Raw genomic sequence first — 72,089 nt, forward strand, 5'->3', positions numbered from 1 at the left:
GAAATTTAAGACCAAATATGAATAAATATATATGGTAAAAAATTCATACATCGGTCTGATGATGCCTTGCATGTTTTAATTAAAGGAGATTACTTTGTAGAACAACATGAGTGTGATGAATCATGCATTGATCAGTATTTTGAAGAAAGAAAGAACATGTATCATATTTATCATGAAACTGATATAATTTATAATGCCATAATTATACATAACAAGAGTTCTATAGATATTGTAAGTTCAAGAATGGTTGAGCATTTAAACTTGAAGAATCGAAAAAATCTTGAATCATATGGTTTGCCATGATCAAATGAAAAAGGAACATTAGAGATTACAAAATAGATATTGGTGAAGTTCAAACTTGACAAGTTTCATGATGAAGTACTTTGTGATGTTATCCTAATGAAATCTAGTCATTTGTTACTTGACAGGCCTCGAATAATTGAAATAAGAGTTAAATTTGATAAAAATACTAACAATTTCTATATCAAACTAAGAGTTCCAGAGTATTTGTTTATGTCATCTAAACTTTTGAAGGTTAAAGAAAGGTACTTGAAGTTTCTAAGAATTAAAACAAGAAAAACATAGCTTGGGAAAAAAGATATCATTTCTAAAGAAAAGAGCATAAAGAAAAGGGTTTATGTTTCTAAAGGTTTAAAGTTCAAAGTTTATGTACAAAGTCACCCTACTCATATAAAGTTAATTCTTGGAGATTGTCCTAATCTAAAAGAATTTGTGAGAGAACAGACTGAGTAAAGTAAGGGAGTAAGAAGTGGCAACTTAAAAATGAAAAAAAAAAGAACTTGTGTTGCAGGTAGTTAGTATGTTGCCACAAGAAAAGAGAGATCCATTTGAAAATAAGAAAAATGAAAATAAAGAGGGCAAGAAAATTGAGACAAGTGACGGAAAAGAGAATTTGAGAGATCTTGCTTCTTCTTTTTAACTCTAATGCTAATTCTTCATTTTCCTGTGTTAATGTCTCTTTGTAGGTACGTTTGATAATGAATACATGAAGAAAACAACAATGAAAATCCTTCCAAACTTAAAGATTCAAGAGTTGGTCGATACACTCACTACTTTTTCAAGTGTTCAAGTGAGACTCAATGATAAATATAATGGAAAGCAAGCCAGTTTAGGTGTTTTTCAAGGTAAAATGGCTAAATATAACACTTTATGTAAAATGATATTGAATAAAATTTTGATTTAGGTAGAAGTCATTCTTGAGTCGGGGGTCTATCGAAAATCGCCTCTCTACCTCTTCGGAGGTAGTGGTATGGACTGCATACATTTTACCCTCCATAAACCTCACTTTGTATGAATACACTGGGTCTGTTGTTGTTGTTATTGTTGTGTAAAAGTCATTCTTATTTTGATAAAAATGAATCTTGTTTTATGAAAATCATATTGGATATTGTTGTCAAGTAATAGTTGAAGTTGCTTATGAAAATCAGCGTGATGCTTCTTTAGAGTTTAATGTATTTGAAACTTGTGTTCATACTTGTGATGAATTTGGAAGATTAAAAAGAAATTTCTTGACTACATGTGATATGGATTATGAATATTCCTTAAAAAGGAAGGATGCTCATGTTGTTGATAATGATGTTGAGGAGTCACTTCAAGATAAGGTTGAATTTAGGGAATGTTATTCTTTTGAAATTCCTTCTGATATCTAATTTTTCTTATATTCATATGCCAATAGTTGAAGGAACTTGCGAATTATTTAGAGAACCTCAAGTTAATGTTGAAAATGTTGTCAGTTATTTTTGAAATAATGAGGATTTTAAATATGAACCTTTACCTTTATAAAAATAAAATTCTTGATTCTATTTTGACTTCTTGATGAAATTCATGATGTTGGTGGATGTGTCTCATGTCGAAGGTAGTGGCTGTAACAGCCTACACCTTTCAATAAATTATGACTAAGTGAACTTGACAAAATTATTTGAACTCAAGATAGTAAAAGGTTGTATTTGATATTATAGTGTAAAGTGCCAAGTGTTTATTAGTGTTAAATTGAAGTAAAGGGATTAATATTTGGAATATCAAAAAAAATAAGAGAGATGCTTACTTGACTTAATTAAGCTACTAGGAGACAAGTAGGTGCATCACCTACTTATGGTATATGGACCAAGTTAAAAGGGTCAAGTATGTACTTTGACTTATGGACCAGATTGAGGCCCATAAAAAGTGACCAATTTGTTGCCCATATTAAGTGAAATGAAAATGAGAAGAATAGGAAGCCCCAAGGCCCATTCTATCCAAGCACATAAGAATAATTAAAATGGTCAAGTAGATGTATTGCCTACTTAAATGTATTGCCCAAATTAAAGAAAAATGGTGGTTGCAAATTCCATATAAGAGAGGTGGCAAAAAGAGAGCCTAATAAGACAAAAAAAACTATGATACTAAAATATCATTTACAGTCATGATCCAAAAAGGTTGTGATGGAACTTGTCGAAGCAGGCCTTAACAAGTAAGCTTATCACCCAAACTGATGTAAAATGAGAAACCAATACCAAAACCTAAGTCTAGACTCCTAGAGTGGAGTCAAACCAAACAAATACAGTGAAATCAAAAATACAAAACCAAAAATACTATACAGTGAAATCAAGAGTTACTAAATATATCTCGAAAGTCAAAAGATAAAATGACAGTCAAATGAGGATTAAAATCTATCTTCAAATACAAATAAGACGTGGTATGGGTAAGAAGATATTTAATGTCAACTCTGAATGAATAGGTAAACCTCTACCTCAAACAGAATTTAAGTACCGCCTAGATCAACTATCATGTGGTGCACTCATACTTGGATCTTCACTGTAAGGTCGCAGTAGGGATGGGTACGGTCCACTTGTAATGAGTAGGTATCATAGGCCAACTGAGTAAAGTAAAAAATAGAGCATATAAAACAAACATTATCGGAACGTCACCTGCAATCAGAAAATGTGCCAAATGGTGGCCTACACTTTCTCCACTAACAGTTCTATAATACACACATATACCAAATAAAAGTACAAGAAGAAAATATAGACAGATATCAAATCAAACATATCAAGGAGATACAAATATATATATATATATTTATATAAAGATGATGATGATGATGATGATGATGATGTGATGCCCGAGGTTGCCATATAACCTCCATATACACCCACCAAGTTGTGCTTCCAGGTAGCACCCTTAGGGGTTCTGCAACCATATAAAATCCAATATTCATAACTCTTCCCCAGCACATCTATCAGAGAGAGTTTTTAAAGATGTCACTTTTTGTTAAAAAAAGCCAGTATCACCAGTATTTCCATGGTGGTATAAAATTTTCAATAATGTATATAATATGAAAATGTATTGCTCACAACAAACCAAAACAAGAATTTCCAAATCCAACCAATATACTAACTAGGTGATCCAAAATCCATTTAATTATCCAATTATCCATTAATCCAATGTAATTCATATGCCAATAGAGTAAAATACACAATAATATGTCATTAATACCACATAAACTCAAATCTAGGATTTTTCATAAAAAAATAATACTATCAAATATACATATAGAAGGCCAACAACATCATATAAGACCTCACATAGTCACACATAGAAAATAATGTATCAAAATCAATAATTAACAATAATATAGGCCCTCACACGAGCACAACACAATAATATATCTATTTTAATGATTGGCTCCTAACACGACCAGCCTTGGGGTCTTGTCGTAATGAGCGTCCCAAGTTTGACTAGGACCAAAAACTAACCCCATTACCCAACCCAACCTCCATTTACCTACCATGAGTTGGCTGAATCAAGAGCATATACCAAAATAGCGTAATCGCTCACATAAAGACTCTGAGATAAGATCATAATCGTGACTGACCCAATCAAGTCCAACCGTCCCATACCAATAAACCAACCATACCAAAACAAGGGCCATAAACTAGGCCATAACCAAGGATATTTCAAACATAATATAATTAATCCTAAAATAAAGTAGGATGGAACAACCAATAAACCATTTAATGATGTCATCCCTTCAGCTTATTCCAATGTCAGGGTTGACACCTATACCGATACTGCTTATTCCAACCCATAGAAGTGCAAGAAAGCCTTAAACCAAAAAATTAATGAACTTTAATTGGGACATGCCCCCAACCATAGCCAAAACTAATATCCAAAATAAAACTAAAATATTTAGAAATATCCATACCATGAAATAGAGCCTTCCAAAAGGATGGAAGCTTACCACTTCAATCCAAATATTTTCCTCGAGTTAATCACTATGTAGGAGGAGTAGAACAGCCGATTCCTACATAGTGTGGGTATACAACTGCCAGTAGATGGGGTTAGAGAGTGACCACTACATGATCTTAGGTGTAATGACTCAGATTCTAAACCCAGATGCTACATGGTGCTTATGATCTTGAAGGACCATAAGCTAACCCTTTTCTAGTACCTATAACTGAGCATTGCATAATATACTATAAAAATATGGAAAACAACTAAGGAAAACTTTCCATAAGGTTCAAAACAAAATACAATTGAATAAAGTATCAAAAATACTAAAGCAACTGTCTAAACATCTAGTCTGAAAGCCTCTAAACTTTATGAATAAGGAGTTGATGGGACAATCCCCCAACTAACTCTGTCTAACAAAAATACTAAATCTAAAATTATAATAAAATAATATAAAATCCTCAAATGATAATGACTCACTCCTAAATCTACTATTTCTGGCTGAATCTGAACTGCTAAGGGTGCTCTGGATCTCGTGCTTCTAAACCTATGGTATAAAACACCATAGCGCAGAAAAGTATGAGTCAGTACGTGTGAATGTACTGGTATGCTAGATGAGGTAAGGATAAATGCAAGGGTTCATATTTATGAACAATACTGACTAAATAATATGAGTATACTGAATGAGGATACATGCATGAATGCATAAACCATAACTGAAATCATAGTGACATTGAATACTAAGATTTGAATGCTACGTTACTGACATCTAAGCTTACTAATGCTGGGATACTGAACAACTGAATCTAATGATGTTGGTAATCGAGTACTGAGGTTAAGATTAGTCCTATCTAGTGGGTGATCTCTGAATTTAATGAAAATAAGAATAATTAACTGAATCTGAGATTAGTCCTATCAAGTAGGTGATATCTGAATATGCTAATACTGAAGATGATTTGACTTAGTCTGAGATCATTCCTATCTAGCGGGTGATCTATGAATCCATTAAATATGCTAATGGTTGCCTATATCTAACAGTCCTGAATCTATACGACTAAGCTGAGTTTTTTCACTGAGATTGATTTTGAAACTGAAACTGTGGGAAGTAGTCATCTAACCGATATGCCCCTTTTTGCTAAGTTGGGTTCCAACCTGTATTTCCAGTTAGAAGGCTGTTAGTATCGTGCCATAGGTAAAGACAACTTCTATGGACTCATTTCTATCTAATGGGTGACCCCTGAGATCAGTCCTATCTAATGGGTGATCCCTAAGTATGCTAGTCCTATCTAATGAGTGATATCTCATACCTATGCTGGCTACATAGTTATGGAACTTAGGGATTGGTTCTATCAATCTCAATCTTACCTAGCGGGTGAGCCCCCATTCCTAGGTTCGCTCAATGCAGAATCCTACTCCCAATCGAAAGACACTGAACTAATTTTTTTTCTTAAACAATACTAGACTAAGCCAAATCTATTAGTGATCATGTTACTTGACTGATCTAGCTAAGTTCACTTGGATATAAATATTGACGAAAAACTACTAGATTTCGCTATGTGACTGAATACTACTAAGTTCTTAATTAAGTACTTGAATGTTACTGAGGTCTGGACTGAATACTGAACTGGACTTAGAATGATATTATGATTACTGAGTCTTTCTATGTTCTGTATTTGACTAAGTTCTAAGGATCGTGGCTTGATTGAGATTATCATGATACTGACACTGGCTCTAAACAAGCAGCAAATTTGTCGGGTATAAATAAAACCAGGACTCGATAACATAAATAGTACAAGACATGACCACTTTTGACTATCATAACAATGGACTATCATTCACCAGACACTCAGTAAAGAATCTCTGCAAGAACTTAGAAATATTAAACATGTAATGATACAGAGAGGCATACTATTGTCTCATAACTCATTCAATAAGGAATGCACCAAACACTTAGCATGCATTCAAATGCAAATAATTGGGGATTTCAGGCTAACATGTCATAATGATTCTAATACCTTCACATAAGTATTTTATCAAACATATGAGGGGCATGCTTTGGTTATTCAACAATTTCTACACCTAATTATCATGGATACATTAATGAACATGCAACTTGAAGAGAGTTTATCATGAACATCACACAATTCATCACATACTAGAATCAATTCTTGAAACTTGTAGTCTAAATCATGAATTAAATCTCAATAATACATAATCATGAACTTCAATTCACATAAATCATTAAATCTCATAATTACATAAACTTTAAAATTTTGAAAAGGATTCTTGAACTTCTTGGGTGGAAGGAACTCAAGAACATTCTTGGATTTGGAAACACGAATCTTGATGTTTTCTTGATGGTTCTTAAGCTTGAAGAACTTGAATTTCTTAGTTTCATGAAGAAGGGTTTGAATCTTGTTCTTAGGTTTTAATCTTAAAAGAAACCCTAATTTTGATGTTATGGATGAATGAGGAGTTATGTGCTTCGATTTGATGTAGTTAGTGGTTAAAAGGGGTGGAAAAAGACCCCAAAAGCCCTTTAAAACATCATTTCAACGCTGTTTCGAACAAAGTTGATAGTCTGGGTGAAGGACCATCACTCTGGTGACTGACCGTCACTCCAACCATCATTTTTGGGCCAAAAAATGGCCTTACTGCCTCAGTTTTTATAGCCAAAGCGACGTTCCATCGCTGACTTGATGGTCTATCAGCTTGCCCGTTGCTCCTGGGAATGTCGAATAGCTCTTAGTAAAATGTCCATAACCTTTTACTCCGATACCGTATTTTGGAAAAATTGGTATTATTGGAAAGATAATTCAATTATCTATCTTTTGATGGGTCATGACCTTAAAAATTCATAGTATAACAAAAGATATGCTCATTTGAAGTTGACTATAACAATATCCTTTTCAAGAATAAAATCGGTAAGGGATATTTTGATTCGTCTAATAGCTAGGATGTAATTGAGGCCTTAATATACATAAAACTTGATCGTAAATCTATCAAACAACAAAAATTTATTTCTCATGAGCTTGTAGCATGGTTCTACTATCGGTTGGGATTCTCGGGGTATTATAATATCTCCCCTTTGGGAATATTCGTCCTCGAATGGGACTAACTAGACTGGGAATACTGATAGACTAAACTTACGTAAGGGACATGAATATCTAAAACATGACTATATGACTGGAATTACTGATATTTTGAGATCTCATATTATATATGCATATCCGATGCATGGAATACCCGACTGAAGCTACTGATAGGCTGAATTCTCATAGCGAACATGCATATCTAATGCATGGATATGTGATTGAGTTGATTCTCATGAAAGAATGGCTGAAATTACTAATAAGCTAAGCTTCTTCTACTGAACATGCATATCTAATGCATGAATACTTGACTATACTGACTGTTGAATGCTTTACTGAATATGCAATGATAGTTGATACTAACTTTATGAGAAATATCCGAACATGCAACTAAATGGGTTTAAACACATGAAATAATCGACGGATAATAGGGTATGTCCCCCTTGGGGATCTATGTCTCTCTAAGAACATTTACTTTACTGACATACTTGAGAAAACTGAGGCGATACACAAGGCACCTACGAACTGGATCATAACTAAACCTCGGGAATCTGAAATTAATGCATGACTCATGAACTAAATTTATCTTGCAACTACTAGGACTTCTACATTGTAATGGTTATATTTTCTTGAGATTTCGGATAGAATGATTAGATGAAAAAATGAGAAAACAACTATACAAATCTAACCGTCTGACTGCTAAACTAAATCATTTGCTTTACTAATTAACTCATGCTAAATATTATGCTTAACTGAAGTACTTCTTCTGCACTCTTTCAACTATACTCTCCTCTTTAGCTTCAAGTCATCACCATAAGTCTGCGAATACTTTACTAAACTCTGAACTAAACTACAATCAATCTACTCTAGAGTCTGGGGTATAATTATACACATGAATGATAAACTCATCCGAAAAGTCTGCACCTGAAAGTATAAAACTCACTGCTAATACTATCTTTTAGAATACAACTCTTAACATTCTTTAGTCCCTGCAATCATTATCACATACTTACACCCCTTTTCGAGATATGCTTGTCTCACTAAACACATCTTCTTCTTCTTTTCCTTTACGACTACTAGGATCACACCTCCTAACTCATATCTGCACCTTCATACTTAGTTTCCAATCAATAACCTTAAATTTATATATGCACTTTTCAAGGCTACGGATTTACCTCTTATACAACTATCCCCATGAATACATAATCTGCTCAACATGGTTAACGCTATTCCAACTGTACTACTGCTAAAATCCTGGGTTCATGCTTCTAACTCTAGGTCATATTCTATCATAGGATTCTAACAAAGGATCTGATGAAATACTGCTAAGCCTGTGGGCGACCCCATAACTGCCTGCCAGAAAGGGTTGAGAAAGCCTTATCTCTAGGACTTTGAGCTTCACTATTTCTATTACCTTGAAGGTAAGATAGAGTTGACATGAGTGAATCATGTTGAGAATCTACATAACTATCTTAGAGGACCTTTCTATAGCATGATCTGTGACATGAAAGAAGGGAAACTTTTTCCTAAAACATCTCATAAACTCTTGTACATAAATATGGTGCATAACATACCCATGCACAAGAATCTATTAGATACGACTTTCAAAATTCCTAGGACACTATTGAACCTTAGGATCTGATACCAAGTTTGTAACACCTTGGATTCTGAACCCCGGATACTACATGGTGCTTATGATCCCAAAAGACCACAAGCTAACCCTTTTCTGGTACCTGCAAATGAGCACTGCATAATATACTGTAAAAATATGGAAAACAACTGGTGAAAACTTGCCATAAGGTTTAAAACCAAAATACAAATGAATAAAGTATCAAAAATACTAAAGCAACTATCTGAACATCTAGTCTGAAAGCCTTTAAACTGTCTGAATAAGGAGTTGATGGGACAATCCCCCAACTAACTCCATCTAACAAAAATACTAAATCTAGAAATATAATGAAATAATAGAACATCCTCACATAATGAGGACTCACTTCTAAGTCTACTACTTCTAGCTGAATCTGAACTGCTAAGGGTGCTCTGGATCTCGTGAGTCTGAACCTTTGGTATAAAATATGATAGCATAGAAAAGTATGTGCCAGTACGTGGGAATGTATTGGTATGATAGATGAGGTAAGGCTAAATGCAAGGGTTCATATGCACGAACAATACTAACTAGATAATCTAAGTATACTGAATGAAGATATGTGAATGAATGCATAGACCATAACTGAAATCATAGTGACACATTTGAATGCTACTTTACTGACATCTGAGATTACAAATACTGGGATACTGAACAACTTAATGTACTGATGTTGGTAATCGAGTGCTGAGGTTGAGATCAGTCCTATCTAGTGGGTGATGTCTGAATTTAATAATAATAAGAATGATTAATTAAATCTGAGATCAGTCTTATCTAGCAGGTGATCTCTAAATATGTTGATAATGAAGATAATTTAACTTAGTATGAGATCATTCCTATCTAGTGAGTGAGCTATGAATCCATTAAATATGCTAATGGATGACTGTATCTAACAGTCCTGAATCTATACTAATAAGCTAAGTTCTTTTACTGAGACTGATTCTGAAACTGAGACTGTGGGAAGTAGTCATCTAACTGACATTCCCTTCTATCTAATTTAGGGTCCAACTTGTAACCCCATTTGGAAGGGTGTCAGTATCGTTCCACGGCTAAAGACAACTTCCATGGAGTCAGTCCTATCTAACGGGTGACCCCTAAGATCATTCCTATCTAATGGGTGATCCCTAAGTATGCCAGTCCTATATAACGGGTGACATCTTATACCTATGATGGTTACATAGTTCTGAAACTTAGATATTGCTTCTAGGGATCTCAGTCCTACCTAGTGGGTGAGCCCTCATCCCTAGGTTCGTTTAGTGTTGAATCCTACTCCCAACTAAAACACATTAAACTAATTTTTTTCTTAAAGTGTACTAGACTTGGCTGAATTTGTTACTAATCGTGTTACTTGACTGATCTAGCTGAGTTCACTTGGATCCAAAGACTAATGGAGTACTACTAGATTTCTTTATCTAACTGAATACTACTAAGTTCTGAATTGGGTCCTTGAATGCTACTGAGGTCTGAACTAAATACTAAACTGGACTTAGAATGATATTGAGATTACTGAGTCTTTCTATGTTTTGTAATAGACTAAGTTCTAAGAATCGTGGCTTGACTGAGATTATCCAGAAACTGACACTGGCTCTAGAAAAGCAGCTAATTTATCGGGTATAAATACCCCCAGGACTCGATAACATAAATAGTACAAGATATGAGCACTCTTGAATCATAACAATAGACTATCATTCATCAAACACTAAATAAAGCATCTCTTCAAGTACTTAGAAATATTAAACATTTAATGATATAGGGAGCATGCTATTGTCTCATAACTCATGCAATAAGGAATGCACCAAACACTCAAAATGCATTTAAGTTCATATAATTGGGGATTTCAGGATAACATGTCATAATGACTCTAATTCCTTCACATAAACATTTTATCAAATATGTGGGGAGCATGCTTTGGTTATTTAACAATTTCTACACCTAATTATCATGGATACATCAACCAACATGTATCTTGAAGAGGGTTTATCCTGAACATCACACAATTCATATATGCTAGAATTAATTCTTGAAACTTGTAGGGTAAATCGTAAATTAAATCTCAACAATTCATAATCATGAACTTCAATTCACATAAATTGTGAAATCCCATAATTACATAAACAATAAAATTTTGAAAAGGATTACTGAACTTCTTAGGTGGAAGGAACCTAAGAATAAACATATAACATACCTCAAAAGCTTGAATCTTGAAACATAACTAATGTTTCTTGTATGTTCTTGGATTGGAAAACACAGATCTTGATGTTTTTTTATGGTTCTTAAACTTGAAGAACTTAAATTTCTTAGTTTCTTGAAGAAGGGTTTGAATCTTATTCTTCGGTTTTAATTTTTTAAGAAACCCTAATTTTGATATTATGGATGAATGAGGAGTTATGTGCTTTGGTTTGGTGTAATTAGGGGTTAAAAAGTGTGGAAAAGACCCAAAAAAACACTTTAAAACGTTGTTTCAGCGCTGTTTCGAACAAAGTTGACGGTCTGGGTGACGGACCGTCACTCTGGTGACTGAACATCACTCCAACCATTATTTTTAGGATAGAAAATGGCTTTACTGGCTCAGTTACGATGGCCAAAACGATGGTCCATCGCTGACTTGACGGTCCATCACCTTGCCCGTCGTTCTTGGGCAGCTCGGACAACTCTCAGTAAACCATCCATAACTTTTTACTCCAATACCGGATTATGGAAAAATTGGTTTCGTTAGAAATATAATTCAATTATATATCTTTTGGTGGGTCATGAGGTCAAAAATACATAGTATAACAAAAGATATGCTCATTTGAAGTTGGCTATGATAATATCCTTCTCAAGAATTAAATCGGTAAGGGATATTTTGATTCGTCTAATAGCTAGGATGTATTTGAGGCCTTAATATATATCAAAATTGATCATAAAACTACAAAACCACTAAATCTATTTCTCATGAGCTTATAGCATGGTTCTACTATCGGTTGGGATTCTTGGGGTGTTACATTAGGGTGAGGATAAAAGAATGCCATTTATAAAACAAAGTAAAACCATCCATATGTACACAACCATACACATATATATTTATATAACCATGCCGGGAAAAGGGATCAGTTTTAGTATTCCTTTAAAACCTTTACCTAGGTTGTGTAGCTTTGTCGTCCTAAACCACCCACAGGCTATATAGGTATAGCTCCCTCGGCTGAAAGGGCCCCAGTGTGTGACCAGGGAAGTATCCCTTGGAATCAATAGTATATCCCCCAAATATAGTGTGACAATATGCACACAGTCACTAAGACCAACCTAGTTTTGGTAAATATTAGTTTCTAGTTTCTGGCCCCTCTAAGACCTCCACCTTCCATGGCTTTGCTACATATCCCGCCATTAATACCCAATTAAAATCAATTTCTAAATAGCCAAACAATTTTCCATTTACTAACTAAGGCCATTGATATTGGTATCATCATACAGTTCCTTACTTGCAAGTATCATCCTATAACGCCCCCAATCTGGTACTCAGAATGCTACACGGTGCTCATGACCCCAAAGGACCACAAGCTAACCACATGTGAGTGTCCCTCGACTAGCAGGTTACTCTAATGAGAATGGTGGGAACCCATAACTAGCAGGTTAAGCCACCTCATCTAACCTTAACTAGAAGGTATGATGTCTCAATCTACACTGGCTACATAGTTCTAGAATGCAAAGATTACTTCTAAGAATCATACCCTCTACTGGCAGGTGAGTTCCTATCCTTGGGTTCACTCGGTGCTAATTTCTACTCCCATCTAAATAGACACTGAACATGATTAACTGATCTGAACATGGAATGAATTTATCGAATTTTGTTAAATGATGGAATACTACTGATATCTGACAACTGATTGAGTTCGTGAGATTATTGAGGTTACGGAATTACAAAGCTTTCCTGAGTCATATGACTGACTGAGTTCTATGGATCATGGCTTGACTGAGGATATCATGAAAACATGACACTGGCTCTAGGTATACAAATAAATTATCGGGTACAAGTACCCCCAGGATTCAATGGAAAGAAACTGATAAAGCATGACTTTCTTAAATACATAACCAACATCGCAATCCATAATTGATTTATTGAGGCTATTCATCAAACATGTGATATGCATAAGCCTGTACATAAATGGTGATTTCATAAGATCATACTAGTTAGGCATTTTTTCCTTCACATTGGTATTTAATCGAACACATGGTAGGCATAGTATATGTAGACAACATTGTATAACAAATAAATATCATGATTCAACTCTAATTTCATCATCTAAGGGTTTAATCATATGTCCATATGAATCAACCTTTATACTAATCAATTTCATATAAAATTGATCACCCAATATAGATTAGAATTCAATTGGTCATTATCAACATTAACAAAAGCAACCCAACATGAAATTCACAAAGAAATCCATATAATTGAACTTTGAAAAAAGATTCTTGGGCTCCATGGACGAAAGGAGTCCATGAATGAACACTATGCAGACCTGGTAATGAGATTCTGGAAGTTCTTGAACTTGAAGAACTGGAATCTCTTAAAGAATTGGAATCTCCATGAATGAACACTATGCATACCTGGTAATGAGATTCATGAAGTTCTTGAACTTGAAGAATTGGAATCTTAGTTCTTAAAGAAGATTTGGATTTTGTTCTTGAGGATTAATCTTAGAGAGAAAACCCTTATTTTGTTATTGGTGATGGATAATGAATTTCAGAGCTTTGGTCGGATATAACTAGGTATATAAACGGGTGGTAAAAGATCAAAAAATCCCCTTTAAAAATGGCTTTAAAATAACTGAACGGAACATGCTACGGTGGGTGCGACGGTCCATCCCTATGTCGATGGACCATCGGACTGACCGTCGCACTGGGGCCAAAATTGGAACTTAATGCCTTAGTGCAACGGTGGGGTGCGATGGTTCATCGCTGGGTCGAAGGTCCATCGATCCTGACCGTCGCTTCTAGGCAGGATAGGGCCTTACTGTTTCCTTTGCGACGTCGTGAGTAATGGCCCGCCACTAGTCCAATGGTCCATCGGCCTGGGCCATCGATCCAAGGCAGAAGGTAGTCACACTTTCTCACTGAAATGGTTGTGGGAGAAGATCCATCGCTAGTTTGAAGGTCTTTTGGCCTCACTGTCGTACCTGGGTGTTCTACTGCCTTCTTTATTTCAGTCATAACTTTCTCTTCCGATGTCGTATTTTAATAAAATTGGTATCGACGGAAAGCTTATTCAATTTTCCACGTGACAAAAAGTGATAATATTAAAAATACCATGTGTACAAAATTGGATTCATCTTTCTAAGAAATCTTCTACCATTCTTAGGATAAGTTCAAGCCAGCAAAAGTATTGGGTATTACAATATCTTCCCCTTGAGAACATTCGTCCTTGAATAAGAACATAAACTGACATACATACTGAACATGACTGGCTGGAACATGATTTCATAATTTTATGACTGACATGACTGATAACTGAATATATCATACTGAATCTGCGTATCTGATGCATGTGTAACTGATTCATGACTGGGTAGTCTGATGAACTAAGTTTCTCACAATGAGAATGCATGTCTGATGCATAATTTATAACTGAGCTAATACATGAATGCATAACTAAATATACAACGGTACTTGGTACCAAGTTTGTTATGAACACTGAACATGAAACTTAGTAAGCTTAACGAGAACTGTTACCTTGAGCTTAATCTGAGTTAGTAGAGAAGAGTTGAGGATACTTGGTATGCATGTATGCTTCTACTTCCCAAGTAGCTCCCTCGATGGATTAATTTCCCCAAAGAAATTTATCTAGAGTGACTTCTTTATTCCTCAATTTACAAGTCTAATAGTATAGGATTTTGACTAAAGTCTCTTCATAAGAGAGGTTGTTCTGAACATATATTATCTGAATAGGGACTACAACTACTGGGTCACCGATGCACTTCTTAATCAAGGTGACATGGAAGACTGGATGAACTAAAGCTAGATCTGAAGGTAATTCTAGCGTATAAGCTACCTTGCCAAAGCGACTGAGAATCTTGAAGGGACCGATATATTGGGGACTGAGCTTTCCCTTTTCTCCGAACATCTTCACTCCCTTCATGGCAGAGATCTTTAGATAGACACGATCACCAATCTCAAACTCGAGATTCTTTCTACAAACATTTGCATAAGACTTCTGTTGGCTCTGAGCAGCCCAGAGTCTTTCTCTGATCAACTAAAATTTCTCTAAGGCATCGAATACTAAGTTAGGCCCCACGACTAAAGACTTACTAACTTCAAACCAACCAATTAGAGATCTACGCCTCCTACCGTAGAGAACTTCTAATGGAGCCATCTTAATACTGGAATAATTGCTATTGCTGTATGAAAATTCAATCAAAGGAAAGTGGTCATCCCAACTTCCCTTGACATCAATTGCACATGTACGCAACATATCTTCTAAAGTATGAATGGTCCTTTCTTCTTGACCATCTGTCTGAGGATGAAAGGCTGTACTGAGATGAACTTAGGTACCAACACCCTTTTGGAATGCTTTCCAGAAATAAAAGGTTAACTGGGTACCCCTGTTAGAGATAATAGATACGAAACACTATGCAATCTGACCAACTCTCTGATGTAGATTTTGGTGTAATCCTCGGCTGAATAAGAGGTATGAACTGGAAGAAAATGAGCTGATTTGGTCATCCTGTCTACAATGACCCAAATCGAATCATGTTAATGATGAGTTCGAGGCAAACCCATCATGAAGTCCATGTTCACTTTCTCCCACTTCCAAGTAGGAATACTGACCTCATCCATGGACCCACTAGGCTTCTAATGCTTTATCTTAACCTGCTGACATGTAGAGCACTTAGCCACAAACTTTGCAACGTCTATCTTTATCCCACTCCATTAATAGATTTCTCACAAATCACGGTACATCTTTATGGACCTTGGATGAATAGAGTAGAGCGTACCATACGCTTCTACAAAGATTCGATGGCTTAAGTCATCTACAGATAGAATACATAGATGATCCTAACAATGCAGAACACCATTTCCCCTTGGGAGAAAACCTCTACTTTCTGATCCTTGACTGAATCTTTTAACTTGAAAAGCCTAGGATCCCTATCTTGCTTTTCCTTTACCTTGAAAACTAGACAAAATTCTGAACTACTCTGAATCCATATATCACCCTTCTCTGTATCGACTAAGTGAACGCCTAGTCTAGAAAACTGATGGACTTCCTAGGCTAACTTCTTCTTACTGTCCTTGAAATAAGCAAAACTACCCATAGACAGTCTAATGATAGCATCGGCCACTACGTTGGCCTTGCCCAGATGATAAAGGACACTCATGTTGTAATCTTTCAAGACCTCTAACCACCTTCTAGGATGAAAATTAAGATATTTTTGAGAAAATTCATACTGAAGGATCTTATGATCCATGAGCACATCTACATGGACACCGTATAAATAATGCCTCCAAATCTTCAAGGCAAATACTATGGCGGCTAACTAAAGATCATAAGTAGGATAATTCTTCTCATGCGGTCTAAGCTATCTGGAGACGTAGGCTATGGCGTTACCATGCTGTAGGAGGTCATAACCCAAACCTACTCTGGATGCATCATAATACACTACAAACCTATTTAAACCATCTGGAAGAGCTAGAATTAAAGCTGAGGTGAGTCGAGTTTTCAACTCCTGAAAACTCTTTTTGTAAGGATCTAACCACTAAAACTTGACTTTCTTCTGAGTTAATCTGGACATAGGAGATGCAATAGAAGAAAATCCCTCAACAAACCATCTATAATAGCCAGCCAAACCCAAGAAACTCTTGATATCTGATCGAGAGATAGGGTGAGGCCAGTTTTTTACTACTTTGGTCTTTTAAGGATCTACTCTAATGCCATCACCGGAAATGATATGTCCAAGGAATGCTACTGACCTTATCCGAAATTCGCACTTATTAAATTTGGCGAATAGCTGATGATCTCTGAGAGTCTGAAGTACATTTCTGAGATGGTCTGCATGATCTCTCTCACTACGAGAATAGACTAGAATATCATCTATGAAGACTATGATGAACATGTCCAAGTACTACTTGAACACACGGTTTATCAAGTCTATGAAAGCTGGTGGGGCATTGGTGAGACCAAAGGACATGACTAGGAATTTGAAGTGACCATACCGAGTACGAAAAGCCATTTTTGGAATATCACATTCTCTGACTCTAAGCTGATGATAGCCGGATCTGAGGTCTATCTTAGAGAAATAACTAGCACCCTAAAGTTGGTCAACCAAGTCATCAATTCTGGGAAGAGGATACTTGTTCTTGACCGTGACTTTATTGAGCTGACAGTAATCAATACACAATCTAAGAGAACTGTCTTTCTTGTGCACGAATAAAATTGGTGCACCCCACGAGCACATGTTAGGCCTGATAAATCCTTTATCTAAGAGATCCTTCAACTTCTCTTTCAATTCTCTAAGTTTGCTGGTGCCATTCTATATGGTGGGATAGATATAGGCTGAGTATCTGGAAAAAGATCAATGCCGAAGTCTATTTCTCTTTTAGGAGGAATTCTTGGAAGATCTTTGGGAAAGACATCTGAATATTCACTCACGATTGGTACTGATTCAAGACTGGGGGTTTTGAAACTAGTATTCTTAACACGAATAAGATGATAGACACATACCTTAGATATTATTTTCCATTCTCGAAGGTAGGAAATAAGCCGACCTCTGTAAGTGGATACACTACCCTTCCACTTTAGGACGGGTTCATTCAAAAACTGGAACTAGACTAATCGATTTCTGTAGTCAACTGTGGCATAGCAGGAATGAAGCCAATCTATGCTGAGAATGACATCAAAATACGTAATCTCTAATTCGACTAAGTCTACCAAAGTGACTTTCTGAGAAATCACAACCGGGCAGTACCTGTATACCCACTAAGCTATGGTGGTTTTACTCACTGGGTATAAATTGAAGAGGGCTCTACTAGAATTTCTGGACTGACTTCAAAATCAACTGCTAGACAGGGAGTAACAAAAGACAAAGAAGCACCTGGATCTAGCAAAACGTAAACATGCACATGAAAGATCTATAACGTACCAGTAACCATATTAGGAGAATTATCTTGACCTTGCCGGGACTAGGGAGCGTAGAGTCTATTTGGGAATTACCCACTAGTAGCACTAGTAGTGGCACCCTATTGATTTGGGCGATCGGGCTGAGCCGAAGAATGGTTATGTTGACCCTGTGGACCTGACTGCAGACAATCTCTAACTCTCTAACACTGTCACTGGAACTATTATTTTTGGGCAAAAAATGGCCTTACTTCCTCAGCTGTGATGGCCAAAGCGATGGTCTGTCGCTGACTTGACGGTCCGTCAGCTTGCCTATCGCTCCTGGGCAGCTCGGATGACTCTCAGTAAAATGGCCATAACGTTTTACCCCAATACCGGATATTTATTAAATTAGAATTATTGTAAAGATAATTCAATTATATATCTTTTGGTGGGTTATGAGGTCAAAAATACGTACTATAAAAAAGATATGCTTGTTTGAAGTTGACTATGACAATATCCTTCTCAAGAATTAAATCGGTAAGGGATATTTTGATTCGTCTAAAAGCTAAGATATATTTGAGGCCTAAATATACATTAAAATTGATCTTAAAACTACCAAACCACTAAAATTTATTTCTTATGAGGTTATGGCATGGTTCTACTATCGGTTGGGATTCTCGGGGTATTACAATAGGGTAAGGATAAAAGAATGCCATTTATAAAACAAAGTAAAACCACCCATATGTGCACAACCATACATACGTATATATATAACCATGCCAGGAAAAGGGACCGAGTTTAGCATCTCTTTAAAACATTTACCTAGGTTGTGTAGCTTTGTTGGCCTAAACCACCCACAGGCTATATGGTTACAGCTCCCCTGACTAAAAGGGCCCCAGTGTGTGACCAGGGAAGTATCCCTTGGGATCACTAGCATATCCCCCAAATATAATGTGACATTATGCAGACGATAACTGAGACCAACCTAATATCGGTAAATGCGAGTTTCCAGTTTTTGGCCCCTCTGAGACCTCCACCTTCCATTGTTTACTACATATCCCACCATTAATGCCCAATTAAAACCAATTTTTAAATAGCCAAACAATTTTCCATTTACTAACTAAGTCCATTGATATTGGTATCCTCATACTGACCCTTACTTGCATGTATCATCTAGTAATGCCCCGAATCTGGTACTTGGAATGCTACACGGTGCTCATGATCCCGAAGAACCATAAGCTGACCCATGACTATTATCAGTACTTGTATACTGCATAATATACTGTACAATTCCAAAACATAAACTAAAAGGTTCATAAGGTTCAAAACTGTAACATAACAAATAAAAATATAACATTTGGATGGGGTTTGAAATACCCAAAACAACTGAAATAACTATCTGAACATGATAGTCCGAAAAGCCTCTAACTGACTGACCTGTCTGAATAAGGAGCTGATCGGACATATCCCCAACTAACTCCAACTAATAAATTAATTAATGAGATAATAAAGTAATGATAATTTCCTCGAAAGATTAGGACTTACTGCTAACTCTGACTACTTAGACTGGAATCTACTTATGCTCTGAAGCTCATGTCTCTGAACCTATGGTATAAAACACCATAGCACAAATGTGTTAGTACTTTGAATGTACTGGTATGCATGCGAGGTAGGCTGAATGCATGGGGTTCATATGCATGAAAAATACTAACTAACTGTCTAATATGAACGTGAGAATGCATGCATGCATACATAGGAACTATATCTGAAATCATAATAACATGAGTTTACTAATAACTAACATAACAAATGATTGAGTTCTGATACTGATAACATAAGTGATTGTATCTGACAGTCCTAAATTTGATAGAACTAGCTAAGTTCCGTACTGTATATGAGTTGACTGTATCTGACAGTCCTGAATTCTGTAACATAAAACTCTAGGAAGTAGTCATCTAAACGACATGCCCCAAATGATGCATTATAGCTGAATTGGGGTCCAATCTGTGCCCTGATTGGAGGGGTGTCAATACCGCGCCATTGATAAGGACAACATGTGAGTTACCCTCGACTAGCATATTGCACTAATAAGATCAGTGGGAACCCTCAACTAGCAGGTATGATGTCTAAACCTATATTGGTTATGTTGTTCTGGAATGCAAGGATTGCTTCTAAGAGTCACACCCTCTACTGGTAGGTAAGTTCACATCATTGTGTTTACTCGGTACTAATTTATACTCCCATTTGAATAAACACTTCACGTGATTAACTGATCAGAATATGGACTGAATTTACTGAATTTCATTAACTGATGGAATACTACTGATATCTTACAACTGATTGAGTTCGTGAGATTACTGTGGTTACTGAATTACTGAGCTTTCCTGAGTCACATGATTGACTAAGTTCTATGGATCATGGCTTGTTTGAGGATATCGTGAAAACATGACACTGGCTCTAGGCATACAACTAAATTGTCGGGTACAAGTACCCCCAGGACTCTATGGAAAGAAACTGACAAAGCATAACTTTCTTTAATACATGACCAATATAGTAATCCATAATTCGTTTATTAAGCCAATTCATCAAACATGAGATATGCATAAGTTTGTACATAAATGGTGATTTCATAAGATCATACTAGTTGGTCATTTTATTTTCTTCACATAGGCATTTAATCAAATGCATGGTAGGCATAGTATATGTAGACAACATTGTATAACAAATAAACATCATGCTTTAACTCTAATTTTATTATCCAAGGGTTTAAACATAGTTCCACATGAATCTACCTTTATACTAATCAATTCCACATAAAATTGATCACCCAACATGGATTAGAATTCAATTGGTCATTATCAACATGAACAAAAGGAACCCAAGATGAAATTTATAAAGAAATCCACATAATTGAACTTTGAAAAGAGATTTTTGGGCTCTATGGATGAAAGGAGTCCATGAATGAACACTATGCATACCTGGTAATGAGATTCTTGAAGTTCTTGAACCTGAAGGATTGGAATCTCTTAGTTCTTGAAGAAGATTTGGATTTTATTCTTGGGGAGTAATCTTAGAGAGAAAACCCTAATTTTGTTATTGTAGATTGATAATGAATTTTTGAGATTTGGTCGGATATAACTAGGTATATAAATGGGTGGTAAAATAAAAATAAATTCCCTTTAAAAATGGCTTTAAAATAACTTAACGGAACATGCGATGGTGGGTACAAAGGTCCGTCGCTGGGTCGACGGTCCATCAGACTGACCATTGCATTGGGACCAAAATTGGAACTTACATCCTTGGTGCAGTGGTGCGGTGATGGTTCATTGCTGGGTAGACGGTTCATCGATCCTGACCGTCGCTTCTTGGCAGAATAGGGCCTCATTGTTTCCCTTGCGATGGCCTGAGCGACGGTCAGTCACTAGTTCGATGGTCCATCGGCCTGGGCCATCCATCCAGGCCAAAAGTTAGTCATACTGCCTTACTGCGACAGTCGTGGGAAATAGTCCGTCGCTAGTCTGATGGTTCGGCGCCCTCACCGTTACACCTGGGTGATTGTAGTGTCTTCTGTATTTCGGCCATAACCTTCTCTTCCGATGCCAAATTTTGATGCAATTTGTATCGATGGAAAGCTTATTCAATTTCCCACGTGAAAAAAGTGAAAATATTAAAAATACCACATGTACAAAAGTGGATTCATTTTTGAAATAAAGATTCTAACATTCTTGGGATAATTTCAAGCTAGGAAATTGCGGGGTATCACACATCCATAGCCAACCATTTATAGGTTTAAGGGGACTTTCAACCGTCTTTCCATTTACCATATTAAACCACTTGGGGGATTCCATGTGACCTCCAAACATAACCATTAGCTATTTACCTTTCCAAGCCATTTAAACCATGCATAATTACTTTACCATGTTTTAAAGCATGCAAGAGTTCCATTAAAAGTAGTCAATGGAATAAACATATCTTTATAAGAATTTTCTCAAACACATTGGGGGCATATATGACTAAAACCAATTTAAATTGCTATTAAATCATTCCCATGCAATACAATTATCCAAAGCCACCATTAATGCACATAAAAGAATAATTAAAAAATAGAAAATCATAACCAGCCATTTAACATCAAAAACCCCAATTCATATTTGAAAACCAAAATCATAGAATCAATGAAATCATCAAAACATTCATAAAAAACATACCTTTAGTTAGAATTAACAATAAGGGGAGAAAACATGCCTAAAACCAAGATGATGGCTGAAAGAAATCACCAAGACAAGCCCCAAATTGATCCTTTAGTTGAAACCCTAGCTCCCTTTGCCTAAAAGCTCTTGAGAGAATTACATAGTGTTTTAGAAGAGTTTCTAAGTGTTTATGAATGGAATAATAGGGTAAATAACCCTCCAAGTAGGTTAGAATTCATGGGACCATATTAGGATAAGTGGGAAAATGTCCAAAATACCCCCACTTAAGATTCACCAAAATCCCATCACAAGGATACGACTAACCCACACGAGTCATACCCTTCGATACAATTGGTATCCTCAACTTGTATCCTAGCCTCAACCCTTGGATCCCAAACTGTCTAGTATACGAACTATCAAACCAAGTTGTATTGACAATATACGATCCGTACCCCTGGGAGATTTACACCCAAGGAAGGTTTAGACACTGCCCACCATATGAGTCCTAGGTATGACTCTTACCTTGATTTGCGGCTCATGGAGAGCAACTCGTACTCAGATCCAACCTAAGAAACAAAGTCTAAGATTAAGTAACCAAATGATCCATAACTACCAATATGACTCGTACCTCTAATTTGAACCACTTCGTGCACCACCATACCACCATCCTTGGAGTCTAAGGGGCAAATTCCAAGATTAGCCAAGTAGTGAATATCCTTCACCAATTCCTTATTTACTTCCTCCATATAATCCAAAATATCCATGGATAACCTGCTAAGAGCATCAATAACCATATTAGCCTTACATGGGTGATAGTAAAGATTCATATCATAATCTTTGAGAAGCTCAATCCATCTCCTCTTTATGAGATTAAGCTCTTTCTAGGTGAACACATACTGTAAAATTTTATGATTAGAAAATATACCAAAATACCAAGGGTCATGATCTTACTTGTTGCAATAAGTCTTGACAAGTAAGCCTATTATCCAAACTTATATGAAATAAGAAATTAATATAAAAACCCAAGTCTAGACTCCTAGAGCAGAGTCTAACCACACTTATATAGTGAAAGAAGAAATGCATGATCAAAGATACCGTATAAATCCCAAAACTTAGTGTTATAGTGCAAGGACTACTAAATAAATCCCAAAAGTCAAAAGATACAAAGATAGTCTATGAGGATCAAAATCTATCTTTGAATATAATAATTTAGGTAAGAAGATATACAGGTACAACTTTGAATGTATAAGTCAACTGTTATTTCAAAAATACTTTAAATACTGCCAGAATTGATTATCGTGTACTACACCCATACCTGGATCTGCACTGAAACAGTGCAGTAGAGATGAGTATAGTCCACTTGTACTCAGTAGCTATCATAGGCCAAATGAGAAAAGTATAAAATTTAGCATGTAAAATACACATTATGGGCACATCAACTGTGATAAAAAAATGTCCTAAATGTTAGCCCATACTATCTCCACTAACGATTCTACTATATATATATATACAAAATACAAGTACAAAAATAAGAACATATAGATAGATATCAAATAATAACATATATATCCAATGTTTCATGAATATATATTTTATGAGGATGTAATGCTCAACCCAAAAAAATGAGAATTTCCAAATCCAACTAATATACAATGTGAGCCCAAATTCACTCAATAATCTACGAATCCATGAATCTGATGTAATTCAAATGGAAATAGAGTAAAATATACAATAATATTTGATTAATACCATATAAACTCTAATCTAGGCTTTTTTGTCAAAAATGATATAACTAAATATACATACACAAGGCCAACAACATCACATAAGACCCCATGTGGTCATACATCTAAAATAATGTCTCAAAATAACCAAGTAACAATAAAATTATCCCCCACCAGTATAATACAATCATTGAAACACCCCAAATTTTTGTCTTTAAAAATATTCTAAGTTTCGAGCTTTATGCCTTGGTAACGACTCATCTGACGAGTCATAATTTTTATTTAAAGGGCATATGATCTAGTCATAATTATCTTGGAAGAATTTGCCTAAGTCACTAATTTAATAACAGCTTGACTTAATGAGTCGTATAGTCTCCCAACAACTCGTAAGAAGGGTATTTCATAATGCGTCTCGTGTAGTGCCTCTATTGGACAACTGAGACTATGAATTCACCCAACGAGTTTTGGTATCCCATTATGAGACGTAGGATTCAATTTGTAGGGTTCACTGTGAAGAGCCAAGGGGATTCTAGTTTGTTTATGATTGGAGGGTCTGAGTCGTAGGGTGACCCTACGAGTTGTGAGGTTATGCATAATAACTGACGGTTTACTCATGCTTTTAATAAGTGTATTATTGATATTTCCCTCTTTCCCTAAACATAATCCACAACCTATAAACCTTATTGAGATGTTATTCTCACCCATAACATAATCAAAAGATATCCCCTTCTCTCTCACATTCCCTTAAAGAAGACAAGTAAGGGTTTCATCAAGTTGGTTATCTAAGGGCTCAAGGGTCAATTTCTCTCAAAATATTTTTGTGTTTAAGTTATGTTACTCTTCCCTCATTGTCAATTTTTTAAAATCATGTGATTTAAAGTACTTTTTATGACATGTTGATGTTGGGTTTTAAACTACGGGTTGAGGTTTCTTTTAATATAAATTTCTTAAATGTTTTTTCCATGATATTTATGAGACATTATTCTTAAATTGATGGTTTCTAAATGTATTCGGGTGCATGGGAATAGTGGATAGAAATAGGGATACAAAGGAATCCCCAAATTAATTGTTTGGTATGAAAATCGGTAGTAACCTCAACCTACTTGTATAATTAATTTGGTTTATGCATTATCACTTGGCTTGGCTTGTTTCTTGAAACTAATGCATGGTATAAATGGATAAATAGTTTGGGAATAATTATGAGAACCTTACGGGGTACATGGATATCCCCTACGAGACATTAATAATAGAGTTTGTAGGGTTTTTGGGAATCCCCTGAGTATGGGCTAATGAATTTCTTACAAGCTATAGTTAGTAAGACGCTACCACTTAATAATGACTTAGTATTTGAATCTAAAATTGGTGGTTGGATTATGTCTTAAATTATTTTATTAGGCAATAATGGAAGTTGTGCACTTAGTCGTAATGGTGTGAGTCCGAAGAAGTAACACTGGAAAATCATGTTTGCCGATATAAGGGTTAATATTGATGACTATGTACTTATAGGGTACAAGGGAATCCCCTAACTGTACATACATATATCTATATACATCATGGAGGGTGAAGGGTATAAGAGAATCTCTAGTTATCTATAATATCTATAATTTATGCGGCTAACACGCACTGGGGCCCTTTTATAGGGTAACACTAGACCCATATAGCTGGTGGGTCAAACTATTATAGTAAAGCTACACAAACTCAGGTTAAGGTTATAAAAGTTCATGCTAAGCTCATTCCTTATCCCAACATTATATATATATATATATATATATATATATATATACATGGATATTCATGGATGTGTACATGTGATTTGGTTTAACTTTGTTTTGAATTGATGGCATTATGTTATCCTTATTCTTGAGTTTCATACTAGCATTCACCCCACTTACCGTGTTTAAATATTGTATCTGTATGCGATGCAGGAACTTGCCATAAATCTACTTCTCCTAAATAGTGATTTAAATTCAGGTACAGTTCAAGATTTACATTAAAGTGGTGAGCTTCCATATATCGGAAGTCTACATTTCTTGTTTTTAGTCTCTTATGTCATAGATTATCTAGAAATATTTTGGCTATAGTCGGAGGCATGTCCTAATACTTTATTGGTATTCAGTTTTGTTCCTTTGTTTAGGAGGCTTTGAGGATTACCATAGACTTAGGTGTTATTGATAGGTTTTTTGGTAAGTTTTAGGGTGAAGGATTATATACATAGTTTAAATATCTTTAATCTTATCCTTATGTTATCTTGTTATATGTTTGGAATTCATTTAACATTGAGGGATGTTGTGTTGGTTGGTTAAGTGAAAAGGGGTGATCTCCATCCCTCGGTGGACTTGGGATACCCGTTATGGCTAGCACCTGGTTCAAGTTATTCTAAAGTGGTATTAGAGCCTAGTTCTTATGTCATTAGGTGTCTAACAAAGCTGTGTCAAGTAGATTCTCTTTTATAGGTATGTAGCACACCACACTTATAAGGGAGAGACTATGAGGCATTTAGGAATATTTCCCTTTCTTTTGATCTACTCTTCGATTTACAGAGTCTAAGGTCATGAAATCTCCTCTAACTCCCATATGTTTGCTTTTCAGATCATGCCTCCCATGAAATCTGATGCTTGTGGAAACTTTTCTATCTCGTCTTATGACAATATGGACAGAACTCATCCTACACATAGGATACAAACCTGGTTTAGTTTTGGTTATTCTGATGTCCTTAGTGGAGTCTTATCGGTTCTCCCTAGTCTTTCTTAGACACCTTGGAATGAAGTGTCTAAGTAGATTTCTATTGTTCAATTCATCTATTAACCTAGATAGTAGCCTTTCTATTATACCAATCTGGTATTTTTGGTAGGAGATAGAATTAGGCTAATATAGGGGAGAGGCAGAACGATAAGATCAAATATTTAGAGTAGGGTGGGAGTCATCATAATAGTAGTAGACATATAAGATAGTGGACTAAGGAAGGGGGTAAGGGAAATTCTGGTTCATACTCGTCAGCTAGAGCCCCTTACCTAAAGTCATCCGGTGATCATCAATTTTGAAATGGTATAGGTCTTAGGGCATAGGGTGCCCAATATCAGTCTAGTAGAGCTCAGTTAGTCCCTCCCTACCCTGTTTACTAGTTTTGTGGTCAGTGGCATCATACATTTAGTTTTTAGAGAAAGAATTAATGCTTCAAGTGTGGTTAACTTGGTTATATGCAACGACATTTTCCATCAGTTAGTGTGTCTACTGGAGCTAATAAGATTTTAGTTGCTAGATCTTTGGTTTTCACACCAAGTAGTTCTACTTCTGATATCGATACTAGCCAAAATTATCTTTCTACTCTTGCTACCCATATGATGTCTTGAGGCATCACCAGATTTAATTATTGGTATGATATGAATCTTTCCCTGAAATTTATATTGCTTTCTTGATCCGAGGTGCACTCTCTCTTATGTAACCCCTTATATGGCTGTTTACTTTGGTTTTGATTTGAGTGTATTTTGGATCCTTTTTAGCGTCCACCTTAGTAAGTGACTCTGTTGTGGCTAGAGGGGTCTATAAGGGTTATGTGATAATTGTCCATGGTAGACTTTGATTTGATTTTGGGGATGGATTAGTTGTAATCATTCTATATGTTTTTAGATTACCGGACCAGTAGGGTCAGTTTCTATTTCCCAAATGATTCGATGATTAAATGGGATGGTAGTTCCATAGTAACTAATCAAAGATTTATTTCATATCTTAGAACCTAAAAATTTATTTTTGGTATTGATCTCCTTCAAAAAGCTCATCCTATCTCTAACCCTTCTTAACTGAAGAAGTAGTTAAAATATCTTCTCGATAAGGATTTATTCTCCCTATAATTTCTCCATGGGGTTCTTTTATACTTTTATGTGTAAGGAGGATGGTTTCCTCGAAATATGTATAGGTTATTGGCAGGAGAATAAGGAAATTTAGGATGACCTACTTGTGGGGTGGACTCTCTCTCTCTCTCTCTTTCTCTCTCTCTCTCTCTCTATATATATATATATATATATATATATATTTTACATGGGGTACTCTATTAGTAGTGCATGATGGTTGATAGACACTAAGTTTAAACCTTATTTGTTAATTTTAGTAAAAAGAGTATGTTAGCTTTAAGATAGAGATGAGATATTTATGGGAGTAAATTTGTAGGCTTGATGGGGTATGCAGAAGAGATAAGGTAGATGACTTAGGGAATACTGGAGTAGGAAAGTTGAGGTATATAGGTAGGAGGTCCAAGTTGAACTAATGGATTGAGGGCTAAGTCATTGGATATATTAAGACGTAAAGTTTGTAAGAGTATACTAAACCCCAGGTAGCATCTGGGTATATGAGGTTTTAAGTATAATTGATCCGTGTCCCTAGTACATGCCAATTATGATACCCCTGAGAGCAGAGTATTATGCTTATAGGTGTAATAAGATGGAAATTGAGGGATAATCTTAAATTTTCCCCTAGCGGTGGGCTTCTGGAAGACTCAGGTTGAATTTACTCCTATTCTAACGATTCTATCCCATTTCAGTTAAGAGGGAACTGTATTAGTGCCACATGTATTCTAATAGTTCTTATGCCTAAGGCCCGCATTCAACATGTTGCGTATATCCATACTCTAACCCCTGAACCAAAGACAATAATGGCTCTCAGAAATTTAAGCTTCCAAGTGTTTAAGCATTAGTCATGACACTCATGATCCATACATTCATGTCTCACATTATGCCTAGTTCAAAGAAATAGTGGCTCCAAGAGAAAATCTTTGGCTTGTTCCCTGAATATAAATCTCGGCATTATCTTATATTACCCATAATATATGCATCCATATTTTTCCCAGTGCCCATTCCTAAGGACTCATGCTATGGTAAGTTTATTTCGGAACTACCCTCCATTTATAACCTAGATAGTTGATATGAAATACTTTATGCCTATTGTACTATGTCCTATTTTTTTGGTCTCATCTTGAGTAGTACGTCAAATAGGAATTGTAATTGAGAAGTAACCCCCTCCCCCCTAATTCTTGATTCTTGTACTCTAGTTCTCTAGTGACCCTTCTTAAATTAGGATAGTAGTGTCTACAAAAGTGTATTAATGATTTGGATGAGGGGGTAGATTTTCTTTATTGTAAAAATTTTGGGGTGACTACTCAAGCTAAAATTATAGATAAAGATGGAAGAGTAAGATGAACCTTTGTTATGTAAAATAGTTAAGTAGAAGATATGTGGTGAAATCTACTAAGATAATGATTGAAGTTTCTAGTTTGGTTGGTAGATCCATAAAACGAGGGTAAAAAGGAGGGCTTGAATGTGTGATTCATAGATACACAAACCATTGTATTATGTGGTTAGTACTCCTTAATTTAGACCTAAGGTTACTTGACTGTTGTAATAAGATCGAGTAGTACTATTAGAGTGGTTAAAGCATAGGGTCCCACGGCTTACACTAGTACCTTTAACTTTGAGTTAATCTTTAACATGGGAGGGAGATGCAACAATGCTTAGGTCATGTATTTATGTGTTTCTAGGGGGAGTTAAGAGGTTTAAATGGTTGAGTGTTGTATTCATAGTTAAATCTTAGTGGAGAGTGTGGCATATTTACAAGTTACTAAATGTATTGTTTGGGAGGAAGGATCTTGTACGAGCCCGCAAAATCTTAGTTATTTTTGTCCTTAATAGCATGTCAAAAGAGGCATAAAACATAGAAAATTCCAGCAAGTGTCAAGGCGTAGAATCATTTATCTTTGACTTTTAGGAAAAATTAAGGAAAACAGAACTCAAGGTGCATAGCCTTCGAGATTAAAGAATCTTATTTTCAACCTTTTCGACCTTAGTATGTTGATTTTAAAATTAATTCATAATCAGTGTCACTTGTAGGTCATCTCAGACGAGTTTTGGATTTTTTTGGACTTGCGTAAGGGTGAGTTTGGATGTCTAAAATAGCAAGGGATCGCGATAGGACCGTGCGAAAAGGACCAGTTGACCTAAGCAGGGGTCGCATCGCGTTGGCTACTTGACCCGAGTAGGGGTCGCTCCGCGAGAGCCTCTTGACCCAAGAAGTGGTCGCAATGCGATGGGGACCCCATCCAATATTATTTTATCTGAGTGAGGGAAAAAGGGTTATTTTCCCCTTACATTATTCATCCTTAAAACAAAATTTAATATCCCAAAGGGGTAAATACACTCATTGTTCTCAAAAATCATTCCAAGAACAAGCCCTAGTTTCATCAACCTTAAGAATCAAGTCTCAAGAACTCCCTACAATCTTCACGAAATTAATAGTCAAGGTATGTGAGGTGTTCATCCAAGGGTTTCCTTCAACCCTTAGAGTTCAAGAACCTCTTTTAAAACTGCAAGTTCATTGCCTTCATGAATTTCATGATGAATTTGATTGTATTCATGACTATGATGTTATTTGGGTTTTAATCCATGAATTATTACAAGTTTCATGTGAAGTGATTAACATATATGTAGTGTTATATGGATTTATGTAAAAACCCATTGGATTTGTAAGTTAGGGTTGTGATCATGATGTTTGCATGTTCATTTTATTATGTGCATAAATTCATGCCTCTCATGTGTATGACAAAATATTTAAAAGAAAGCATTGTTAACAAGATACTATTGTTATGTTATTATGACCACACTATGTTTTCATTTCAATGCTATCGTGTACTGGGGGTATTCAATACCCAAAATCTAGCTTTTTACCTCAAATTACAGTAGCTTCAAAATAGTCTCAGTTATGTCACGTACAGTAGAACTAAATCATTTACAGAACTCGGTGTATTCAGTTAGTCAATAGAGCTCAGTGAACTCAATCTAGTTCAGTCAGTTAGCACGATCAGTAATAGTTTAGTCAAGCCTAGAACAATCTAGGAATTAGTTCAGTGTCTATTCAGTTAAGAGGAGGAGGAATCAGCACCGAGTGAACCCTGGGATAGGGGCATTCCTGCCAGCAGAGGGTTTGACCCTTAGTAGCAATACCCACATTACAAAACTACGTAGCCATCGTAGGTTGATATGTCTTCCTTCCAGACAAGGGTTGATACATCTTGTATGAGTTTTTCTACCAGTAAAGGTTGATGAAATATCTTCTTGCCAGAAAGGGTTAACTCATAGCCATTGTTAGTATCCCTTGGCAAGGTTCTAACACCCTTTCAACTGGGGTCATAGGTTGAAACCCAACACATTTTATAATCGGGGTATGTTGTTTAGATGAACAGTCCTATGGTTACAATTTTAGTTTCAAACTCAGTATAAATCCTTAGTTCAGCTCTCAGAATCAGGACTGTTAGACACAGTTACCCAGCTCAGTACGGAACTAAGTTTAGTTCCACAAAATCAGAACTATCAAAATAGTCACCCAGTTATCAGTAATTCAGTTATCAGTGATCTCAGTACAGTAAAGTAGATTTATATGCAACATTGCAAAATCAGTAATTACAGCAGTTTCAAATATACATATACTCTCATTCAAGTATATTCATGTTACTCAGCCAGTTATTGTTCATGTATATGAACCCTTGCATATCAACCTACCTCACTTAGCATACCAGTATATTCAAAGTACTGACGCATACTCTTGCTTTGCGCTATGATGTCTTATATCATAGGTTCATGCACACGGGCTCCTGACCATAATTAATAGCCCAGCCTTTTAGTAGCAACAGATTTATTGGTGAGTCTTTATAGTCTGAGAATAGAGTTATCATTTCAGTATTCTGTATATTCAGTAGTCGGTGTTAGTTGGGGACTTATCCCATCAACTCCATATTCATCCAGTTGAGGCTTTTAGACTAGACTATTTCAGATAGATATTCAGTTTCCAGTATTTTTATATATTAGTATTTGATTTCAGTTATGAACCTTATGGTAGATTGAGCCTAATTTCTGCATTATTATAGGGTTATTATTTAGTGTTTACAATAGGTACAAGTCATGGGTTAGCTTGTGGTCCTTCGGGATTATGAGCATCGTGTGATGTCCGGGGTACAAACTCGGGGGCTTACAAACTTAGTAACATAGCCTAAGGTTCTAAATAGTCCTAGGAAGTCTAAAAGCCACATCAAGTAGAGTCTTGTGCATGGCATGGAGCACGCCATACTTATGGACTAGAGACTATGAGGTGTTTTAGGAAAAGTTTCCCGTCTTTCAGTGTTCATATCTTGTGAGTAAGCATGAGCTTAAGTCAAACTCTCAGTCTAATCTAGTTTTCCCCTTTTGTTTATAGAATATGCCTCCCAAAAAAACTAATGAAAGAAGAACAGGAAACTAGCCAGCACCTTAGCCCGTTTAGGCCGATCCCCTAGACAAGCATGTCTCCCATGTAGAATTTAGAGTTGTGTTTGCCACCCTAGCCCATTTTTTTGTAGCCTAAAACAAGTGGTTAACTGCTTTTCAGGCCAACCCAGTGGTCAATACTGGTGCGGTCAGGATTTGGGACTTAGCCCGAATGAATCTCCCATTATTTATAGGGTCTAAGTCAGATGAAGACCCACAAGAATTCCTTTATTGATGTATAAAGTCACAGATATTATAGGGGTGACTTCTAGTGAGAGTCCTGAGTTGGCCATATATCAGTTGTAGGATATGGATCACTTATGGTTTAAGTAGTGGAAGGTAGAGAGGGTCGTAGATGCAAGGCCTATAGAATGGTAGGAGTTTCCTACTACTTTTCTGGATAGGTTCTTCCCATTGGAGTTGAGAGAATCTAAGGTTTTAGAATTTATTAACCTGAAATAGGGCAATATGACAGTAAAGGAGTATTCTATCAAGTTTACTCAGTTAGCTAGATATACCCCTCATGTGATACCAGATAGCATAGCTAACATGAGTAAGTTTGTGTTGGGCGTGTCAAGTAGTATGGTCAAGGAGTATAGGACCACAATATTGATTAAGGAGATAGAGATATCAAGACTCATGGTCCATGATCAGTAGATAGAGGAGGCTCAGAATAAGGAGAATGGGAGGGATAATAAGTGATCTAGAATAGTTAGCTTTAATTGGTAAGCGTTCTTAGTTCCACTCGAAATATTTAGTTTCAGCCCCGTCCTCAGCCAGTGCTCCAGTGCCTAAATTTAGAGATGGAAATAAAGATAGGGAACTAGGCCCTAAACCTCAAGGTAGTATTAGCAGTGCCCGAACAAATCCTCTTTGCCAAAGTATGGCAGAAACTATCAGGGTGTCTGCAGAGCTGGCACTGATGTATGCTTCAAATATGGAAAGCCAGGACATAGGGTGAGAGAGTGTCCTCTGGTGGGTTAGCAGAGTAAGCATAACCATCTCTTATCTCAGTCCGGTCGCCTGAATTAGCAGGGTGCTGCTTCCAGTGCCACCAGTGGATAACGCCTAAATAGGCTCTATGCACTTCAGTACTGACAGGATCAAGAAAGTTCTCCTGATGTGTTCACTGGTACATTACAAGTTTATCATTTATATGTTTATGCTTTGTTAGATCCAAGAGCTTCCTTATCATTTATAACTCTTTTATAGCTTTTGACTTTGGAGTCAGTCACGAAATCCTAGCAGAGCCCTTCTCATTCTCTACCCTAGTGGGTAAATCTATCATAGCGCGATGGGTATACAAGAACTATTCGGTTATGGTATCTCAGAAAGTTACTTCAGCAAACTTTGTAGAATTAGATATGATAGATTTTGAGGTTATTCACGGCATGGACTACGTTCATTCATCCTATGGTTCAGTTGACTGTAGAAACAAAATTGTCTATTTTTAGTTTTCGAATGAATCTGTCCTAAAATGAAGAGGTAGTACTTCAGAACTTAGGGGTCATCTTGTTTCCTACCTTAGAGCGAGGAAAATTATATCTAAGGGGTGTGTCTATTATCATATTTGAGTTACGGATTCTAGTTCTGAGACTCCTAGTCTTGAGTCAGTTCCAGTAGCATGTGAATTTCCAGATATGTTTCTCAAAGATTGGGAGTCCCTCCCGAATAAGAAATTGACTTTGGAATAGACCTTCTTCCAGACACTCAGCCCATCTCTATTTTGCCATATAGAATAGCACCAGCTGAACTCAGAGCTGAAAAAACAGTTGAAGGATTTCCTAGAAAAGGGATTCATCAGACCCAGCATTTCCCCATGGGTTGCACCAGTCTTATTCATGCATAATAAAGATGGTTCTCTTAGAATATGTATAGACTACCATCAGTTGAACAAAGTCATGGTCAAGAACAAGTATCCATTTCCCAGAATCAATGACTTATTTGACCAACTTTAGGGTGCCAGTTACTTTTCTAAGATAGACCTCAGATCAGGCTATCATCAGCTCCAAGTCAGAAAATGTGACATTCTAAAAATAACTTTCAGAACTTGGTATGATTTCTTTAAATTCCTAGTCATGTAATTTGGTCTTACCAATGTCCCAGAAGCTTTCATGGACTTGATGAATCGTGTGTTCAAGCAGTACCTGAACATGTTTGCCATAGTCTTCATTGATGACATCCTTTTCTACTCCCGCGGTGAACATAATTATGCAGACCATATCAAAATAGTATTACAAACTATCAAAACCCATAAGCTATTTGCCAAATTTAGTAAGTGTGAATTTTGGCTAAGGTCAGTATCTTTCCTTGGTCATATCATTTTCGGTGATGGTATTAGAGTTAACTCTCAAAAGACCAAAGCAATAAGAAATTGGCCCAGACCTATTTCACTATCAGATATGAGGAGTTTCTTAGGTTTATTTGGCTATTACCATCGGTTTGTGAAAGGGTTTTCATTTATTGCATCCCCCATGTCCATATTGACTTAGAAGAAAGTCAAGTTCCAGTGGTCAGATTCTTGTGAGAAGAGTTTCCAAGAGTTGAAGACGACTTACAACAGCCCTAGTTTTGACTATACCAGATGGTTCATATGGGTTTGTGGTATATTGTGATGCTTCCAGAGTTGGTTTGGGGTGTGTTTTGATGCATTAAGGTAAGGTTCATACCCTATGCCTCTAGATAGCTTAAGACCCATGAAAAGAATTACCCTACTCATGATTTTAAGTTAACAGTTGTAGTGTTTGCCTTAAAGATTTGGAGGAATTATTTATATGGAGTATATGTTGATGTGTTCACGAACCATAAAAGCCTACAGTGTGTGTTTTCTGAGAAAGACTCAAACCTGCATTAGAGAAGGTGGCTAGAGTTGCTAAAAAATTATGATATGAGTATTCTGTATCATTTTGGCAAAGCTAATATAGTGGATGATGTGCTCAGTAGGATGTCTATGGGTAGTGTTGCTCATGTAGAGGATGGTAAGAGAAAATTAGTTTAAGAAGTTCATCAGCTTACCCACTTAGGTGTCTGCTTAGTTGATTCAGTAGAGGGTAGCATATGGGTGCAGAATAGTTTAGAATTATCTTTGTTTTCTGAAGTAAAAGAAAAGCAAGATAGAGATCTTAGTCTAGTTAAGTTGAAAGAGTAGGTCAGAGATCAGAGGTAGAGTTTTTCTCCTAAGGAGGAGATAGTGTGTTTTATTGTCACGGCACACTTTGTGTGCCATGTGAGGATGGTGTCAGGCAGAGGATTCTTGTAGATGCGCATGGTGCGCATTACTCAATTCACCCAGGGGCTACTAAGATGTACCGCGATTTGAGGGAAGTCTATTGGTGGAGTGGGATGAACAGAGACATTGCAAAGTTGGTGGCTAAGTTCTCTACATGTTAGCAAGTTAAGATTAAGCATCAAAAGCTTAGTGGGTCTATGCAGGAGTTTAGTATTCCCACTTGGAAGTGGGAGGAAATGAACATGGACTTCGTGATAGGCTTACCTCGTACTCATCATCAGCATGATTTGATTTGGGTTATTGTGGATAGTATGACCAAATTAGGTCACTTCTTACTAGTTCATACCTCTTATTCAACTGAGGATTATGCCAAGTTTTATGCAAGAGAGTTGGTCAGGTTGCATGGAGTTCTGTTATCCATCATTTCAGATAGAGGTATAATGTTCACCTCTCACTTTTGTAAAGCTTTCCAGAAGGGTCTTGGTAGCCAAGTTCACCTCAGTATATCCTTTCATCCTCAGACAGATGGTCAAGCAGAAAGGACCATTCAAACTCTAGAAGATATGTTAAGAGCCAATGTTGTTGATTTTAAAGGAAGTTGGAATGACCAATTTCTTTCGATCAAATTCTCATGTAATAACAACTACCATACTAGTATTCAGATGGCTCCATTTGAGGCATTTTATGGAAGGAGATGTAGATCTCCATTGGTTGGTTTGAAGTAGGTGAGGCCAGAGTATTATGGCCTGACCTAGTATTTGATGCCTTAGAGAAGGTTGAGTTTATCAAAGAGAGGCTTAAGATAGCTTAGAGCTGACAGAAATCATATACAAATATGTGAAGAAAATATCTTAAGTTTCAGAATGGTGATTATATGTATCTGTAGATCTCTCCCATGAAGGGAGTGAAGAGGTTTTGTAAGAAGGGGATGCTCAGTCCCCGGTATGTCAGTCCTTACCAAATTCTTAGCCGTTTCGGGAAGGTAGCTTATGAGCTTGAGTTGCCTTTAGACTTAGATTTTGTGCATTCAGTGTTTCATATCTCTTTGTGAAAGAAGTGCGTAGGTGATCCAGCAGTTATAGTCTCGATAGAGGGCATTGATGTCCAGAACAGTCTCTCTTATGAGGAAATTTCAGTCGAAATTCTTGACTATCAAGTTCGCAAACTGAGGAACAAAGAAGTTTCTCTAGTCAAAGTTCTTTGGTGGAATCAATCCGTTGAGGGAGATACTTGGGAAGCAGAAGCAGATATACGGATCAAGTATTTCCACCTCTTCTCTAAAAACTCAAACTTAGCTCAAGGTAACAGTTCTACTTAAATTTACTCGGTTCCATGCTCAGATTACCTTTACAAACTCTGTATCGGTTCAGCTGCATAGTATTCTCATATCATGGATATCATTATGAAATAACTCAGTTATATGTCATGTCTTTAAAATTCAGTCATGCTTCGGTTATGCATATCCTATATGGAAACTCAGTATATCAGTAGTTTCAATCATGTAATCATGCTTCAGTTGTGTATGATCAGTATGTAAACTTAGTCTTTCATTAATCTCAGCTTAGTCAGTCTCAATTGAAGAAGAATGTCCCCAAGGGGGAGATATTATAAGACCTCACAATATCGTAGTAATTTCTGTCCTAAATAGCATGCCAAAAGAGGCCTCAGACTTAGAAAATTTCAGCCAAGTGTCAAGGCTTAGAAACATTTTTTGCCTTCGAGATTGAAGGATTTTATTTTTGACCTTTTCGACCTTAGTATGTCAATTTTCAAATTGATTCATGATCAGGGTCACTTGTAGGTCATCTCAGATGAGTTTCATATTTCTTGAACTAGCATAAGGGTAAGTTTGGATGTCCAAAATAGCAAGGGATCGCGATAGACCCGCACCGTAAGGGCTAGTTGACCCAAGCAGAGGTCGCGCTGTAAGGGCTGCTTGACCCAAGCAGGGGTCGCGACGCGATGAGGACCCCATCTAGCATTATTTTACCCAGGTTTTTGGAGGCAAATAGGTTATTTTCCCCTTACATTATTCAGCCTTAACATAAAATTTAATATCCTAAAGGGCTAAATACACTCATTTTTCTAAAAAATCATTCCAAGTACAAGCCCTAGTTTCATCAAGCTCAAGAATCAAGTCACAAGACCTCACCACAATCTTCACAAAATTAATAGTCAAGGTTTGTGACGTGCTCATCCAAGGGTTTCCTTCCACCCTTGGAGTTCAAGAACCTCTTTTAAAATTGCAAATTGATTTCCTTCATGAATTTCATGTTGACTATGATGTTATTTGGGTTTTAATCCATGAATTATTATAAGTTTCATGTGAAGTAATTAACATGTGTGTAGTGTTATATGGATTTATGTCAAAAAACCCTTGAATTTGTATGTTGGGATTGTGATCATGATGCTTGCATATTGATTTTATTATGTGCATAATATTCATGCCTCTCAAGTATATGACAAAATGTTTAAAACAAAGCATTATTAACAAGCTACTATTGTTATGTTATTATGACCACACCATGTTTTAATTTCAACGCTATCGAGTTCTGGGGGTATTAAATATCCAAAATCTAGATGTTTTCATAGATATATAGAAGATTTAAAATAGTCTTATTGATTTTACATATAGTTGTACCTAGTTAGTTATAGAACTCAATGTATTCAGTCAGTCAGCAGAACTCAGTGAACCCAGTCCAGTTCAATGAGTTAGCACGATCAGTAACAGTTTAGTCAATCCTAGAACAATCTAGAAATCAGTTCAGTGTCTATTCAGTTGTGAGTAGGAATCAGCATCGAGCAAACCCAGGGATGGGGGCATTCCTACTAGTAGAAGGTTTGACCCTTAGTAGCAATCCCTGTATTACAGAACTACGTAGACAACGTAGGTTGAGATGTCTTCCTTCCAAATAAGGGTTGATACATCCTGTATGAGAATTCCTGCTAGTGAGGGTTAACGAAATATCTTTCTACCAGAGAAACTTAACTCATAGCCATTATTAGTAACCCTTGGCAAGGTGCTAACACCCTTCCAACTAAGATCACATGTTGGACCCTAACTCAGTTCATAATCGGGGTATGATGGTTAGATGAAAACTTACACCGTTACAGTTTTAGTTTCAGACTCAGAATAAATCCTTAGTTTAATTCTCAAAATCAGAACTGTCAGACACTGTCACCCAGCTCAGTACAAAACTAAGTTTAGTTCCACAGAATCAGAACTATTAAAAACAGTCACCCAATTATCAGTAATTCAGTTATTAGTTATCTCAGTAAAGTAGATTTACATGCAGCATTGCAAAATCAGTAATTACAGCAGTTTCAAAAATACATATACTCTCATTTAGTTATATTCATGTTACTCAGCTGATTATTGTTCATGCATATGAACCCCTGCATATCAGCCTACCTCACTTAGTATACAAGTACATTCAAAGAATTGACGCATACTCTTTCTTTGTGCTATGATGTCTTATATCAGTAGTTCAGATGTACGAGCTCCTGATAGTAGTTAGCAGCCCAAACTTTCACTAGAAATAGATTTAGTGGTGAGTCCTCATAGTCCATGGATAGAGTTATCATTTCAATATTTAGTATATTCAATAGTCGGAGTTAGTTAGGGACTTGTCCAATCAACTCCATATTCAGACAGTTAGAGACTTTTAGACTAGACTATTTCAGACAGATGTTCAATTTCCAATATTTATTTATTAGTATTTAATTTCAGTTATGAACCTTATTGTAGATTCAGCATAATTTTTGCATTATTACATTGTTATTATTTTGTGTTTATAGCATGTACCAGTCATGGGTTAGCTTATGCTCCTTCAGGATTATGAGCATCGAATGACATCTGGGGTACACTTAGGGTGTTACAGAGCTTTGGAGAAAGCTAGAGAGGACATGAAATCCAAACATCTATTCTTTTTCTGTCCCAAATAATCTTGCTTAAGATTTGTGTTATTCTTAATATCTTTGTTTTCTGACTTTGTTAAAGAAAAGTGTGATTCATTGATATCTCTATTTTATGACTTTGTTAATGGGAAGTGTGGTTGTTAGTTGTGATAAAATTAGTCTAGTAATTGCCTTAACTCATTATTCGAGAATGAATGATCATAGTCAGGGAGAATTGAAACAACCTAGATTTTGGCCCTTGAAAATTTTCTGAGTTTTGAGCTTTTTGTCCAGACAACGACTCACCTGATGAGTCATAATATGTCTTTACAGATCAGAGGACGTATTTACGGATCGTAGGACCCAAACGTAATGATCCTAAGGATTTTCCTAAGTCACTGCTTTTATAACGATTAGACTTAACAGTTGTATAGACTCCTAACAAGTTCTAAGAAGGGTTGTTCGTAATTTGTCCAGTGTAGTTCCTCTATTGAACTGCTGAGACTGTGACTTAACCCTACGATTCATAGTGTCTCATTATGATACATAGGGTTCCAGTCATAAGGTTCATAGTGAAGGGCCAAGGGGATTCTAGTTCGTCTAAGACTGAAGGGTCCGAGTCATAGGGTGACCCTACGACTCGTGAGGTTACCCATAACGGCTAACGGCTTAATTTTCAGCATTTATTAAAGGCATTTTAGACATTTCCATCTTACCATAAATATAACCCACAACCTATAAACCTTATTGAGACATTATTCTCAGCCATAACACAATCAAAATATAGCCTCTTCTCTCTCAAATCCCCTCAAGGAAGGCAAGCTAGGGTTTTATCAAGTTAGTCATCTAAGGGCTCAAAGGTCAATTTCTCTCCAAATTTCTTGGTGTTTAAGGCATTTTAATCTTCCCTCATTGTCAATTTTGTAAAAGCATATGATTTAAAGTATTGTTCATAAAATATTGATGTTGGGTTTTGAACTATGGGTTGAGGTTTTCATAATATAAATTCCTTAAATGCTTTTTCCATGATATTTAAGAGATAATTGTACTTGAATATATATTTGGTAAATGCATTGGGGTGCATGGGAATAGTGGATGGAAATAGTGGTACAAAGGAATACCCAAATTGATTGTTTGGTATAGAAATAGGTAATAACCTCAACCCAATTATATAATTGATTTTGTTTTATGCATTATCGCTTGGCTTGGCTAGTTTCTTGAAATTAATGGATTGTATAAATGGTTAAATGGTTAGGGGATGATTATAAAAACCTAGCGGGGTACATGGGAATCACCCAAGAGATTTTAATAAAGGAGTCTGTGGGGTACTTGGGAATCCCATAATTAAGGGAAAATAAATTTCTTGCAAGCTATGGTCGGTATGACGACACCACTTAATAATGCCTTTATATTTGACTCATAAAATTGGTGGTTGAATTATGTGTTAAATGATTTACTTGGGCGATAATGAGAGTTGTGTTAGCTAGCCATAAAGGTGTGAGTCCGAAAAACTACTACTGGAAACTCATGCTTTCTAACATAAGGGTTGTTCGTGATGACCATGTACTTGTTTGTAATGCCCTAAATCTGGTACCCGGAATTCTACACAGTACTCATGACCCTGAAGGACCACAAGATAACCTATGACTGATATCTATACCTGAACACTGCATAATATACTGTATAAATGCGAAAATAGTAGGCTGAAACATGCCATAAGGTTCAAAACTGATAAACGTCTGATAAAACTATATCTTAATAATGTGGTACTACAATACCAAAACTGCAATAAAGTCTAAAATATCTAGTCTGAAAGCCTCTAAATTACCTAAATAAGGAGTTGATAGGATATGTACCAAACTAACTCTAACTATAGAAATAAACTAAGTAATGAAGAAATAGAGTAATGATCATGTCCTCAAAGTATGAGGACTCACTGCTAACTCTGACTGCTAAAACTGGAATGCAACTGATGCTCTAGAGCTCGTGCTTCTGAACTTATGGTATAAAACACCATAGTATAAATGCATCAGTACATTTGAATGTACTGGTACACAAGTGAGGTAGGCTGAAAGCTAAGGGTTCAAATGCATGAACAATGCTAACTGGCTGAATAACATGAACGTGAGAATACATGCATGAATAAGTGACTGTGACTGAATTCATTATGGTACTAACTACTAATTCTGATTACTGATAACATGAGTTACTGATAACTGATGTAACTGATACTGAGTGACTATATCTGACTGTCAAGATTCTGATGGAACTAACTGAGTTCTGTACTGTTCTGAGTTAACTGTATCTGACATTCCTGAAATTCTAAAGAACTATCTGAGTTCTATAACTGAGACTGAGTATGAAACTATAACTGTGGGAATTAGTCATCTAACTAACATGCCCAAAATAAAGGAATATAGCTAGGTTGGGGTCCAATTTGTGACTCCAATTTAAAGGGTGTCAATACTGTGCCACTAGTATAGACAAGCTATGGGTGATCCTCATTTGACAGTGTCCCCAAAAGAGAACGGTGGGACTTTTATCTGACAGTATTTATCCACGTCATCAACCCTCACCTATCATTGTTAATGTCTCAACCTATGTTGGCTACATAGTTCAGATATACAAGGATTGCTTCTAAGGATCAAACCCTCAATTGTCAGTGTGTGTCCTCGTCCTTGGTTTACTCGATACTAAATCCTACTCCCATCTGAATAGATAGTGAACGTGATTAACTGAACTAAACTGGATTGAGTTCATTGAGTTTCATTGACTAATGGAATACTAATGAGATTACTAAAGTACTGAGCTTTCTAAGATTTCTGGGATTACTGAGTTTACTGAGTTTTCCTGAGTCACATGACTGACTTAATTCTACTGAACATGGCTTGACTGAGGATATTGTGAAAATATGACACTGGCTCTAGGCGCACAGCTAAATTTTTGGGTATTAGATACCCTGAGGAATCGATATCATAATATGTAAATCATGACACAAGCCTAAAAGCCCAACAATGGCTATCTACTCAGATTCATTCATTAAGACATTTCAACGAACACTTGGGGTGTATCACTTGTACATGAATGGGGAATACATAATTGCATACTATATCATGGCATTAATCCATTCTCATGGACAATTTATCAAAAACTTGCACATAAACTAATCATGGCATGGTTACTTCTCTTATTAGTTCACATAGGCAATTCATCTAGCACATAATGAACTTAGTATATGTAGACAACATTGCACAACAAGTAAATTAAACATCATGATTCAATTCTAATTTCACAATTTAAGGGTTTAATATGGGTTCACATGAATCTAGTCATATAATAACTAATTCCAAATAAAATTTATCACCAAACATGGATTAGAATTCAATTGGTCATTATCAACATGAACAAAAGCAAACCCAACATGGTATTCATAAAAATCCATATACGTGAACTTTGAAAAAGTGATTCTTGAGCTTCATGGGTGAAAGGGACCCATGAATCAATACTTGACATACCTTGATTGTAAGTTTCTTGAAGTTCTTGGAGAGATTCTCGAATTTGGCTTTGATTTCTTGAAATCTCGGGTTTTGTTTCTTGGGATATAATGTTCTTGTTTAGAGAAAAAAAGTAAGTAAATAATGATAGTTTTAAAACATTTTAAGGGATTAAATCCCGCACCTGGACATGTTAAAACCTTAGGAATAGACCAATTAATCCCTAGATGAAATATTTAATTTTTGTCAAAATTTTCCAAAATAGGCACATGGCGCGATGCGGCGCTATCGCTCTGTATCACTGGAATTTGACAACTAGTAAATTGGGAGATGCCACGACGTAGAGCTATCGTATTGCCACTTTGTTTATGACCTGGAAGTTTGGCACGACATGGAGACATCGTGGAGATTTACTGGAAAAAGGACAATTGGGATTTAGGATCCCTCTGCGATGCGGTGTAAATGTGGAGTCTTACTGGAAACTGAAAAACGTCATTTTTGATTATGGTGTAACATGCCACTAGCTGATATGACAGTGTTTTATGACTGAAACTTTAACTCGCCATAACTTTTTACCCGGTTATTGGATTTAGGCAAATTTGGTATCGATGGAAAGCTTATTGAATTTCCCATACAACAAAAAGTGTATTCTTCTTTAAATCATGTCTTTGACATCTTCGAGATGAATTTGAGATAGGTAGAAGTATGGGGTATTACAATATCTTCCCCTTGGGAATATTCGTCCTTGATTGAAACTGATTGAGATAGGAGAAAGCACATGCTGAACATAAACAATTGAAACATGATTTCATGACTGATATAACTTATAAGCTAAATGTATTATATTGAATGTGCATATTTGATTCATGAATATGAATTTATGACTGTATGACTGAATTAATGATAAGATGAGTTTCTCATCAAACTGATCATGCATATCTGGTGCATGAATATAAAACTAAACTGATACATGAATTCATGACTGAATATGCAATGGTAATTGATACCAAGTTTATAATAGATTTTTGAACATGAACTAGACACCAAGTTGTAACTGAAATCTAAACATGAAACTGAAAGGCTTAAGGAAAGTTGTTACCTTGGGCTGAGTCTGATTTAGCAGAGAAAAGGTGAGGATACTTGGTATGCATGTCTGCTTCTGCTTCCCAAGTAGCTCCCTCAACGGACTGATTTTGCCAATGGACTATAACTAGAAGGACTCCTTCATTCCTCAGTCGACGAGTCTGATAGTCAAGAATTTTGACCGATGTCTCTTCAAAAAAAAGGCTGTTCTGAATATCTATGCTGCAAATAGGGACTACGACTATAGGGTAAACTATGCACTTCTTGAGAAAAGAGACATGGAAGACTGGATGAACTGAGTCTAAATATGAAGGCAATTCGAGCTCATAAGCTACATTGCCGAAGAGACTGAGAATTTTGAAGGGACTGATATATCGGGGACTGAGCTTTCTCTTCTTGCCGAATCTCTTCACTCCCTTCATGGGAGAGATCATTAGATAAATATAGTCATCAATCTCGAACTCAAGGTCTTTTCTACGCACATCTGCATAAGACTTCTATCGGCTCTGAGCAGCCCAAAGTCTTTCTCTGATCAACTGGACTTTTTTAAGGCATCGAATACTAAGTCAGGCCCTATAACTGAGGCCTCACTAACTTTGAACCAACCGACTGGAGATCAGCACCTCCTACCATACAGAGCTTCGATTGGAGCCATCTTAATACTGAAATAATAGGTGCTGTTGTATACAAATTCAATCAAAGGCAAGTGGTCCTCCCAACTACCCTTGAAATCAATTGTACATGCTTGCTGCATATCTTTAAAGTCTGAAGGTCCTTTCTGCTTGACCATCTGTCTGAGGATGAAAGGCTGTACTAAGATAAACTTGAGTACAAAGACCCTTGTGGAACGCTTTTTAAAAATAAGAGGTGAATTGGGTACCTCTGTCTGATATAATAGATAACAGAACACCATGCAATCTAACCAACTCACTGATGTAGAGTTTGGTGTAATCCTCGACTGATTAAGAGGTATGGACTGGAAGAAAATGAGCTAATTTGGTCATCCTATCTACAATGATACAAACTAAATCATGTTGACGATGAGTACAAGGCAAACCCATCACAAAGTCCATGTTCTCTTCTTTCCACTTCAAAATAGGAATACTGAACTCCTACATTGACCCGCTAGACTTCTGATGCTCTATCTTAACATGCTAACATGTAGAGCACTTATCCATAAATTCTACAACATTTTTATATCCCACTCCACTAATAGATCTCTCATAAGTCGCGATACATCTTTGTGGCCCTGAGATGAATAGAGTAGCGTGCATCATGCACTTTTACAAGAATTCACTGCCTCAAGTCATCTACACCTGGAACACACAGAAGACCCTAACAACACAATACACCATATCCCCCGTGGGAGAAAACTTTAACCTTAAGATCCCTGACTGAATCTTTCAACTTGACTAGACTGGGATCTCTATCTTGCTTTTCTTTCTCCTTGGAAACTAGAGATGATTATGAACTACTCTGAACCCATATATCAACCCTTCTCTGTATCTACTAAGTGAACACCTATTCTGAAAATTTGATAGACTTCCTAGGCTAACTTATTCTTACTATCCTCAACATGAGGAATAATACCCATACACAATTTACTAAGAGCATCCGTCACTACGTTCTCCTTAACCGGATGATGAAGGACACTCATGTCATAATCTTTCAAGAGCTCTAACCACTTTCTCTGATGAAGATTGGGATCTTTCTGAGAAAAGACATACTGAAGGCTCTTATGATCTATGATCACATCTACATAAACTCCGTATAGATAATGTCTCCAAATCTTTAAAGCAAATACTACGGCTGCTAACTCAAGATCATGAATAGGATAATTCTTCTCATGGGCTTTAAGTTGTTTGGAGGTGTAGGCAATGACCTTACTATGCTACATGAGGACACAACCCAAATCTACACTAGATGTATCAGAATAAACTATGAAACCATATGAACCATCTGGAAGAGCTAAAACTGGTGCTAAGGTGAGTCGAGTCTTCAACTCCTGAAAACTCTTCTCACAAGGATCTAACCACTAAAACTTGACTTTCTTATGATTCGATCTGGACATAGGGGATGGAATAGATGAAAATCCCTTAACAAACCATCTGTAATAGCTGGCCAAACCCAAGAAACTCCTGATACCTGATGTAGAGATATTTCTGGGCCAGTTTCTTACTGCTTTGGTCTTTTAAGGATCTACTCTAATGTAATCACCGAAAATGATATGACCAAGGAATACTACTGACCTTAGACAAAATTTTCACTTACTTAATTTGGCAAATAGTTTATGATCTTTGAGAGTCTCAAGTATGATTCTGAGATGGTCTGCGTGATCACGTTCACTATGGGAATAGACAAAAATATCATCTGTGAAAACTATGATGAGCATGTCCAAGTACTTCTTGAACACACGGTTCATCAAGTCCATGAAAACTATAGGGGCATTGGTAAGACCAAAGAACATGACTAATAATTTGAAGTGACCATACCAAGTTCGGAAAGCTATTTTTGAAATGTGACATTCCCTGACTTTGAGCTGATGATAGCCTAATCTGAGGTCTATCTTAGAGAAATAGCTGGTACCCTAAAGATGGTCAAAAAAGTCATCAATTTGGGGAAGTGGATATATGTTCTTGATCGTAACTTTATTAAGCTGACGATAATCAATGCATATTATGAGAGAATCGACTTTCTTGCACATGAATAAAGCTGGTGCACCCCATGGGGACACATTGGGTCTGATGAATCCCTTATCTAAGAGATCCTTTAATTGCTCTTTCAGTTCTTTGAGTTTTGCTGGCGCCATTCTATATGGTGGAATAGATAAAGGCTGAGTATTCGGAGGAAGATCAATGTCGAAGTCTATTTCCTTTTCGGGAGGAATTCCTGGAAGATATTCGGGAAAGACATCTGAATATTCACTCACGACTGGACTAATTCAAGATTGGGAGTCTCAGAACAAGAATCCTTAATATGAACAAGATGATAGACATATCCCTTAGATATCATTTTCCATGCCCGAAGGTAGGAAATAAGTTGACCTCTGAAAGCTGAATTACTACCCCTCAACTCTAGGAAAGGTTCATTCAAAAACTAGAAATAGACTATTCTATTTTTGTAGTCGAGTGTGGCATAGAAGGAATGAAGCCAATCTATGTCGAGAATGACATCAAAATTAGTAATCTCTAATTCGACTAAGTCTGTTGAGATAACTTTCTGAAATATCATAATCAGGCAGTTCTTGTATACCCACTGGGCTATGATGGTTTTACCCATTAGGGTAGATATTGAGAAGGGCTCTACTAGAATTTTGGGGCTGACTTTAAAATCAACTGCTATAGAAGGAGTATCAAAAGACAAGGAAGCTCTGTGATCTAGCAAAGTGTAAACATACAAGTGAAAGATCTGTAACATACCAGTAACTATATTAAGAGAATTTTCCTGATATAACTAGGACTAAATAGCCTAAATTCTATTTAGGTGTTGCCCACTAGTAACACTGGAAGTGGCACCCTGCTAATTTGGGCGATTGGACTAGGATAAAAAATGGTTCTGCTGACCCTAATAACCTGACTGGGGATAATCTTTGACTCTATGGCCTAGCTTTCCATATCTAAAATAGACATCACTGCCAGCTCTGCAAGTACCCTTGCGGTTCTTACCACAAGTCTGACAAAAGGGATTAGTTCGGGCATTGCTGACATTACCCTCAGACTTAGAGTTTGGCGCCCTATCTTTATTGGCATCTCTGAATTTTAGCACTAGAGCACTAGCTGAAGAAGGAGATGGATGAATGACTTAGGATGGAATTGAGAACGATTCCCTCCTTCTAATTTAGGCTGAGCAAAGTTGAAACTACTTGTCCTTGCTTTTTTATTCTGCCTCTCTCATCTTAATTTTTTACTCTTCTATTTATTAATCATGGGTCAGAATCCTGGCTATGTTCATAATACTATTCAGCATTGTAGACCTGCACTCATTGACCACACTATCATTCACCCCAGAAACAAACTTACTTATCTTGGCCATGTTATCTGCAACCACATGATGAGCATATCCCGCTAATTGAGTAAACTTAAGAGAATACTCTTTCACCATCATGTCACCCAACCTGAGGTTGATAAATTATAACACCTTAGATTCCCTTAGATCTTGGGGAAAGAATCTTTCTAAAAATACAGTGACAAACTCCTCTCACTCAATAGGCCCTGCATCAACTGCCCTCTCTGGCTTCCACTATTTGAACCAAGTGTGAGCAACATCATACAAATGATATGTAGCTACTAGCTCAGCACTTTTACTAGAAGTAACCCCCATGATGTCTTTAACCTTCTAAACCTGGTATAGGAACTCCTGAGGATCCTCTTCTTACTTAAACCCAAAAAAGGATAGAGGATTTATTCAGGTGAAGTCTTGAATCCTGGCCGTAGCTAAATTGGCCACTGGGTTAGCCGAAACGATAGCTGGTTGTTCATAACAAGTAGCAACTAAATTAGTAAAAGTGGTGAATGCAGCTTCGAACTCTACATGAGAAACATGTTTGCCCAAGGGATCTTTTTGGATGGGCTGAGGGGCTGACTGATTTCTATTTCTTCTTTTAGGAGGCATGATCTATAGAAGAAAGGGAGAAATAAATTAGAATAAGTGTTAAATTTAAGTTTATGCTCACTGGCATGACATGAATACTAAAATGAAGGAATTTATTCCTAAAACATCTTATAGCCTCCTGCACATAAATGTGGCGTGCAACACACCCATGTACAAGACTCTACTAGATGTGGATTTCAGACTTCCTTGGACTCTTTTGATCCTTAGGCTCTGATACAAAGTTTGTAAAGCCCCAAATCTGTTACCCGAAATACTACACGGTGCTCATGAGCCCAAAGGACCATAAGATAACCCATGACTTATATTTGTACCTGTACACTACATAATATACTATATAAATGCAGAAATAGTAGGTTGAAATATGCCATAAGGTTCAAAATTGATAAACATCTGATAAAACCATGTCCGAATAATGTGGTATGACAATACCTAAACTGAAATAATGTCTAAAAATATCTTAACATAAAACATTGTTGTCTGAAAGCCTCTAAACTATTTGAATAAGAAGTTGAGGGGACATGTCCCGAACTAACTCCAACTACTGATATAAACTAAGTAATGAAGGAATAAAGTAATGATTATGTCCTCGAAGCATGAGGACTCACTACTAACTCTGACTGCTGAAATAGATATGCTACTGATGCTCCTAAGCTGGTGCTTCTGAACCTATGGTATAAAACACCATAGCACAAATATGTCAGTACATTTGAATGTACTAATATACAAGTAAGGTAGGCTAAATGAAAAGGGTTCAAATGCATGAACAATTCTAACTTACTGAATTATATGAACGTGAGAATACATGTATGAATAAGTGACTGTGACTAAATTTGTGATGGTACTGACTACTGAGTCTGATTACTGATAACATGAGTCACTGATAACTAATATAACTGATACTTAGCGACTGTATTTGAAAGTTAAGGTTTTGATGGAACTAACTAAGTTTTGTACTGTTCTGAGTTGACTTTATCGGACAGTCCTGAAATTTTGAAGAACTATGTGAGTTCTATTACTGAGACTGAGTCTGAAACTATAACTATGGGAAGTAGTAATCTAAACGACATTCCCCAAATAAAGCAATATAGCTAGTTTGGAGTCCAATCTATAAACCCAATTGGAAGGTGTCAATATCATGCCACTAGTATAGACAAGATGTGGGTGACCCTCATCTAACAGTGTCCTAAAAAGAGAACAGTGGGACCCTCATCTGATAGTGTTTGTCCACCTCATCAACCCTCATCTTTCATTATTGATATCTCAACCTATGCTGGCTATATAGTTTTGGAATGCAAGGATTATTTTTAAGGATCACACCCTCAAGTATCAGTGTGTGTCCTCATCCATGGGTTCACTTGGTGCTAAATCCATGGATTTTTAGAGATAGGAACCTTTATTTTTATGTATTTTTATCATCTTATCATCTCTATTAGTTTATAACTTTATTTCTCTTATTTACCAACAACTTCTATTTTATTTTTAATGATTTCTACCCAAGTTAAGAACCAAACCCCCATTTTCTCAATTGTTAGGGCTTGGGATCTCAAATTTAGACAATATAAAAGGGTTTTTTAAGATTTCTTCCATGGGAAAGTTTCTAATATTATTATTATAATCATTTTTTGCTTTCGATTTCATCTTCAAAACAACTTTAAATTCTTGATTTCAAAATGGGTTTCGGGGATTTTTGCCTGTAGAGTTTGAAAATGCTTTTTCTTTGATTTGAACCTTGTTTTTAACTTATATTAGCATAGGTTTTTAGTTGTAGACTCCTATAAGAATGCATAACATGTTTTAAAATAAATTTATAATTTACCCTTCTTTTATGAAAAGCTATCATGGGGTTTTGTTTTGACCCCGATTAAAAAATATGTAATATGAGTATCGTTGGTTTTCTTTTGATATGTACATTTTGCATTGTATGTTATGGTTGGTTCCAATTCTTTTCCCGAGGGGAAAACTATGGAATAAAGGCTTTTTGTATCGGTTTTTAGCATTCGAGGTAGGTTATGGCTTAACTTTATTCAGACTGGGTTGGGTAGTTAATATGAATATAAAATCATGTTAATGGTGCGGGATCGAAACATGAAAATGGCTAAACTATAGTGTCATGCATATTTGGTGGACTATATTATCATGAATTGGTGGCTTTTGAGATGTTACTTTCTATGTGTGATTGTGTGGGGTCTTGTATGATGTTGTTGGCCTTTATGTATATATATTAGATTGTATCTGTTTGATGAAAAGACTAAGTTGTAATTTATGTGTTATCAATGGTATATTAATGTGTATTTTGATCTATTAGCATATAATTATGTTAGATTCATGAATTATTGTGCATATTGAGTGGATCTTGGCTCACATGGTTGGTTATTGGAATTTCTTATTTGGGTTTGTTGTGAGCATTGCATCCTTATATTATATGCACTTGTGAAACATAGGTACCACTGTAGAAATATTGGGAACACTAGCTTGTGATATCTTTATAGGCCCTCTACTGAGGGATCTGTTGGAGAGGAGTCATGGATATTAGTATTGGATATTGAATTATGTATGGGTTGTGAACTCTCCATGGGCCCTACATTGGGTACAGAGCTTGGTTGGTGTATACAGAGTTTGTGCAACAACCTTCGACATATTATCATCATTCTCATTACATATCATACTTTATGCACTGTTATTATTGTACTTGTGCTTGATTTGTTTTCTTATATCATATACATTTATGATATATTGGTTCTACTGTGGTAAATGGGAAACACTGGCTTGGGACATATTTAGAGATCCTCTACCAAATGATGTACCAGAGAGGTGTCAAGGATATTAGAATTGGATATTGGATTGTTTATGGGTTGACAAATCCCCCATAGGTCCTACCAGATGTACAACACGGTAGGTGTACACAAAGGTTGTGCAACAACCTCGAGCATTATCATCATCATCACCATCATCTTCGTCATCATCTTTATTGCATTTCATATATATATATATATATATATATGTATGTATATATATACATGCATATACTGTGCTCATTCTACATGTAATATTGTCCTTGATGTTATATCTATCTTATCTTTCTTATACTTGTATTTGGTATATATGTACATTTGTGCTTCTTTATAGTATTGGTGCATGGTATATGAATATATTGTAGAACTATTAGTGGAGATGGTATGGGCTACCGTTTGGGACATTTTCAAATTGCAGGTGACGTACCCATAGTGTATACTTCATATGCTTTATTTTCTACTTTTCTCAGTTGGCTTATGATACCTACAGAGTACAACTGGACTATACTCAAACCTACTGTGCCCTTTCGATGTAGATCTTGGTACGAGTCCACCATACAGTAGCTATTTCAGGCGGCATCTAGAGTTTATTCGAGGTAGCTGATCATCTATGCTTCGAGAGTCATTCCACTACCCATTTCTATCTTTTTCATGTATTATTTTTTATTTTGAGATAGATTTTGATCCTTTTTGGAATATCATAGTATCTTTGACATTTGAGATTTATTTAGTAGTTCTTACACTGTAACACTAGGGTTTCGGGTTATTGTATGGCATCTTTGATGATGTATTTCTGCTTTTGCAATATATGTGTGGTTCGACTCTTTTCTAGGACTCTTGCTTTCAGTTTTGGCATCAATTTCTCATTTCATATCAGTTTGGGTGATAGTCTTACAAGTTCCATCATGACCCTTGGTTTTTGGGTCATGACATGAAATAAGATATAAAAGTCGTAAAACCACACCCACCATGTTACCAATCAAAAAGCAACATTTTGGATCTATTAGCATAGTTCGTTTTGCCATTTGAAATAAAGATCAATAAATATTGACCAAAGTCAACTATGAAGCTATTGTAACCACCAAAATCACAATCTCACACAAATCACACTAGAATATATTAAAAACTGTGTCAATCATTCCCACACCCCAGAAATACCATAAGGTAGCCACATAGAGGGGTAAAATGGTCAAAGTATGAAGAAATTATTTTTTTGCAAAAATCATAAAAATCAAGTCATTACATTTACTCTCATCAAAACTTTAATTCTTGTAAGCTTTATATATATCTCTCTCAATATAGAACATGCATCCAACAATTCTATTAGGGTTCTAAGTGCTTTAACTTGTTTCCTTTAACGCAGTTGCAAGATCACCTACTCCCCTCCTTAGCTTTATTAATAATGGAGACTTCTTCAAGAAAATTACAGATGATAGAGTTATAAGTGTTAGCAGTGGAGGTGTAGTCACTCCATTCCTAAGATTAAGGTAAGGAATTAATGTTACAAGCTTGGGTTCTTTTTCCTATTTTAATATGATGCTTGTACTAAATTTCCTCTTCTATTTAAGCGAATTGGAGAAGGTTATTAAGGTAATAATTGAGGTAAAATATGATTTTAAGATAGTCAAGGTAAGGTGCTTCCCCCACCTCTATTTAAAAGCCTGTGTGAGCATTCTAATCATACTTGTTTATTGGAAGTCATGGAATGACGATTCAAAGCCATGAATTCAACTATTCTGGTCATGTTGGGATGTTGGGGTTATTTTATAGTATTGAGAAGTTTGGGAGTTTGTGTCTGAACTTAAAAAATGATTAGTTAATGTTATTAAAAGGAAAAATGAAGGATGTGATAAAACATCATTTTAATTGAAAATTATGTAAATTTGTTGCACATACCAAAGTTAGGTAATGCTATATATTGTTATTAAGTCTGGGGAGGCCCTTGAAACCTCATTATAATTTTATTTAATGTAAATAACTATGGTGTCAAGAATATTTGAAATAGCACCCTAGCTAGAAGGATTACAGCTTACTTCCCGACTAATGTTATGATGAGTTGAAACTTCCCAAGTTGGTTGGCCAGCCTTTAATATTATTTTTAATACTTGTTTTTTTGATTGATGGAGATTATCACATTAAAGGATAAGTTTACACTTCATAAGTAGCACGAGTCAGGAATTGAGGTAGTTAAGGCTATTCTAGAAACTTGGTATTGTCTACCAACAAACTTAGCATCCTAGAAAATTTTCATGGTAAAAGATACGTTGTGATGGTGTACAATTCCCACAATAGTTAATGGCCTTCTTTCCTACTGATCATGGTCTTAAAAGTGTGCAAAAGGTTAAATGTTTCTCTTATATAAGTAACTAAGATCCTAGATTATGCATGTTTAGAGTGTTTATATGTTGGATATTTAATCTATCCATAAACTGCTAAATTGCTCAAATTTCCATTTGGTCATATACTTTATTTGCACAAATAGTCACATGTTCCTTTCATTGGATATCACTTCCATCATGTCAGGAAATAATGTTACCACTTAGAGCTCTAACTTGTTCAATTATATAGTTTAAATGTCCCTACTTGAAATGTGTATTTTTCCTAGAATTGAATCTGCCATGTGTTTCATATATCCTTTCATTTGGCATGGCCTACAAAGTAGTTACTCTATAGTCATAACTTCTTCATTTGTAGAGTTACATGTCTCCACTTAATATTTATGTACGCCCCTATTTGAAATGTCTAAATTTCTACACTTAAATTTGTCATAATTGTTATATGCTACGTAAGATTACTTGAATCAGCCTCAGTTATTGTGTGTTATGTAAGATCACGTGATCACTAGATAAATACCTTAATGGATCATTTCCTACATGACTTAATGGCTTATTTGTGAATATGCTTTATGCTCAATGAGGTTAATTAATCGATATAAGCTCATAAGTATCACATTGAAGTTACATTTTTGCTTCCAATGTCGTTGCTGTTACATCAAATATTTATTCACATGTCTTTACTACCGGTCCACAGTATAAAACCTCAAAAAAGCTACAACCACCAAATGAACAATCTCAAGGATTAAAGAATTAAGGTATAGTGAATCTATATAATCATGGGTGGTGGCCTAGGGTCCAAGAGCTTATCATGTGCCAATCCCAATTAATGTATTTATTGGTGGCATCTTAGGGGTTTATACCTACCATAGGCCAATCCAGTTGATTTATTTATGGGTGGCAGCTCAGGGATAAATACCTAGCATGGGTCCATCCCAATCAATATATTTATAAGGACCATATCCCAGGGGTTAAAGTTCCTAGCATAGATCATCCTCTTCTAGCACTGATTAGTTGGTCATTATATTACATGCCTTACAAACTTTATAAAGTAATGAAGTATAAAGAAAATAAAAGAATGATTCCAAAATTATAAGCAAACGTGGTCTTCTTTCATAATCTATACATTCACGCCTAGTTTCATTTCTGCTCTTGTTTTATGTATAGTCACTTCACGTGTTACATATTCAGTACATTCTTTTGTACTAACATCCCTCATGAGACATTTTGTTTCATGCGATAGGTATAGGTACTAAAGCTGATAGATCTCTCCAATAGAAGCACAATATATTCAGCGGCTTTTGTTGAGCTTCAGGTTATTTTGGGCCTTTATGAAGTCTGTATTATGTATATTTATATTGTATCATTGTTAAAGGTATGGAAGGGTCTTGTCTTGACCTAAGCTAAGTTGTCTATATTTTAGAATCTTTGTAGACTAATGTTAAAGTAAAATATAGTTGTATCTTCTCTTTTAGTAATTGAACCCTCAATGTCCAACTTATGCACCCATTTTTAGCATATCTACAACAACAACAATAATACACCTAGTGTAATCTAACAAAGTAGGGTCTGCAGAAGGTAAAGAGTATGCAGTCCATACCACTACCTCAGATAAAGTAAAGAGGTTGTTTCTAATAGACCATTGGCTTGGCACACACAATAGTATAACAAAAAAACATAAAAACACGTAATATAATGACACAAGAAACAAGATACCCATAGATTAATACTATGAACTATCTATCCAAAATCACCAACAACACTAAAACACCGCAAACAAGAAACTAAAAGACACATGCAATATACTATTACTACAGGCATAACTACACATAAAGCACTTCTCCCTATTAGTAAGGACGCACTCCTACCCACAAAACATCTACCCTAATATGCATCCTCCAAACCTTTCTATCAAGGTTTATATCCTTCATAAGCTAAAACTGTTTCATGTCATGCATAATTAGATACCTCTAATATTTCTTTGGCCTACCTCTACTCTTAATGAAACCATCCACTACCAACCTCACACCTTCGTACTAGGACATGCAGGCACCTTCTTATAACATGCCTGAACCATCTCAGCCTCACTTCTCGCATCTTATCTTTCACCAAAGTCACTCCTATCCACTGTCAAATAATCTTATATATAACACTATCTATTATAGTAAGTCCACACATCCATCCCAACATCCACATCTCCGCTACCTTCAACTCTTGGATGTGGGAGTTCTAAACCAGCAAATATAGCCAGACGGACTGCCACTGTATAGAACTTACCTTAAATCTTAGTAGGCACCTTGTTATCACCAAGTCTCCTGAAGCGACCCTTCATTTCAACCACCCAGCACCAATAAAGTGTTAAACATCCTCATCAATTACCCTATTTCTCTGGATAGACCCAAGATACATGATATTATCGCTCTTCTAAAGGTCTTATGAATCCAACTTTACTACTTTGCCTACTTCATGCATCAAATCTCTAAATTTATAATCCAAGTACTCTATCTTGGTCCTTCTCAACCTAAACCCATTAGACTCATAGGTCTTTCTCCAAACCTCAAACTTATCATCAAATCCTCCTCCAGTCTGCTCAATTAGCACTACATCATCAGCCAATAATATACACCAAGGCACCTCTCCTTGAATATGCCACATCTACACATCAATCACTAAGATAAAAAATGGACTAAGAGTCAACCCCTGGTGCAACCCAGTCAAAATAAGAAAGTTCTTTGAATCTCTTTCTACCATTCTTACATGTGTCTTTGATCCATCATACATTTCCTAAATAGACCTGGTGTATGTCATAAGCACACCTCTAGCCACAAAGGACCCCCATAGAACCTCTTTAGGTACTTTGTATTACACCTTATCAAAATAGATTAATATCGTGTGCAAGTTATTTCTCTCTTATACTACTCCACTAGTCTTCTCAGGAGTAAATATCCTTGATAGTTGAGCGACCTGGCATGAAATCAAACTGTTTCTTAGAGATTATCATGATGCTCCACATCCTTAAGTTACCATCCTTTCCTAGACCTTTACAGTACAATTCAAAAACTTTATACCTTGATAGTTATTACAACCCCATATGTCCCCATTGTTCTTATATAATGGAATCATCATACTCCATCTCTAAGCTTCAGGCATTGTTGTTATCCTAAAACTGATGATAAGTAACCTTTCCAACCACTCCAAACCTGCCCCGCAAGTGCTCTTCCAAAAATCAAACAAAATCTCATTTGGCCCAACCTCCTAGCACACCCCAAAATTGGGCAATTACATATGGGAATCTCAAGCCCAACTTAGACCAAAAATTACTTCGTTAACCCAACCCCATCATCACACTAATCCACAAGGGTCAGACAAACTCCGACCAAATATCATTGTATCCAAAATAAATAAGACTAATAGTCACACTCAGACCATATCACATTTCATTAATAACAAATTTTGAACTATTACACCCAAGTCCATAGTCATTCAAAATTCCTCTATATACATCCGAATTTTATATAAGTGTATATCGGGAGATGCCCTCGATAATAGCCAAAACCAAATACAAGGCAAGTCTATATCATAAGATAAGGACTAAGAAATAGATGACTTCTAGAGTATGGAAGCTCACTACTTCAATGTCAATCACATGAACCACTCAAACGCTTGTCACTGCGCAGGAAGAGAAGAAGAGACTTTGACCCCTATGTCATCTGGGGGGAATAGCATTCAGAGACGGTTAGCGGTTGGAGTGCTAGCATATATCTCAAGGAAAAGGATAAAATAGCATTATTGTTTAAGGAAAATTCATTTCATCATGTTAAACCACATTTACATACGTAATCATTCATGTAGATAAATATATATATATATATATAGCATGTTCATAATGTGCCACAAGAAAATAAGACTTAACAACGTTCTTAATATACTTATTAACATGTCATATGGTGGAGGACTTTCACTTTCCACACATATAGATTCAAGAAATTCTTATTAGCTAAGGACTTTAACATCATGCATTCTCATTAGACTAGGAAATTTAACCACATGCATTCATTGGGAAAGGGACTCTAACCTCATGCCCTTTTGATTGGCATGGGACACCAAACTCAAACATTCTTATTAGGCAAGGGATTCTAACCTCAATCCTTATTAGATAAGGGACTCTAACCCAAATGATCTCATTTGGCGTGGGAGTCTAACCACAAGCAATATTAGTTAGGGGACTCTAACCCCAAACCAGAATATTTAAGCAAGGGACTCTAACCTCTTGCATTTTAATTAGGCAAGGGAATCTAGCCTTAAGACATATTAGATAGGCAAGACTTTAACCACAAGCTATCACGACTATCATTAGTCGACATTGGGACTCTAACTCTTTGCCCATACATCAATATTCATTCACTTCAACACTTAGGGTCTCTAACCCATTTAACCAATTCCACACCACAGATGACTTTAAGGGCACTTGTCATTTGAATATTTTATTAGGACAATACCTTAATTTGATTCATCATTCAATTCAATTTATGGTCATCAAGACCCTTACAAACCATTCATTCCTCATTACCTATCCCATAGCCTTTTAGTTCGACACACTTTAATTTCATGTTGGGGACCTTTCTTTATCTATCAAACCAATAATAACATTACAATACCATTTATCAACCATTCATAATCGTTGGGCCATTGCTCTAGTTCAAAATATTGTCAACACGTGACTAGATATTTTCACAAACACCTTGTGTGCATACCATTATCAAGGCCCAAAATCATGTTAAAATTCATCAATATTAGGGCTACTCAAGAACCATTTTTTAAACCATAGACAATAAGCACCACATATGCAAATCATCACCAATAACATATATAGACACAAGTCTAAGCAAGAACCAACATTATTCATCATTAGACAACAAAACCCTTATCATTTGATTTCAAAATCGCCATTTACAATTATTGATCCATGTGTGAAATACATGGTTTTAGAGTTATTAAACAAGAGAAAGAGTTACATGTCTTAAACAAGATAATCCACCAAGAAATTTGACTCCTAATTTCCTCTAGATTACTACCCTTGAAACCCTAGCCTCCAAATGTTCAAAGATGTGTTTGAGAGAGTATTTAGGATGTTTGATCCACTTAAAATGTGTTTTAGGGGGCCAAACACACTTATATAGTGAGTAGACTTTAAGGATTTTGGGGTAGGAAATGACTATAAAGCCCTTGACTTAAAATCTGAAAAGTGACCTTCTAGGTGGGTACGACTCACTTGAGTCAATCATACCCTAAAGTACAAGTGGTACCCTAAATCGTACACAAGGTTTCACCAAGGACCTCTACATTGGTCAGGGTGCAACTACACACCCCTGACTTATATCCAAAGGGTAAAATTGGTACCCTAAACTCTACCCACATGTCATATCAAAAACAATCCACTCCATCTCAAGCTTCATAATTTATACGACTAGGTTGTGTACGATTCGTACCCTAATGTATGACCATGGGGAGGCTAACTCGTACCTAAGACAGTGTGTCAACCCTAAAACACTACCTAGTGTAAGAAAGGGGTCACTAAGTCATATCCAATGGGTACAACTATTACCCAAAATCGTACCTAGTCCAGTAGCCTCAAACAAGGAAATTTTCCAAGGGCCCAAAATCTAGGTCTTTCAATTCTCCCCTGCTTAGATCACTCATCCTTGAATGACGGGTAAGGAAAGCATAAATATGAGTTTAACACATCAACTAATCTTTAATCAAGTTAGAACACAAGGCACATAACAAGGATAAGATATACACCGTGATTATTATCACACTTTATCAAAGTTAGAACACAAGGCACATCAACCATTTATTTCATCGACTATGGGACTCAAACCTATGATTTATCAAAGACACTCAATAAATTTAAAGCTTACAGACTTTAACCCATCTTTTATCATCACACTTGCTCAATGCAAAGTGTATAGACTCCAACCCATTGTCTAACAAAGAAATAAATCAAGGAAAAAAGATTAACACATATCTCATTCACGAGTCTCCAGAATGGTAAACAAATGAGGATACTTGGACTTCATGTCCTCCTCCACCTCCGAAGTAGCTTCCTCAAACTTTTGGTTCCTCTATAGAACCTTTACCGAAGCCACTTTTTTTGTTCACAATCAGTGAACTTGATGATCTATCTCCTAATAGGACAAAGAGTCTGAAGTACCAACACCCTTCAAGAAATAATTAATGAAGAATCACCCACACATTTTTGCAACATAGAGACATGGAAAACTAGGTGAATAGAGTTCAAACTAAAAGGTAACTCCAACTCATAGGCAACATTCCCAGCCCTTTTTAAAATCAAGTAGGGACCAACATACCTAGGAATAAACTTCCCCGTCTTACCAAATTGTACTACTCCCTTTATGGGAGACACCTTTAAGAAAACCCAATTGCCAAAATTATACTCTAAGTCCCTCCACCTCATATTTGCATAGGACTTTTTGAGACTTTGAGCGGTTTTCAACCTCTAATGAAAAATCTTCACTTTGTCTAAGTCTTGGTGAACTAAATCAGGGCCAAGCAACTTAACCTCGCCAATATCTCCTACAATATAATGCCTCACAAGGCGCCATACTAATGCTAGAGTGGTAACTAATGTTATAGCCAAACTCTATCAAAGGCAAATGGCCATACCAATTCCCACTATAATCAACCACAAAAGAATGCAACATATCCTCCAATGTTTGGATGGTCCTCTCCGCTTGCCTATACGTTAGCAGGTGGAAAGTGGTACTAAGGCACACCTTAGTCCCTAAACCTTTTTGGAATGACTTTTAAAAGTAAGATGAAAATAGAGGACTACAATTCGATATTATAGAAATTGAAGCATCATGTAATTTCATAATCTACATAAGATACAACTTAGAATAATCCTTCGCCAAATAATTGGTCCTCATAGGCAAGAAGTGAGCGGACTTGGTCATCCTATCAATAATAACCTGAATAGAATCGCATTGATTCCAAGATCGAGGAATACTGGTAATGAAATCCATACAGATCATCTCCCCTTCTACTTGGGCAAGGAAATATCTTGGTACAAGCTTTCGGGCCTCATGTGTTCAACTTTCACTTGTTGACACACCATACACTTAGTCACATAACTAGCCACATCTTGCTTTATATTACCCCACCAATAAAACTATATAAGATCATGATACATCTTTGTAAAACCGAGATGTATAGCATACCGAGATTATGAGCCTCGGCCATAATCCTTTCCCTTAATTTATCAATGTCGGGAACACATATCCTACTTTTGTACCTCAAGATACCATAACCACCAATCATAAAATCATCAAACTTGTGTTGACCAACATTACCCTTGATCTTCATCTAATTGGGATCCAACACTTTCTTTTCTTTTACCTCAACCAGAAGAGACGATTGAGATACTGGATGCACAAAAACACCACTTTTATCAAAGTTCACAAAATGAACTCCAAGACTAGCCAAGCGATTAATGTCCTTCACCAATTCCCACTTATCCTCATCTACATAGGATAAGCTTCCCATGGATAATCTAATAAGAGTATCGACGACCACGTTAGCTTTACCTGGATGGTAATGAAGACTCATATCATAGTCTTTTAAGAACTCAGGCCACCTCTTCTGCCTAAGATTCAACTCCTTTTAAGAAAACACATACTAAAGATTCTTATAATTAAAAAAGATGTCAACATAAACTCTATAGAGATAATGTCACCAAATCTTTAAAGCAAAAAATCACGGCTAACAATTCTAAGTCATGAGTAGGGTAGCTATTCTCATGAACTTTTAATTGCCTAGACACAAAGGCCACCACCCTGCCATGTTGCCTTAATGCATAAGCCCAATACAAGAAGCATCACAGCATACCACAAAACTACCATTCCCTTCAAGAAAAGTCAAAATTAGTATCGAAGTCAATTTATCTTTCAACTTCTCAAAACTACCCTCACATGTATTCAACCGCAGGAACTTGACCTTTTTCTTGGTCAACTTAGTCAAAGGGGAAGCTATAACTAAAAAAATCTCCACAAATCTCCTAAAGTAACCGGCTTGACCCAAGAAGCTCTAAATATCGGTTGGAGTTGTAGGTCTTGAACACTTCTTAACCGTTGCAACCTTTTGAGGATCTACCATAATCCCTTCACTAGATATAACATGACCAAGAAAGGTCACAACTTTCAACCAAAACTCACACTTAGAGAACTTGGCATACAAATAATGATCCTTTAAAGTTTGTAATACGGCACAGAGGTGATCGACATGATCTATCTCACTCTTAAAATAGACCAAGATATGATCGATGAAGACAATGACCAAAAAGTCCAAGAATAGATGGAAAACCCTATTCATCAAATCCATGAATGTCATTGAGGCATTGGTCAACCCAAAGGACATGACTAGAAACTCATAGTGACCATACCGGGTTTTAAAAGTGGTCTTTGAGATATCCACTTCCCTAATTCTAAGCTGATGATATCTTCACCTAATATCAACTTTAGAGAAACACTCCGCTCCTTAAAGTTGATTAAACAAATCATCAATCCTTGAAAGAGGATATTTATTCTTTATGTCACCTTGTTCAACTAACGATAACCAATGCACATGTGAAGGGAACCATACGTCTTACGAACAAGCAACACGGGAGCACCCCACGAAAAAATACTAGGTTGGATGAAACCTTTATCTAGGAGGTTTTTCAATTTCTCCTTAAGCTCTTTTAACTCTGTTGGAGCCATTCTATAAGGAGGGATAGAAATTGGACGAGTGTCCAGAATAAGATCAATCCCAACATTAATTTCCCTATCAGGAGAAATATCAAGAAGATCATTGAGAAAAACCTCGGGAAACTCATTAACCACATAAACAAATTCTAGGGAACGACTTTTTGAGTTAGAATCTTTAACTCAGACCAAATGAGACAAACACCTCTTTGAGATCAACCTTTGGGCTTTAAGATATGAAATGAACTTCCCCTTAGTCACTGAAGAACCCCCTTCCCATACAATGATCGGCTTATTAGGGAATTTAAATATAACCGTATAGATCCGACAATCTAAGAAAGCATAGCATGAATACAACCACTCCATCCTCAAAATAACATCAAAATCGACCATACCAAATGCTATCAAGTCTACATGAATTTCTCTACTGCTAATAGATACCACATACCCCCTGTAGACCCTCTTAACAACCATCGAGTCTTCTACCAGGGAAAAAAATAAACTAACAAACTCTTAGGACCAAAACTAAGATGCATAACCACAAATGGGGTCACATAAGATAAGGTAAACCCTGGGTCAAGCAAATAATACATATCATGGGAGAAAATTTACAACATACACGTAACAACATTGGGAGACGCCTCAAATCCTAGAGGGTAGCAAGTGCATACAAGTGATTTTAGCCAACTCCGATTCCAGAAATAGAAGTTGAAGCAGAAATAGCACCCTTCAATGCAAAAATAGATGAAGTAGTAATAGGGACCCTATTGACCCAAGAATCCCCTAGAGAAAGGCAACATTATTGTATGTGCCTAATCTAAACATATCTAAAACATCTGTTCTGACCTTTCTCACACTGACCATGATAAGGCTGACCACAGAATCTACAAGGTTGGTAGGATAGAGCCAACTGAGATCCACCAAACTGAGATTGGGAACCCAGTGCTTGGAACACATAAATAAACTAAGACTGATGATCAACCAATGACTTTAGGTAAGGAGCACTAGCCTGGGAGAAAGAACCCGAACTACCCTATTTCTTCCTAGGCCACTTACCCCTATCTCTATTACTATGCTCAGAAGGTCTAAACTTTTTCCCTTTCTTTTCACTAAACTAAACTTGTTTTCTCTTCTTTTCTTCCAACTGTTGCATTAACACGATCAAATTAGAGATATCTATATTTTTTATCTATAAAGCCGCATCGGTCTCAAGCACCAACTCATGGTATAATCTCGAGACAAAATTACACATCCTAGCCCTCATGCTAGAAACCATCTCTGGAGTATACCTTAATAATTGATTGAATTTCAAGGAATACTCCTGAACAACATCTTTCCTTAATCAATTTCATAAATGCTTCTACTTTTGCTTTCCTTAACTCTTGAGAAAAGAAGCGGTCTAAGAAATCCTCAGAGAAATCCTCCCACATGGTGGGACTAGAATCTACACTCCTAACAACTCCTACCCTTTATACCATTAGTATGCCAAATCATTTATTGGAAGAAAGCAAACTCAACGGCCTTAATATTCGAAGCATGCATGATTCAGAAATCTTCCCTATTTCCTCAATGAAGCCTTGAGGATCCTCCTCAACCTTCATACCCGTGAATATAGAAGGTTTCAACCTCATAAATTGGCCAACTCTTGTGGCCTCAGAAGAAATAGTAGTCAGAGCACCACACTCCAATTAAAAGGCTACCAATTGAGTCAAGAGGTTGATAGTTCAATGAAACTCTGTATTAGTAGCATCCCCTTGAGGTAACTTAGGGGGAAGTCCACTCTCATAGTCAAGGTTGGTTGGGATGGGTTGAACCCCATGAGGATTAGCAGATATCGCAACTCTAGCTTGGGTCTGGAACTCAAAAGTTAGATGAGCTCCGTCTATAGGGCCCTCAGTCGGGGTCGAGGTGTTAGCCTGTGTATAAGATTTTCTTGGAGGAATGATCCAAAAGATAAGCAAATAGAAATTAGAGTATCCAAGACCTTAGATACTATAGCTTGAGAATGAAACACAAGAAAAAGAAATATTCCTAAATTTCTCATAACCCCTCTCTTATAAATATGGAATGCTTTACACCTATAAAAGAGACTCTACTTGGCATGACATTAAGGAATCCTAAATAACCAAGAAATTTGGCTCTGATACCAACTAGACATGCCCTAAAATTAAGACATGTTATATGGGCATCTCAACCCCAACTTAGACCCAAGATTTCCCCATTAACCTAACCCCATTATATTACCAATCCATAAGGGTTGGACAAACTCTGACCATATATCAAGATAGCCAAAGGAAATAAGACTTACAGTCACACTTAGACAATATCGAACATTTCATTAATGACCAACTTTCTAGCTAATATATCCAAGTCCATAGTCATCCACAATGTTTTTATATAGATTAAAAGTTTATATAAGTATATGTCGGGACATGCCCCCGACAATAGCCTAAACTAAATACAAGAAAAGTCTATATAATAAAATAAGGACTATGAAATACATGAATTTTGGAGCATGGACTCTCGCCACTTTAATGTCAATCACACAAATTGTTCGAACACCTATCACTGCTAGGAATAAAAGAAGATGCTCCAGCCCCTATGTCGTATGGGGACATAGTGTTCGAAGACTATTACCGGTTGGAGCGCTAGCATGTAACTCAAGGACAAGTATAAAATAGTATTATCATTTAAGTCCAAGTCATTTCATCATGTTCAACCATATTTACATACATAATCATTCATGTAGATATATACTCATTCATATGTCATATGGTGGAGGACTTTAACCTTTCACTTATAGATTCATGCAATTCTTTTTAGGTAAGGGACTTTAACCTTATGCATTCTCATTAGACTAGGGACTTTAACCACATGTATTTGTTGGGCGAGGGACTCTAACCTCATGCCCTTTTGATTTACATGGGACTCTAACCTCATGCATTCTCATTACGTAAGGGACTCTAACCTCAAGCCTTATTTGATATTGGACTCTAACCCCAAATGATCTCATTAGGCATGGGACTCTAACCACATGCAAAATTAGTTTGGGGACTCTAACCCCAAGCCGGCATACTTAAGCAAGGGACTTTAACCTCTTGCATTTTAATTAAGAAAGGGACTCTAGCATAAATCGATATTAGATAGGCAAGGGACTTTAACCAAAAGCTGTCTTGACTATCATTAGTCGATATTGGGACTCTAACCCTTTGTGTATACATCAATATTCATTCATTTCAACACTTAGGGACACTAACCCATTTAGCCAATTCCGCACAAAACATGACTCTTAGGGTCATTTTTTATTCGAACATTTCATTAGGACAATGCCTTAATTCAATTCATTATTCAATTCAATTTATGGTCATCAAGACCCTTACAAGCCAGTCATTCCTCATTAGCTATCCCACACTCTTTTAGTTCAACATAATTTAATTTCATGTTGGGGACTTTAACCCTTCTTTATCCATCATACCAACAAAGTTATAAATTATCAATTTACATGGCTAACTATATCATTACAATACCACTTATCAACCATTCATAATCATTGGGCCATTTTCTTAGTTTAAAACATCGTCGACATATGACTAGATATTTTCACAAACTCTTTTTGTGCATACAATATCAAGGCCAATATCATGGTAAAATTCATTAATATTAGGGTTACTCAAGAACCATTTGTTAAATCATAGACAATAAGTGCCCACATATGCAAATAATCACCAATAACATATATAAACACAAGTCTAATTAAAAACCAACATTATTCATCATCAGACAACAAAATCCTTACCATTTGATTTTAAAATCATCATTTACTATTATTGATCCATGCGTGAAATACATGGTTTTTGAGTTATTAAAAAAGGGAAAGAGTTACATGCCTTAAACAAGATAATCCACAAGGAAATTTGACTCCTTTTTGCCTCTAGATAACCACCCTTGAAACAAGCCTCCAACTCTTCAAAGATGTGTTTGAGAGAGTATTTAGGATTTTTAATCCACTCAAATTTTTTTATGAGGCCATACAAACTTATATAGTTAAAGTACTATAGGATTTTAAGGGTAGGAAATGCCTATAAAGCCCTTGACTTAATAGCTGAAAAGTGACCTTCCAGGTGGGTACGACTCACTTGAGTCAATCGTAACCTAGGGTATGAGTGGTACCCTAACTCATTCCCAAGGCTTCACCAATAAACCCTACACTGGTTAGGGTACGACTACATACCCTTGACTCATATCTAAAGGGTATGATTGGTACCCTAATCTGTACCCACATGTCATACCAAAAATTGTACACTCTATCTCAAGCTTCATCTCTATATGACTAGGTAGTGTATGACTTGTACCCTAGTGTATGACTATGGGGAGGCTAACTCATACCTAGGATAGTGTATAACCCCCACCACACTTCCTAGTGTATGAGAGAGTTCACTAAGTTGTATCCAATGGGTACGACTAGTACCCTAAGTCATACCTAGTCTAGTAGCCTAAAACAAGGAAATTTTTCAAGGGTCAAAAGTCTAGGTGTTTCAATTAACCATCCTACCCCTAAGAATCCTTTGAATATAATGATTTACCTTCTCAACCTTAATACACCTATAATAACTATAATCACAACACTCTTTGAATGATCCAACTCCCTCAGAACAAACCTTTGTGCTCTTTTTCATTCAAAAGTCTATGGAAATAAGACTGTCATCTCCTCCTAATCAGGGCGTCCTCTACCAACACTTCTCCATCCTCCACTTTAGTGCACTTCACTAGGTAAAGATTGTGGGCTCTCCGCTCCCAGTACTTGACAAGCCTATACATCCTTTTATCCCTACTTTTCTCTTCTAATGTCGTATACAAACTCTCAAAAACTACTATTTTAGTTGTTGTAACTTCTAACTTAGCCTCCTTCCTAGCTAACTTATACTCCTCTATCACTACCCAATTTACTTGTCATTATGGCACCTACAATAACTCACTAGTATGTAAGCTAACCCATTGCCTAGAACTATTGGTAACAAACTATCAAGAAAAATGAATGAAAACAACAAAATAAATAGAATAAAGGGATTAATATATATGAAGTAACCCCATGACCTACTGAAGTTAGTACTAGAGCTTCTAATACATTAAGAGTACAAGTCAAATACTGAATAAATATAAATGTACAACCCATCTCTAAATACAACATGGAGATAGATCTAAGAAAAGGGTAGTAATGCCACAAACGTCTAGAGTTCTAACCAAATCTCTGATGTATATATGCTCCGCATGAAGCACACACCAACAGCAAGAAGTCATACTATGATTTACAGGTTATAAAAGTATAGTATGAGTACCAAATATGTGGCACTCAGTAACCTATTATGGATTGTGATCCAAAGATAGTATAAGTATAAACAACATGTAAAGTAGGAATATAAACTAAAGGCAACTATCCAGGAAGCTAACATAACAAAGTTAGAGAGGTGGTAAGGATAAACTATCCCATTCTTATAATATTTAGGAACTAAATTTATATATCATATATCACTAATCAATATAAAATAAAGAGTGGTAGAAAGACATATAGTAGTATAAAAGGAAAAGAAATACATATACAATTTGACTAAACAAGGGAAGAGGGTGATATACAGTAATACCATAGCTAGTTATATGTATGTACATATAGGTATACAAGACTAACTCAAAGGTAATAACCTAGAGTAGCAAACCTAACCTCTCCAAGGAATCCTAAACAAGTAAGAAAGCTAATACTAGCATGATCTAAGCCTATAGTCAAAATGTTTAACCATGAATTTTTTTTTACAAAATTTTTGAGGGCTAATCAGCACCCCTGGGCTTTTTCATTTAACCATAAGATAAAATTTACATAGAAAGGGGCATAAACCTAACCTCAATCGGTGAAACAACATATTAAAGAATGAAACTAAAAAAGGAGTTACAATATAAAAGTATGATAAAACTAATATGACATGCTTATGCCTTCTTTCCAGTTCTTTCCATACACTAAGGTGGTTCCTATAGCTTGTTCACATGCCTTCTATTGAAGCTTGGCATGACTAGTTTATCTAGTTGGAAGTAACTTACTACTGTTGATGGGAGCTGACAACAATGGAAATAATATTGTGGCTAGTCGGATTAGTGGCTAACTTTTTACAAGGCATCTGCTACAAAGCTATCTTCTCTATAAACATGTCTATAAATACATAGATGAAGTTGTGAAATGAGCTTCAGTAAGGATTCCACAAGGGGTTGCAGTTTCCATGGTGCTGGTAGTTGTTTCCTTATCCATCTGACTAGGAGCTCAGAGTCCACCTCTATCATAACCTGTTGTATACCATTGCTCAAATACCAAGATAGACCCTATGTAGTAGCCTCCACCTCTACCTATTTTTAAGGCCCTTATCCCAAGAAAGAAGCATAGGCATAAATGAGATCACCATTATGATCTCTAATAACCCCTGCACTAATCCTTCTAGGATTAGTGAGTACACTGCCATCAAAATTCAACTTGACCATTGGAGCTAATGGTTTAGTCCAATACACAGTTGTGACATTTGTCTCTTGGCTACATTTCTCCACATAAACTGCTAGGTTGGACCAACTAGACGACCAAGGGATGTAAAGAAATGCATTGTAAAATAGAAGGGACATATCTTTGTAAATCACAAATTTGACTCTGGCTAATTGGGGTTGTTTGTCACCATATTTAACTGCACACTTGTTCTTTCACAAGATCCAGCAAATAATGATTGGAAGAGCCTGAAACACCCGTTTATGGGCTCTATTAGATGCTCTAGTTTTCCACTAATTTAGCAGCAGGTTCTTAATTAAGGCAGGGACATGAGTAGTTTCTATAGTTAAAGAAAAATATTTCTATATATGGTTTGCAAAAATACCCTCAACAAAAGTGTGAGTAATATTGTCCCAGCCAAAATTAGGACAGCAGCCACAATTGACAGGGGCTATACCAAAGTGACTCAGCCTTTTATTTGTAGGTAAATTCTTCCTCAGAGCCCTCTAAATAAGAAAAGAGCATTTGACTAGGATCAACCTATGCCAGATTTGACTATTCAGTTGTGTTATTTATTTGTGCTCTCTAGTCAATCCCCAACAGATGAAAAACTAAAGTCATCACTTGGATTTAGTGTCAATAGTGGGGAATAAAGAATCCTCTCATAATACTGGAATGAAGTTCTGAGGATAGACTACAGAAGATAAGGAGTAAGTATAGTAGATAACTTCTATATATTCCACTCACCATCAAGTAGGAAAGCAGGTACTTTGGCATTACTTGACCTTACACCATCAAGTCTATAATTATGTAGTGATCCCAAGCCAGACCAATTGTCCCACCAAAAATAACAAGTACCTACTCCATAAAATATGTTGCTTAGTTTTCTTCTTGTTCTTCATCATAGTTTTCCATACCTGAGATTGCCCAAAGGACCCTTTCTTAGATACAATATTCACTTTTTTGCAGTACTTGGCTAGTAAAAACATCCCCTAAGGAGTGTTTCTGCTTCTGAATATCCACCATTATTTCAACTACATAGCCTTACCTATTTCAGCAATATGTCTAATACCAATGCCACCTTCTGTAGCTGGGAAACACAGTTCCTTCCAAGAGGCCCAATGGTACTTCTTCTTGTTGTCTTTTCAACCCTAAAAGAAATTAGCAAACAGACACTAGAGTTGTTTTATAATAGTCTTTAGAGAAATGCAGGCAAAAAGAATGTGAATAGTTATAGACTGAAGAATATGTTTTATCAGTTCAATTCTACCACCATTGCCGAGAAATTAAAATGCTATCCTGCAATTTTGGAAGTCTCATTGCTAACTAGCCCAACATAGTGACTGATTCTTTGTCTTCCAATGTAAGTGGGACAACCAAGGTATGTAATGGGATTGTGTTTTTTCTGAAATCCAATTTCTTATTTAATCTTTGAGACTATGGAAGGAAAAGCTTGATCTAGCAGCAAGAAATGAATCTTGTTTTAATTTATCAGTTGGCCAAAAATTGTTTCATAAGGAGTCAATATCTTCATAACCAGTCTAAGAGTGTTTCTTCTCCCGGTAGTAAATATAATGATATCATCTGCAAAGCTGAGGTGGTTAATTTGGCATCCTTTCAAATCCATGTAAAAACCATAATAATAAGGGTGATGGTGTAAGTTGTTTAGAGCTCTTGATAATACTTCAGCCCGTAGAATGAACAAAGCAGGACAGAGGGGATCACCCTGTTTCATTCCCCTCTTAGAATGGAAAAAACCATATCTAGTACCATTTATTAAAACTAAGTACCAATTATTTGACAAGGTCCTCCAAATTATGTCAGTAATGGGTTGACCAAATCCAAATCTTCTTAATACAAGGCAAGTATATGACCAATACATACTGCCATATGCCTTGTCCATGTCTGGCTTAATAATAACATTTACTCCCACAAATGGTTTCTTAATGCCACTAATGATCTCCTGAGCAAGTATTATATTTTTAGCATTAGTCCTACCTCTCACAAAGCCTAATTGATTCCTAGAAATAAAGGTGGGAAGGATGGGAGCCAATCTGAGATAAATGAGTTTAGAGATGACTTTATTGGTAAAGTTGCTCAAACTAATAAGTCTATATTCTAAAAGCTTATTGGGGTGAGGTACTTTAGGGAGAAGAATCAGATAGGTATGAAGTAAAGTATTTTGGCATGGAATGACCACAAAAGAAGGCAATCACCATTTGAAGGAGGTCCATACTAATAATATGCCAGCAGGATTGAAAGAATTTACTATTCATACCATCAGGACCTGTTTCTGAGTGAGTACTCATTGAGAAAACCACATTCTTTACCTTCTCCAGAGTAGGAATAGCCTGGAGAATCTTATTTTGATAATCAGATATCAATTTAGGGATGTTATCTAACATTTCCTCAGGAACATAATCTGTTGTCTCAGTAAAGATATCCTGGAAATGTTTAACTACAGCTGTAGCTATTTCAGTATCCCCTTGGATCCAACCCCTACCCTCATTTTTTACTTTGTGCATGAACATGCTTCTTCTTTTTCCTCAGATAAAGGCATGGAAATAACTTGAGTTTACATCACCATAATTAAACCAATGTAGCTGAAATTTTTGTCTTAATGTAGCATCCTCCACCTTGAGATATATCATATATTCAGCTTGTGTTTTATGGAATTCCTTTTTGTTCTCATCAGTACTATTCAAGATTAATTTTTCCTCAGCTACCTTGACCTTTTCTTCATAAATTTTTACATTGGCGTAGATGTCACCAAATACCTCTTTAGACCACTGACTTAGAGTAGAAGTTAGTCTTTTCAGTTTCTGCTGAAATCTCCACATGGGTGTTCCTTCACAGGGCTTTTGCCAATAAGTCTCCACAGTGTTAAGGAATGTGGGATGCTCCACCCAATAATTAAAGAATTTGAAGTATTTAATATGGACTCCGCCATTTCTTGAATTTCTAGAAGTAGAGGACAATGATCAGAACCCACAGAAGACACATAAGTAATGGTGGACATTGGAATTTCTTTCAACCAAGCATCTGATACCATTGCTCTATCCAATCTTTTCCATATTCAAAATTGAATGCCTATTAGATTGTACCAAGTGAACTTGGGACCATGGAAGCCAAGATCAGTTA

This window comes from Capsicum annuum, chromosome 6 (assembly GCF_002878395.1).
Source record: "Capsicum annuum cultivar UCD-10X-F1 chromosome 6, UCD10Xv1.1, whole genome shotgun sequence".
Lineage (NCBI taxonomy): Eukaryota > Viridiplantae > Streptophyta > Magnoliopsida > Solanales > Solanaceae > Capsicum > Capsicum annuum.